Consider the following 72089-nt stretch of genomic DNA (forward strand, 5'->3'; position numbering starts at 1 on the left):
TGTTGGTTATCAATAAATGTAACTATCTAGTTAAATCATGAAAATGTATTAAGGCTGTTTTGAGGGAGTAATAGTAGAAAACTTCTGAAACCCTGATTGGATAACATGCCTGAATGATGGAGGAAGGTCATTGGTTAATAAAGAAACTGCCTTTGCCCATTTGATAGGCCAGCCCTTCGATGGGTGGAGTAGACAGAACAGAAGGCTGGGAGGAAGAGGGAAGTGAGGCAATTGCCATGCCTCTCCTCTCTGGGTCAGACACGATGAAGCTCCAGTCCAAGATGGACATAGGCTAGAATCCTTCCTGGTAAGCTACTGCCTCATGGTGCTACACAGATTACTAGAAATGGGTTAGTCGAGATGTGAGAGTTAGCCAAAAAGAGGCTAGATATAATGGGCCAGGCAGTGTTTAAAAGAATACAATTTGTGTGTTGTTATTTCAGGGCATAAGATAGCCATGTGGGAGCCAGGCAGGACAAAAAGCAGGCCTGCCCGTAGCTCTTACTACACTTGAAGATATTGATGGTTCGTCAGAGAAATGATTCTTCCTTTAAATGAGCCAGAGGCATGTGTTCACACACATGAGAGATGTGCAGCTATGAGCAGTTCATGTGCCATTTCTCCTTTACTGCACATCTGACAAACAGAGACAATGAATGATTAGAAGTCTTAATCAGTGAAGCGCCAGTAAATTCACTTTCTGGATTTATCTTTTTTCACCAACTGAGAAGAAAGATAAGCAATATCACAAAAGCAATATGCTTTATTTCTCAGATTGACCTGTTTAGTTATGTCTTTATGTCCATTCTGTGGTGCACTGAGCACCTTGTACTTCCTTCAGCTCCTGTCAATGTGAGTGACAGCTTGCACTGATGCCAGAGTCACACTTTACAAAGCCCTTCAAATGCATAATTTCCCTTAAGTCTTATTTTATTATTTTGTGTATGAAAAATCTGAGTCTGAAGAGAGTGTAACTTGTGTCTAAAATGTCAATTTTCCTACTCTATATTACTCCATGTCCATTAGAACAGCTAAAATTTAAGAGTGAGGATCTCAATTATTGGTAGGTGGTGGAATAGAGTTCAGTTGTGTTGCTGACAGGAATATAAAATGATATAACCACCCTATATAACCAGAGTGGCAACTTCTTGAAAGTTGAATGCACACTTAACCTTCAGATCAGGAAGTATGGTTGGCCCTAGGTATTCATCCAAAATAACTCAAGCTTACAAAAAGATTTATTCAAGAGTTCACCGCAGCTTTATTCACAGGCATACACAATCAAAAGCCATGCAACTGCCCATCAACAAGAGAATAGGCAACCATGCTGTGGTACAGCATCGCTGAGCAATCCACAGAGTGAATTGCTGTGCCAATATGTCACGGCCACCCTCGTCCCGCAAGGATGACGCGTGACACACCGGAGCTCTTCTTACTGCAGTTTATTCCAGGACTTTATTCACAGCAATCTATCTCCTTCTCCTTCTCTTTTTCTCTCCCTCTCCTCTCTCTCCTTCCTCTCTCCTTTTCCTCTCTCTCTCCCCAGGCAAACCTCTCCCAGCCCTTAAGTAGGCATGGGCTGCCAACCCCGAACTGCCAGGTGGGCACTGCCCATAGGTTCACGCATATGCAGGCAGCTGATAATCATTGCGTGATCATAGCATAGGTCAGGCCTTAGCCATCTCAGGAGTTGATTATACATCTCCATCAGGTGTGACACCATGCAGCTCACTACACCAATACACCGAGTGATGTAAACAAATGGTAAGAAGAGAAGCCAGACACTAAAGGATGCACATCGTAAATCCCACTTACATTAAGTTATAAAATAGGTTAAATAAAGCATAATGTAAGGTGAAAACAAATTGGTGCTTGCCTTTGGGGTTAGGAGATGGACCTCAAGGGAGTATTCTTTCTCATGAGACAGAGATGTATTAAGCCTGTAGTACACATTCATGTGTGATTGTAAAAATAATTAAGGCTTGTATATTCCAGCATATATAAGCTTTTCCTTACAAATCATAACGTGAATAATTGGAGCATTTGAGGACTGGGACTGGGTGGCACAGAAGAAATGAGAATGGCAGAGCCTCAGCCATAGTTGAAGCTGAATGATGAGTAAATGAGGCTCATTGTATTACCTTATTTATGTTCGAAATTTTCCACAGAGAAGACAAGCGACAATGATCAAAAGGCTTCCAGACATCTGAAAATAGCCCAGCATGACTGGGGCAGAGCCTCTTGCAGTCTTTGATCTCATAGGAATTTTCCAAGATTGCAGTGAGCTGAAAACACCATATGTCTTAGTCACATCTCATTCTGGACCATGGATGGTCACAATGACTAACTAATAGAAACAAAGAATGTTGTTGGAAAACAGATTTTTTTTTCAGATGTAAAACATAGATCAAACATTGTTCCTTGAGTTACCTGGCAGCAACACGAGCCATGTAGCTACCATGGAATATGGACATGTCTGACGGTACAGGTTCAGACCAGTATAATCCTTTTTTCTTAACTTGGGAAGGCTCCTGATGCTGCAGTAACTAAACTGCACCACACCCAACCAACAAATAATGGAAAAATGATGAATGTCTTCTTTTTGATTTTCCGTTTATTTCCATTTCTGAACATTTGTAAGAAGGCAGGCTCACCGGCTCACCTAACTCATCACTATGTCAGCACTGTAGATTGTTTAACGAGACTGCAGTTCCCTTCATCTTTTAACACAAAGACCTGCAGAGAGCAAGAGTGAGCACAAGAACCATCGCGACTCTCTCTCTGGACACATAAAACGAATACGGATTTTTTTTTCCCAAAAGAGAACTTATAAACCTCTGTATTTTTTTCAGATGAAAGGACTGATTCCAAGGGAAACGAAATGTCTTCCAAGGTAACAGTGGGTTAGACCATAGGTCACATCTGATTTCTTTAGATTGAGGTAGACTTCGCTACAATGTGTGGGAATCTGAAAGAATCCATGATGAATAACTCAATGTGATTTTATCTTGATAATTAATGGTAGAAATATTCTTTTGGGCTCATAGGTTTTACAATTTTGGAGCAGGGTAATATTTTCAAAATATCAGAAAATACAGCAAATACACCATTTGCTTACATACAAATAGATTTTAAACTAAGACCTTTTGTCTTTCCTCTGTTTTCTCATTTTGCTCTCTCTTCTATGTTTGTCCTAACACATGTTTAACATCTCTGCTTTCCAAGCTGATGGTTACAATCTCTCGATGAACCATCAAGCCAGTTTAGTAACAGCTACAATCAGCATATTAAAGAATGAAGCGTTGGCTTCAAGAGCATCAGGAACTATGAGAAAAGAGGAAAGAAAAAAGCATCACATACTTGGCTTCACGTGTTTCAAGTTCTCTCCTTCCACCATATTGGTTCTTGAGATCTAGGCCAAAGAAAAGATTACTTACGCACTAATTGCTTGGGTAATATTTTCAGGAAATGACAAGCTTCTTGAGAATAAAGCAATTCATTTTGTGAGATCCTGTTTGCCAACTGTTGGCCTTAGTTCCTGGGCAAATAGAATCATATTCAGAAAGACCTTTCCTGCACCTGTATCTTGTAGGGTGCTGCCTTGCAATGGTGGATCTGGCATTTCAGGCATCTAATTGGTGCTGTTGATCCATTTGCAGTTAATTTTTAGGCAGACTGACAAACATGAGCCTAATTTCACTCTTCTGTATGAGGATATCCAGTTTCCTAGTACCCCTTGTAGAAGATGCTGTCTTTTCTCCAATGTATGTGTTTGGCTTTTGTCAAATATCGGAAGGCTATACTTACATCATGTGTTCATGTTTGCATCGTCTGTTTTGCTCCACTGGTCTACATGTCTGTTTTTGCACCAATACTATACTGTTTTTATTATTATAGCTCTATAATATATCCTAAAATGTGGAATGGTAATCCCACCAATATTGTTCTTTTTGCTCAGGATTGCTTTGGCTATCTAGCATCTTTTACAGTTCCATATGTGTTTGGGATTTTTTTTTATTTTATGAAAAAAATGTTGTGCATGTTTTGGTTGGAATTGCATTGTATCTCTAAACTTGATTTTGGTTGGGTAGTATTTCATAATATCAGTTTTACCAATTCATGAACATGGGAGGTCTTTCCATTTTCTAGTATCTTCCTCAATCTCTTTCTTCAGAGATTTGAAACTTTAATCGTAGAGGTCCTTCAGTCCCTTGGTTCGGTTATACCAAGGTACTGTGGATGGGAATGCAAACTGGAGCAGCCATTCTATAAATCAGTATGGAGACTCCTAAAAAAGCTAAAAATAAATCTATCACATGACTCTGCTGGTACCCATACTTTATGGCTTGTTCCCAAAGCACTCAGCATCCTACTTCACGGATACTTGCTCAACAGTGTTCATTTTTGCTTTATTCACAATAGCTGGGAAATGGAAACAACTTAAATGTCCTTCAACAGATAAATGAATAATAAAAATGTGAGACACATACCTAGTGGAATACAGTAAAGGCAAAATAAAATTATGATATTTGAGATAAATGGGTAGATATTGCATTGAGTGTGGTAATCCAGATCTAGAAATATTAACGGTGTACATCCTTTTTCATCTGTGGTTCCTAGTGCCAAATCTTCAGATGAGACTCTATAACTCGGAATAACCATAGAAACCAGGAAAATAGACAGGGACTACGGTCGGTGGCGGGGGGGGGGGCAGGAAAGGAACACTGTGATGCAGGTGATACAAAGGGGAAAGTGGAGAGGAGAGCTTCCATTGGGAAGGGGAGAGGAGGCCAACGCAGAAGAGAAAAGGAGGGATGAAGGACAAGCAGCACTAAGGCTGTTTGATAAAATCTTGAAGAATCATATTTTATATTTGTTTAAAATACAAATATACATTTGTGTGTGTGTGTGTGTGTGTGTGTGTGTGTGTGTGTGTGTGTGTAAAATAAAGTCACGCGACATGGGCTGACATTACTACAAGACCCATAGGCTAATAAGGCTTCTAGTCCCTGGCATGAGAAACCTCCATTGTTGCAGTTGGTCAGGGTAGTCCAAGTCACTTCTAAAATAATATAGGCTATTGCTATTGCTCTTGGTGGACTTTCAGAGGTTGAAGGCAGTTCCCTTTTGCTGAAGACACTGCTCACCTTGGACACAGGACTTGGAATATTAGAGCTGGATGTAATCTGAAAGCTCCTGGAATCTTCCTTTCACAGGACTAGAAGGTACTAGAAGGACTGTGCAGGATGCAGATGGAGAAAAGCAATCAATAGTCAGACGAAGCCGTGATGCCTATGAACCACAGCGATGACCCTGGCACGATATTCCTAAAATGCAAAAGTGGTACTCACATCTGAGCAGTAGCCAACTGTTGTCTAATTGGACTTGAGGCCCAAAACTCAACAGGAGGGAAATTACATATAGTACTAGAAACGTAGGCACTACCTGGGGCTAGTGAGATCATGGATCTCAGACAAGAACTTTACTAGAACAGCTTAATTCCTAACCATATTACAAAACTTAACCTTATGACCACAGATAAGTGTAGATCTCACCCTGCACCAAAGAGACACTTTGTAGCAAATGGATTATTATAGAAAACCACAAGTGGTTAAAATGCAGAGATCACCTGGTTCTAGGGAGCCCAGTCCCAACAGAGACATCTAGAGCAGAACTTCTGCGTCTAAGGGTCAGAAAACTTCAGGGAAGTGTTTGTGGAGATACTGTAAGAGCCAGAGAACCAAGAAGTCTGCTGTGAGAGTGTCTCCTAGATATGACAGAGAAGCTACACTCATGATATTTCAATAATATTGTTGCCTAAACATGACCAGAACAATGAAAATAGCAATAGACATGCTAACAAGAAAGGGGGAAATCCCACAGGGCCCCACCTACTAGACAAAGAACAGCAGGCAACCGATGACTCTCACCTGGAAGAGAAGAAGAACTTGGGGCATAAATTTTACTTTCTTTATCTATTTCAAAACATGGGATAGGGCTATCACTTATAGCTTGCCTAGCTGTGATCCCCAGTACTACATAAAACCCAGTATGGTGATACATGCCTGTAATTCCAGCGCTTAGGAGATAGAGGTAGGAGGATCAGAAGTTCAAGGCTATCTTCAGCAGTGTGAGTTTGAGTCCTGCCTGTCTAAAACATAAACAATCATTCCCTTTTAAAAGACTTGCTGTTATTTGAGTATGTGTGAGCCGTGTGTGTGAGTGCCTGCAGAGGCCAGAAGAGGGTTCAGATGCCCTAGAACTGAAGTCCCAGGCAGTTGTGAGCTGCCCCACAGGGGATGGGCACTGGGAACTGAACTCAGGACCTCTGGAAGAGCAGTAAGCGCTCCTAACTGCTGAGCCATCTCACTCACCCCCACTACTGCCCAAGTTCTAGCACACAGGTATAAATATTTCACTTTATTCTCAGAGTGGCAGTATGAGGGCATGGGAAGGAGCCATCATTTCCCTTCAGGTGGTGTGTGAGATACCAAGGCCCTGAGACATTCAGTAACTCAGGGCAAACCACACAGATCCCTGTGTCAGGATCTAAGCCACCACCCAGATCTTAAGACATCATAGACAGGAATGATCTTTTGTCCTGTGACCCATGTTCTTTCATCTCCCTTTCCTTTGTTTGCTTTCCTTTCCCCTTAGCTTCTTCCCCCTTTCATCTTCTCCTTCGTAATTATGTAATTTTTGTATATATTTGTAAGTAAAATGTACTGGCAATACCGCAGCATTCAGCTAAGGAATAAGATACTGTCAATACCTCTGAAACCCAGGGATTGCGTTTTATCTCCAACATGTCACCACTATGCTGGACTTTGTAGTCACCGTTCCCTTTCTTTATTGTCACTTATATGCCCTTACAAACATATAGTACTTTATCACCGAGCCTTCTGTTAGTGGAACCATTCTTCCTTTTTTATTAAGAATTACATATCTGGCATTGATCCATGTCTGTTTGCAGATACACATCTCATTCGTTTTGGCTGAGTTAGAACAATCTATTTCAGAGTGATGGCATGTTTTCCTACTGATGGGCATCGACATTATTTTCGGTTTTGTGCTATTAAAGTTATATGGTTCCAACTGCACAGAAGCAGACAGTTTCTCCAAGATACTCGTGTCACACTGGTTAAAATGACTAATTCACAGAACGCATGTACCTACATCTTCACTGGCTAACGTCAAATTCTTTTCCAGATCTGAGTTCACATCTTGGTTTCTAGGCACTGTTTTGCAATCAGAAGAACAAGTGTTCCTTGAAGAAATATTTGATTACAGGGCCAGCACAAAGAATATACAAGAAACATGCTGTGATGCCAAGAAATAAGAAAATGCTCTCCCCAAAAACAAAACCAAACAAAAACACACTCCAACGCGAAGGAGCACTCAAAAAATGAGAACAGCAAAATAAATAGATTCAGTCATAAACCATACAATATAATAAACACCCAAACCTAGAAAACTCAGAATTTATGGTAAATATCCCTGCGTTTGTCTGATAAACACAACTGACTAAAAAAAGAAAGCAGGTGGGGCTGGGGAAAAGTCTGTACAGCACTTTCGGTGTGATGCTGGCCTGAGATGTAGGGAAGGAATAAAGTTCACAACATTTTACTATAATTGAGAAGATGTTTGCTAATTTTAAAGAGAAAAGCAATGACTTTTAAAGGAAAGAAACTTGGCCAAGGCACAATAACCAAGTGACCGCCGGTCGAATAAGATGGCACGTTAGACAGCCGGTCGAATAAGATGGCACGTTAGCGTCACAGACTGCGTGCGGTGATACCCTGTGGACGGACACACAGACTGTGTGCAGCGATGCCGTGTGGACGGACACCATTTCATAGCGTTCTCAGTCAACATGCAGAGCTTCGATGACAAGAAAATATCAAATTCAAAGCTGAGAAATGCCTGACAAAATAATGTATACACTTCAAATATATCCACATTGTGAAAAAACAAGAAAACAAGAGGAATAAGTACAGACTGCAGGGGACCAAGCACAACTAGCCAACTAAATGCCAATGAGATCCCGGATAAGATCAGGGAACACAAAAGAACCTCAGAACGTCAGCTCTACTCCTGATAAGGACATTGGATTACGGAGCCCAAGGATGAGGTACTGATAAACTTCTTAATGCCGCCCTCATCTTAGCGTGCACAGTAGAGGCTAACCTGAAAAGGAGAAGCAATACCGCTAATACCAGCCATGAATATTCAATTCCAAAGGAGAGGCTGGGGACCAGATCCTCCTGAGGTTTGCTCCAGTCTCCTAAACCTAAGGGGGGCAGAAAGCATCGAATTGAGTTCTACTATCAGACCTCTTTCTACAGGAGAGGAAAAGCAAGCATTGGGAGTAGGGTTCTCTTTGACCATTACCTATAATATCACCTGGACCAGAAGAGTTTCCTTTGTATTATTAATTTTTAGGGTCAATTTTATACTATGGGCTTCAACCCTTTATTGATTATAAAACTAGTTATATTTCCTTCTTGAGTCAGCTTTAATAAATCACTCTTAATCCAGCTTTCATTTAAGAGAAAAAGAATCAAACAGAGGAAGCAATGAGCAGCAGGAATTGGTGAGTAATGTTAAGGTCTGAGAGAGGGCAGGGGAAAAAGAACACGAGAAAGCCCAGTTGGTGGAGATTTTAATTCTAAAATAAACGCTGGTGAGGAAAATACGAAGATTGATTCAAAGGAAAGGAGGGAGGGGAGAATTGTAGACCAAAGAATAACTGAAAAAGATGAAATGCTAAAGGGAAGGATGACAAAGATTTTGATTTTCTAGTACATATTTGGGTGTATGTGTGGAATTTGTATGTGTTTGCTCATGTCTGAGCATGTTATGGAGGCCAGAGATCTAATGTCTTACTCCATTACACTCCATCATCACCATCATCATCATCATTATCATCGTCATCTCATCATCCTCACCTTTTTTTAATCTTCATCATCATCATCATCATCATCATCATCATTGAGACAAGGTTTCTCACCATCCCTGGAGCTCACCGACTCAACTTGGCTCTCTGGCCAATGAGTTCAGAGGTCTGTCTGCCTTATTTCCCTAGCCCAGAACTCACAGGCATGCATCGCCACGCCTGGATTTTACACAGGGGTTGAATATCCAAATTCAGGTCCTCAGCTTGTACAGGAGGCACTTGACTGAGTGAGCCATCTTACCAGCCCCAATATTTTGTCTTAATGACAATCCCCCCCGACATGATGCACATTTATAATATAAATGGGACTTACTATGTACCTATGCCTTCTATTTGATTCTGTCCATTATTTCAGGAGAAAATACTATAAGCAGGCTCTTTGGGGCATCTAAGATAGACTGACCACAGTAACTTTACATTTCAAAATTTGAGACCATGAGTCAACACCTACTGTACTGAGAATAGGGATGTAGACAATGTGTCCATAAAATGAGACTCTTCAATCTCATGTCATGGGATAATGTTCCAAACACATCCTGCCAGTGAAAATGGTCAGTTATTGTGCCTGTTATGAATGGAAGAGAAACTTGACTGAAGCTAGTCTCTACTCCATCCCACTTTCCAGACAGAGCAAAAACCTAACTAACTCACAAAATTGTCCAATTGAAAAGTTTTGAAGCATAGCAGAATATTAGAATGTGATAAATCTGAGTTTTACATAATATTTTCTAGTCTTGGTTGGAAATACATAGCTTTGAAATAACCAACATAATAACTAAAGATTAGTTCATGGAAGAGGGTTAAAGAAACAGATTTTAGGGTTGGGAAACAGGGGGTAAAGTAGTTGCTGCCTGAGGACCCGAGTTTAGATCCCCGGCAGCCACAGAGCAGCTGTGTGTGGTGGTGCGCACTTGTTACCCCAGTGCCCAGACATGGAAGCAGGCAGAGCCTGGGAGATTATGATTAACTAGTCTAACAGAAACGGTGAGCTCCAGGTTCAGTGAGAGAACAAAAATATCAAAATTAAAATCATAAGCCGGAGAAGCAATTGGGGAGACATTCAGATGCCAACCTCTGTCCCATGCACACATGCCTGCACAAGCAAGTACATGCCCCCACGAGCACACAAACACAAACTTGCATAATACCTTCCTCAACAGAAAAAAAAGGGAAGTGCAAATGTACAGAGAAATGTAATGGATAATGGGTAAGAAAATTGGTGCTTGCAGGGAAGGGAAGGAGAAGGGGCAGAAAAGTGGGGATAACAGAGTCACAAAGAAAGGCAAACACACCAGAAGCCCCAGCTGTGCTTACTGCATTTCAGGACACAGCAATCAGGAAATCTGGCAGAGAGTGGATATACTAAGCCTCCCTGGGAGAGAAAGGGAGCTAACAAATACTAGACACCTGTGTGACAACTTCTTTAAATTATCCTATTTTAACTTCCCAATGAGCCAAAGGTAGGTATTATTCCTGCTTCACATGAGTCATGAAGGCTAGAGAGGTTAACTAACTTATTTTCAACTAGGCAAAGGCAAGAATTTGTCCACTTCTGCCTGTTTCTCCGAAGCCAATGGTCACTAAAATTTTTAGATGTGAATTACCCATTTTAGGAATACAATGGTGAATTCTGACAAGGTTAGCATGACAATGTAGCCATCACGATAATCCAGCTAGGGAATACACTGTCATTACCTATGAGGTTCCCCAGTGCATCTTTGGGCTTTATCTCTGCACCTTCGCCCTCTGCTAGCTTCATAGAACTGGAATCACGCACTACATTGTCTCAAAGGCTCTTTTATGTCGCATTAGTTCTTAAGAAATGCCAGCAGCTGTAAAAATCATGTCCTGCTTTTAAAAGAGTACTCAGAAACTCCATCTATCATTTTTATAAGCGACTAAAGGAATGATTCTCTCCTGCTCAGTTTGTGATGCTTATCTTTAACAAACAACAACAACAAAAAAAACCTTATGGTTCTCACGAGCGCTACAAGAGAATTTCTAGTCCTATGAGCTCTATCAAACTTTTAAAGACATAAAGATAGCAGATAATAAATTGAATTAAATATTTCCTTTCAGTTTAAGGACTGTAAGTTATAAGGATAACTGATTAGAATCCTGGGGAGGGCTGCTTCCTGGAGCATCAGGCCAGAGTGATTACTTATATAGGGACCAAGATTCCTTCAAAATTTAGGAGACACACTGCACAGTTGATTATTTGTCAGTTTGATTTGTGCTGTCTGAAACAGGGTCCCAGACGTTTCTGAAGGAAACAGCTCAGTCTACAAAAGACAAGCATACAGAAAGCATTTGCCGTATTTTACTAGACTGCTCTACTCTTGTTTTGCTTAACACAGTGAGTATGGAGTAAAGAGCCCTCTACTCTGGGCCCTGAGCAGATTTCTCCACAAAGAAAAATCTCTAGTGATGCATAGATATACTGGCCTTTGTATAGGTGCTTAGTTCTCCATTAGTGATGAGAGCAGGCCACTGGGCATCGGGGCTCCTTGCTTCGGCTGTCAGAGTGAACGTGGATCCGGAAAACTTGAATTTTGGTCCTTCATCTTTCCCAGAGCCATCTGACTCAGAATCCTTTTCTTTGTTCTCTCTCCAGAGGCAACACGTGTCTCAGAGTAACTTCCTTCTTGATTCCCATGCTGGGGTTGCCAACACATCTATTTCCTTTGAGTCTGATTCATACCTTACAGAACAGCCATTCAGAGAAGAGCCAGGGCACCCACCCATCATGGAGGCCCAATCGTCGGATGTTAGTTTTGATTGAGGAGAAGAGCCTGGTGATGGATTACATACTCTCACTTGTTCTCCTATGGAAACTTACTAACAAAAGAAACCAATCTGTTTCTCAAATTTGTTTTATAAGGACCATGTGAGGCTGTAGATGAAAACATTATGAGTTTTGTCTGGTTCACACTGGAGTCGTGAATCTATAGGTAAAACAGCTTCTCCTTAGAATATAGTAATAGCACCTAGAGACAGAAGCTATGGAAACAGCTCTCCAAGCCAGTAAAGAACACTATTTTAGGATAGTGCTATCTGGTACTGCAAGTAGCCTCTCAAACACTTACACCCAAAGAAAGAATATTTTATGATAAAATGGCAAATTTAAATATTTTTTAATTAAAAAAAACTTTAAAATTTATTGTATGTGTCTAAGTATTTTGCCTGCATGCATGTCTGTGTTTGGTGTTCAGGGAGGTCAGAAGGGGGCATCAGATCCCCAGGAATTAGCATTGCGGACAGTTGCGAGTCTGTGTAGATGCTGGGATTTAAACCGAGGTCCTCTGTGAGCACACAGGCCTTTAAATCACTTAAATCATTTAAACCCGCCATCTCTCCGGCCCCTAAAAGATCTTATTTATGCTTAAGATGATTGCAGGATTAATTGACTTCTTTTGTTTATTGTAACTTTCTATGGTATTCTAGATGTCTTTAAAATGTGTATTTCACCACGAAGCTTTCAAGCCCCTCAGGCTTCATGCTTTCTCACCTGACTGACATGCATGGCCCAGCATTTCTCTGGACTCTGTAATCATGTGCTCTCTCCTAGCACAGCCCCTGAAACCTTATCTGCTAGAACCAGCCATCTGCTACCCTGGAAGGCCTCCAAATGGCACGCTGCATTTGTTTTTCATAGACGAAAGCGAGAAGATCAACCAGGTTGATTTGACAGTACATGTAAGAAATAGTCCCGGGTCACTTACGTTGAGACACTTCATTGAAGATTTCTATTTTGGGTGTATAAGTGCTTGCCTGCATGTTTGTAGCTGGTGCCTACAAAGGTAAAAAAAAAAAAAGTATCAAATCCCCTGGAACTGGAACTACAGATGCCTGTGAGCTGTAAGGGCAACAGATGCTCTTAACCACTAAGCTATCTCTTCAGCTGCTATATGGAGATTTTTTAAAGCTATAATTTATTGGCTGGATAGTGGTGGTGCAGACCTTTAATCCCAGCACTCAGAAGGCAGAGGCAGGTAGATCTCTGTGAGTTCGAGACTAGCCTGGTCTCCAGAGAAGATAGGACAGCCAGAGTGGTTACCCAGAGAAACCCTGTCTGGAAAAACAAACAAACAAACAAACCACAAAAATGAAACCCCAGAATTTATTGAGTTCTTGCCATGCAAAGAAGATATTCTTTAAATACACAATTTTATGAGGTAATTAAAATTATTATGCCCATTATATAACCAAATGAGAGAAAGCTGCTAAACAAGCTGCTGCAGATTATACAGTTAGTCCAGAACAGTCCATTCTGGAAACCAGGCTGACTGGTTTCCACCCTACATGGCTGTACATCTTTGAGTGTCTCATTACCGCTGTTCTCTAGTGGATCATGCTTAGTTCCCAGGAATACACCCACATTTGCTCTCCAAACTGAGACAGGGAACTCTTACCCTCAGCTTTCATTGCTTTTATACCCACGGCCTTCAGCCACTCTGTGCTTTTTTTCTCAGCTGTAAAACGAAGGAGCTGAAGGGATGGAACCGGAGGACACTACGTATACGAAGTAAGCAAACCAGGGCCAGGAGAACAAGCCAGGAAGCTTTCATCCACACATGGAAGCTAAAAAGTTGATGCCATGGGAGTGCAGAGTAAAACAGTGGCTACTGAAGGGGAGGTAGGGTATAGAGGGTTCGAGAAACTGCTACCAAGATAGTGAGATAGGCTTAGTTCTAGTGTTCTACAGCCCAGCGAGGTGAAGAGACTTTACAATGACTATAGATTTGTAATGAGGGATAGAAATGTTAATTACCATTGTATCCATGATGCAAGGTATCAAGCTATTACATTGTGCTCAATATACATATATAATTATGTAAACTGGAAAAGGTAAATATTAAAGAAAAAAGGCTGGGTGTAGCACTTGCTTGTAATCCCATCCCTTGGGAGGCTAAGGCAGGAGGATGAGGAGTTCAAGGTCAGCTCGGGTTACTTAGCAAGTCTGAGCCCAGCCTAGGCCTGTTAGATATTAAGATCCTGACTCAGAAAACCAAACTGAAATAAACAGAATTATATGCTTCTTCAGGTTTCTTTTTTTTTTTTTGGAGCTAACATTATGAGTATATACATAGCATTTAGGGAAAATATATGGGCAATGCCCTAACCATAGGAAGAAAGGAAAGTCTGTATGAGGAACGATGGGAAGTCACTGCTCTAAGTTAGAGGAAGGCAGGGAGGATGATATGCCATAATCACAAAGCTTGCCTAAGTGTACCAGCCTGGTTCCCCAAGAGCAAAAGCAGACTCAGGGCGACTTATCAGGGGGCTGCTGAAAAACCACAGGCAGACTGTGATGGCAGATGAGACTAGGGTATTGGCAATATAGGAATGGCTGGTTGTACAGGCGCCCTTTAGCTTCAGGAAAGGGGAACCCATACTCAGGTCAATGGCAGAGGGCAGACATGGGCCCACTGCACTAGAATAACTTGACTTTGAACAAGAAAGAGTTGGCGTGAGACTGACTCCCAGGAGCGATCAGCCAGCTCACGATGTTAAGATAAACAGACAGTCCTGTACACGGGATAGAGGACTGACTCTGTACTTTACTGGAGAAAGACAATGGTTCTGCCAAACGAGATAAAGGTAGAAGACTCTGGGGCCGTGGATACTGTTTTAATGTTTCATGAACCAGCTCAGCCCCACTGTCAAAGGTGAGGGCCTCTGTGGACACAGTTGCGAAAGTATTTGGAACAGGTAACTATGCTACCATAAAATGATACTTTAATAGGGTTATTAATGGGACAGTTCTCAAGGTATCAATGGGCTGTTACTGATTCTTCAATATCACAGACAATAAAGACAAAGAGGCAGCGGGGTTAAAATGATTTATTACTTTTTCATTTACTTGGATGAAAGTGGGACTAAACCAAGTAGTCCCATTTTTTTTAAAATATTTATTTTATTTATTTATTATGTATACAATAGTCTGTCTGTGTGTATGCCTGCAGGCCGGAAGAGGGCACCAGACCTCTTTACAGATGGTTGTGAGCCACCATGTGGTTGCCGGGAATTGAACTCAGGACCTTTGGAAGAGCAGGCAATGCTCTTAACCACTGAGCCATCTCTCCAGCCCCAAGTAGTCCCATTTTTGAAATGACCAAATAATTCCTGTACCATATCAGAATGAAATTCCTCACTTTAAGTTTTAAAAAATTCATTCTTGTTACTTTCCTTTTCTTTTTGAGACAGGATCTCACTATAGGCCCGGTACTCCTAGAACTCACTCTGTAGACCACGCTGCCCTTGAGCTCACAGAAATCTCCCTGTCTTGGCATCCCTAGTATGGGGATTAAAGGCGCTGACCACCACATCAGGCTTTCTTACTCTTTTTAGTTATGTGGATAGATGTGCAAATGTAAATATAGGTGCCCACAGGGTCCAGAAGAGAGTGATGATCTCCTGGAGCTGGAATTACGGAAGTAGTGGGACATCAGATGTGGGTGCTAGGAACTGAACTCGGGTCCTCTGCAAGGGTGGTATGTGACCTTAACTGCCGAATCGCCTCTCTGATCTCAGAAATAAACTTCTCACCACTGGAATAGACTGCTCATGGGCGGAGGGTGTGAGAAGAAAGCACTTCCCAGAATTATAAATTAGAATCGGCTTTTTGTCCCAGCCCTCTATAAATGTCTGATCACATCACGTTAAGTTTATTCATTTGTACAAAGAACTAGATAGGCTTCTTTCGAAGGCCCTGTGAAGTAAGGCATTGGTCTAATATTTTTGAAGGTCATCTTTGCCTTAAATGGATTTATGATAATCTTTGTGAGCACATACTAACTCCTTTAATGTTCCCAAGGAAAACAGTTCATGGACAGATCAGAACACAAGGTCCAGGATAATATTCTTATCTAGATAACCATGAGAACAATCTTGCCATGACAACAGTGACTCCTGACATCGTTAGCTTCTGTGAATGTCACATGGTCACAAAGACCATGCTTGCTCCTAACATTTTCTTTCTAGTTCCTACTTGAGAATCACCGATAAAATTGTTTCTCTTACATAAAAATACATACGCTAATGGTTCTGGTGAATAATTCTGAAAGACAAGAATTGTTAATGTTTTATATGACAAGCTAGCATTACTGGTATTCATAACAACATCAAAGTAAATCAAATGAGTAGCATCTCTAGGTTCAGATTATTCGTAAATGTCAAATGCTCTATGGATTTTTGTTTTGTTTTGGAGACAGGGTTTCTCTAGGTAGCCTCAGCTGTCCTGGAACTCACTCTGTAGACCAGAGTGACCTCATAGAGACCTGCCTGATTCTGCCTCCTGATCGCTGGGATTAAAGGTGTGTGTCACCACCACCTTGCTATGTATGACTGTTTCTTACAATTGGTTTTGAATGACTGCCATCATGTTTCCTGAGTAGGATGCTTTGATATTACAGTGCAGTGGAAATGTTTTCAGCCTTACCTGTCCTCATCTGCTTGAAGAGAGGGAAGAACAGGTTGGCAAGTGTGAAGACTGAGAATCTGTCTCCTAAACTGTTCTCACCTGAACTCTAGTTAAACCTTATTGAAGTTACAATAATTACTGGAGATGGCCAATCACCTGCTCAGAGCTGCCAGACTTTGGATCTTCTAGAAATGAATGTTTCTTCTTTGAAAATCCCGGTGCAATTATCATGTCCTAAAATGGGTAAGAGGGCCGTACAACTTGCTACAAGTAGATCGAATGTCATTAATTCATGTGCCATCAGTTCATAAACTGTCACATAAGTTGAAAGTGTGGCAAGATTAACTTCCTAAATGTATAACAATTGATACGAAAACCCGTTGACCGGTCATAAACTTATTGGACTTGCTTATTGAATTAACTAGGAAAAATTCAGGAGACCCTACATACTAGGCAGAGCAGCTTTTGGAAATCAAGAAGGGGGATTTTCCCGTGTGGTCAGGCAAACATACCATTTCTTATCTTTCTCATCCATCCCCAAATTCTGACACAAATGCCTCAAAACTTGTGTGGTAGTTTAAGCCTGCTTAGTTCCCAGCTCTGGTGCCAGTTCCGAGAGACAAGCTGGCATTTTCTTAGGTTTCTTTTCAGAAACTGATTTTCCAAGTTTACAGTTCTCCCCAATTCCTCCCCATGCGCCACGTCACGCTCTGATAGCTTTTAGGATACTCTATTATTCGTTTCTCCTCCTTTCCTAATGGTAGAAGGGAGAAAGAATGAACTACAGATCCGACAGTTTAAAGGCTTTCGTTTGAATCTCTATTTACAACGCAGAACTATGTGTGGCAAACGAGCTGTCAGGATCGCCCGGGTTCAGTCCAGGTAGAACTGAAATTTTCCGCTGACTGAAGGGACTATCACCTCGTCTCTTCCACGGTACAGCTGGTCCCGCTCTTCAGGGCAGGAGTTTCACGAGACACCTCACTCTGTCAAGAACTTCAGACTGCTCTTTGAGCCCCGCGGGCCCTAGCTTTCTCAGTTGCCCCAGAGACGTTCCAGGGTTCGTTTCTCTATGACCAAAACCCGCCCGCCCACACCAAAACTACAATATTATTGGTCAATCTGTGCGTCCGTCTCCTCATTAAGCCAATCAAAACATCTCTTCTTACCCCAGGGCTTTGGGAAAACGGAAAGAACCCCGCTTCACGACGGGTGGGAGGGCAGGGCCGTGGGTGAGTGACAGCTCTGTCCTCCAATACACAGAGCCATCGGTCCTGCCCTTTCTGGCTTCTGGGCTAGAAAAGAGAGTCGGTGCCGGTGGTAGAGATGAATGCTTGCTGGCAGCGACAGCTCGGAGTCGCCGAGGAGCGGCTGCTGCTGGTGGTTTCTTTGCAGGTGAGTGGTTTCGTTGTAGAATGTGACAGTTGCGAGAGTTTCTGAGTGGCGTGGTGTTTTATCGTGAGAAGGCCAGTTCCTATTCTGCCCGGCTCTGGTAGCTGGTGTGAATCTGATGCCCGCTCCACCCCCTCCAGCGGCGACCCTCACGGATCCCCCTAGCTCTCAGCTGTTCCTTTCTCAGAATGCGTCTTTCAGGAGGATGAGTCCAGCGGTGGAGTGATGGTCGCTTTTAGGAATGTTGAGCTCTACCTCTTGGACGGCTCAAACACGGTGTGGCAAATTCTCTTGGCTAGTAGATTCCCTGGAAGGAGGGAGGCAGACCTGACCCTAAAACTGTATTAAGGGGAAGTGGGAAAAAAAACGCCACGAAAGGCAAGGAGGTCTCATAAGTACTGATCTCAGGAACCAAATTGCATTTGGGGGGGCACTAAAAACACCCCCCACCATCACCACCGCTTGTCCAAAAAGTGTAATTCCTGTTGTTCTAGGGAATAAGAGTCAGCATTTCACTACAGTAGGTCAAAAGACATGAAAAATTGTAGCTAACTATTAGACTTTGGGAGGGATGACTCCTTCTCTCCCATCTAAATTAGGAGGGATTCATAGCTCTTGTGAGTTTTAACTAACAGAATTCAGTCTCCTTCAGGAGGAAGTAAAAAGCAAACTGTTACATTTTATCAGCAGGTACTGATGTTTCTATAATAAAAGCAGTAAAACTGTCTTCCCTGAACCCAGAGACTAGGTTTAGCCCATCTTCTGTTGCTATAGTACCTCACATACTATAGACATGCCTAGTGTTGGGACCAATTAAGTCCTGGCCTTCAGCTGGATGTTGGGATTAAGGAGTCCTGGCCTTCAGCTGCTCTATCCTCCTAGAACCTTCTAACTGAAGTTACTAGAAACTGTGCCTAGCTTAGAGGATCAGAGGATGGGATTTTCACCTGTTGGCCATTGACTGCAGTGTATTTAAACCTCCATGGTGCTATTAAAGAGGGGCTTTGGTATCGGTGTTTAAAGTCCTGTGTGTCAGTCTGTCTCTGCGTCTGTGTTCTCAACCTCCAGCCCCCTTTCCCGAAGCTCGCGAACTGGGTTCTAGCACACAGAGCGCAGACACAGGGGCGCGGTGTGCGGCAGCCTAGAATAGTGTTGGATTCTTAAAAGGCATAATTCCACCAAATGGCATAATTAAAGCACAGTGAATTAGAAGCCAAGGCACTGGCTTTGGTTCAGGAGTTCTTACTGTTTGAGTGATCTTAAATAAATCATTTCAATGACTTGTTTTGATTTTTTTGCATCTTTGAAAAAAAGCAGAAGTTACATTTCTGAGGCCCATACCCTCATTAAAGTCTACTTAAAAATAAAGATGATTAGATAATTTCCACTACCAAGTCCACAAGGAAAATCTCGCTGTAATGAATTCTGTATAAAGTCTGTATCAAATAAAAAGTGTCCACCTTCAAGGACATGTTCTTTTGTGCCCATATTTAAACTGAACCAAACCATGCAGATCATTCTTAAAAAAAAAAGTATAATGTAACAAAAAATGTTGTCTTAATCTCATTACTCTGAGGTAACCACTATTAGTTTTTGGATTATTTGTTTTTAGTTTCTCTTCCTCTTTATCTTTTATGGTTTGTTGCATTAATAGGGTTGTTTTTTAAGTAGCGATTGATATATCTAAATTCATTATCCACAAATTCAGCTTTGTCTATCTAGAGAACAGAGGGCACAAAATGCTTGCACTGGTGGCTTCTTGAAGGTTCTTGGAATTGAAGTCAAGTGTGGGGTGATATTTATATGGAGAAACAGAACAAAAGGTAATACCATCTGGGCGTGGTGCCATGCTCCTGTAAGCCCAGGATTTAGGAGGTTGAGGCTAGAGAATTTGCTGCAAAACCGAGGCCAGCCTGGGCCACATCAGGAGACCCTGGATCAAAAGATACCAATAGCAAAACCCTTTCGTTAAGAATATATGGTGCTGAAATACTTTATGGGCTACAGACTTAACATTGGCCTCTTTGCTAGCTCCTTTGGCTTACAGAATTTGACGGTAGTTGGTAGGCTTCTAGGATGGCCTAGTCCAGTCCGCCTTCCCTCTCACCATCATTTGCTTGCAGTTTTCTTCTGGCCAAGTTTCTCCTCTCTAACCTTCCCTTCGTGTTACTTTGTTGGGACCAATGAGTCCTGGCCTTCAGCTGGATGTTGGGACCAATGAGTCCTGGCCTTCAGCTGGATGTTGGGGTCTAGTGCATAGATCGCAGACCGGGGCATTACTTTACTTCTAGATTTTGAGTATATTCATACCATCGGCCCAGTAGGGTCTCGTTGGCAGGTCTGCAGTCTTTGCCAGTCCTCATGAGTTAGTTGAAGCCTCGTCCTTTTTTACCTCTCATTATTTGGAAGAGTCCTTTACCGTAGTTCATTTACTATTCCCTAATAGTCCCCGAGAGAGTATGATTTGTGTTATTCATACAGACATGGAACCCGGGGCTTCCAAGAATTTACTGTGTGCATGATCAAAACTGTCCATAAGCAGCTAAGCTGGGCTTGTGCCCAGGTTTTTTGACTTTGAACTTTTGCGATCTGATAAACACAGTTTGTATTGACAAATCTACCACCTCAGGGAAGTAGCTGGGAAGGCGCTGGAGATAGAAGAGAAGAATCTTGAGTGGGTATTGCACGCACACTGGTGACTTCAAGCAGACTGGAACAAGCACCACACGGTCACATCTCAGCACTACGCGTTTCTCCTCCCTGGAAAGAGGGAGCTACCTGCTGTGATGTGTTACCTTGCAGCACATTGTGGGGCCTGGGAGGTTGATGGGGAGGTTGTAGTGTCTGATGCAGAGGTGCTCCGAGGGAGGTGACAGGCGATGGCATGGGGAGGGCTGTTAGGACTCAGGTTTGAATTTTTAGGATTGAGCGTGATTCTGGGGAAGGCATATTTTGTTATGATGCTTGAAACGCTAAGGAATTAAGTTTCCAGGTTTTATTTGCCTCAAAAACTGTTTTGCTTTTTAATTGATTGGAGACATTGGAAGTCTCTCTCTTTGCCCTCAAAGAGAGCCCACATCTTCCATAAAGTTAAACCCCTTGTGCAGTGGGAAGTAAAGGTTGCTGGAAGCTGTGCAGTGAGGATCTGAACTAAGGAAAACCTCGGAGTATTCGGAGGTGGTTTGGGCTATTTAATTCTTAAAAGTAAGCTTTGGATAAAAATCATTCTGGTCCCATGTCCCTTTTTTGATATTCCTTGACATATTATTGCTACTTTGAAAATGGAAGAAAATAAAAGTTTTAGGTTCTGTTTTGCACTGTGATTTTGCCATCGTCTCATGAGTCTTAGGTGTACATTACTTTTCAAGCCCTTGAGGGAAGGAGGAAGCAAAGTCCTAGCAGTGTTAATTTGTAAACAGATAGGGAAAGAATATGCAAAATTATATGGCTTAATGATGGACAGAGGTTGGAAACAGTAGCCAGATGGGCATGCTGCAGATGTTGAAGGTACTTCGAGGTGCGGAGACACAGAAGTCAGCCCAGTCCCGTGTTTGCATGTCCCCCATCACCTAGCTGCTCTCTCTGCTTCTTCTGCCTTGTCAAATGAGTACTAATATTTATTTTTGGTTGTAAACCTAGCCTTTAACGGCTGAGCCATCTCTCCGGCCCTGAATACTAATATTTAAGCATAGTTTCATGGTGGCATTTATAGGGGAAAAAAATCTTTGGTTTTCTAATCTAGATGGAATTTCACCATAGATAGGAAATACATATGACATTTCTACATGTAATATCTTGGGAGGGTATAAGTAACCTGTGAGAAGTTCCTTTCGAGTCACCTGCTTGTTTCTGTATTGCTCAGACAACACCCAGCACCTGCTTCTGAACAAATGCACGTTGGCTTCAGTGAAGAACTCTGCAGCGTGGTGATTTACAAAGAGAGGAGAGCATGCCAGATCAGAGAATGTGTTCTGTAGGAGGTTAGCAGGTGAAGCACTTCCCCGTAGTTCCCCGTGAACCTGTTTCTAAATACTGAGTTGATCACAAGCTTGGTCCTCAGACTGACTTCAGTGTGCTTAGCGTTTCATTCTACGAGGAGTAAAATCAACAGTGAAAGGGATTCCGCTACCCGAGGAACTTTACAGTTCTGGCCAAGAGGAAAAGCTGGTGATTTTTGGTTGGTTGGTTTGTTTCTTTCAAAACAGAGTCTCACTATAAGCCAGCTGTTTTACAATGTTGGGACTGTCCTCTGATGGGACACTTGCTAAGGCACGGAATACTGGTGTAAAGAACACATCCAAGCATCTAGCTAGACTGGGACTTACATACCACAGCACACCACACCATCATTTTGTGTAGACCACAGACGTAAATGGGTATTTTTTGTTTTTTTGTTTGTTTGATTTGGTTTTTTTTGTATTTTAAATGGATAAAATTAACCTAGTAATAAAATATATAACATGAAAATTATATGAAATTCTAATTTTGATGGCATCATCAAATTACATCACATTTACTCATGTATGCATTGCATTACAAGTAGATACTTGGAGCCATGGAGACAGAATTATACAATTGGACTTAGTTACGACAGAGATCAAATAGTCTGCAAAGCCAAAAAATTCATGGTTTTTATTTTTACAGGGACTCTTGCCAACATCTTAGTATCTCAGCTAAATTATAGGGTTTTTTTTTCCCCTCTCTTAACTTCTTTATTCCTTTTTAACAGCCATCTTCCTGGTCCAGGTGTCCTTGTGTGTTACCAGGGTTATTGAAAAACCCCTCACAACTAATATTTATACTTCTCTGTGAGTATACATGCTGGTTGGTCCTCAAATGCATGCTATCAAACCTTTAATGATGTCTCTATATTTACAGAAGGGTCCCCATTCTTTGGCACAAGGTCCTCCTTGAGCCTCTATTCAGTTTTATCTTTCTAGGCTTTGCCTACTTTCTGATATGCGCCATACAGAGTGACCATATCATCTTCCAAATGGGACACTTGAGTGTGAAAGGGGCCTTAGTAATATTAATATTGGGGAAGGAAAAAAGTGTAAAACAATACTCTTGGAGGCAAATCAGGATGCATAGCTGCTTATTTATAACTCTGGCCTATTGAATGGGCCTACTGTCCCCTCTGTGCCCCTCTTCCTGATTGTTACCTTAGGCTAGACCTCCATTCCTTTTTTATATCTAAATCTAATTATCTTTCTGAGTGCACCTTAAGTAATGCTGTGTCCTTGAAGAGAGGACACTCCCTTCCTACTCTTCCTCCTTTATGAATGCAAAGCTTCTCATGATGTTAACTACTGTCACTTTTAGTGACACACAAGCATGGACATCTTCTCACACGGGTGTTCTTGAAGATGTCCCCTGTGCTGGAGCCGTGTTCTCACAGGCTTGCCACTGTGCTGTGCCCAAATCGTAGTTCTGTGCATTTGATAGCTGAAGAAACGGATTAGTCTGGGAAGGCTCATGAGGATTGGGTTTTCAGTATAGGAATCATTTTAATGTGTTGAAAATAGTGAGGGAAAAAAAGTTGCGGTGTCAAGGTTGGAGGTCAGAGCCTTGGGTTCCAGTATCAGTGTAGCAGAAGGGTTCAGGGCATGCTTCTGTCCTTGGGGCCCAGCAGAGCCTGAATTACAGTTCTTCCATTTATAACCTGTGTTGCTTTAGAAGTTCTTCCTTTCAGTTCCGCGTCTGTAAAATGGGCGTAATAGAAACTGTACCGCATGAAGAGTGGCTGAAGGGAGCCTGCAGCCTGAATTACCTGCTGCGGTTGAGACCACCACCGCCGCCATCATAACAGAGGTGGGGGTGGGATAACACGAAGACCCGAGACCGGGATGTGAGTAGGAGAGCTGGAGGAAACAGCGCCGAAATGCTGGATTTGTCCCTGAGGAAGTAATGGGCTTCAGAGGGGTCACTTCAGTGCAGTGGACAAGGCACATGTTCATAGGTAGAGGACTAGGAAGATAACGTCTAGGACTGCAGAGATGGCGTGGTCCTTTGCAAATGTGAAGACCTGAGCCCAGGATCCCCAGAATGTATGTTAAAAAGCTAGGCTTGGTGGTGCATGCTTATAACCCTAGCACTGGGGAGGCTGAGACAGGAGGATCCCTGAGACTTCCTGGCCAGCTGGTTTAATCTGTGAGCTCCAGGTTTAACATGAAGTCATATCTCAATAATAGTAATAATAATGTGAAAAACAAACCTGACCTATAAACACACACACATATGCCCACATACATACACATATAAACACATACACATTGCCATACCCACATGTACCCATAAATCATAAGAAGGAAATGTCTAGAAAGAATTCCTTTCTAGACAGTGGGGAGAATGGAAAGGGAAGATGAACTAGAGTCATCTAACATATTGGTTTAGTAAACTTTTTCTTCAGGCTGGCCATAGTCTTAAAAGAAAGAAACCGGAGCTGTAGGGATGGCTCAGCGGATAAGAGCACAGAGTGCCCCAGCCAGTGGACCCGGGTTCAATTCCCAGCACCCACATGGCAGCTCACAACTGTCTGTCCAGTCCTGGGGATCTGACTCCCTCTCTGGCTTTTGTGGGCACCAGGTATATTGTATGTGGTGCACAGACAGACATTCAAACATTTATTTAATGTGTGTGTGAAAACCCACACACATTAAATAAATAAGAGGAAGAAACTCTAGGAAGTAATAGCCTAGTAGTAACCTGTGCAGCCTTTTCTGTGCGAACTAATTGAGAATTAGCCTAACGTTGGTGCCAGTGAGCGCCCTTAAGAGCCAGCGGCAGGGTTGTAGGCTTTGCCCGAGACAAAAATGAAGCTTGAGGCTTTAAAGGAATGGGGTTTAATTTGAGATATGAGGAATTTACTCCTCGTTACTACGGTAGCTCTTCATGAGTTGTGACTGCCAGACCTGGCAAGCCTTAGCGGTAACGAGCTACACTTTCCTCTGTGTTCGTGTGCCTCAGTTCAGTTTCTGAAATGGCCGTGTAGATCTGAAGGGACAGGTTGTGATTGGGGATGATTTGTCTGTAAAGTGAAACCTAGATTCCCCAAACCAAGACTACATGGACAGACAGACAGACACACGCACACACATAACACATACACACATGTACGAGCACATGTGTACACACACACACACACACACACCCTGCCCTGTGGTGAAAAGGAAAGAAAGAACAAGCACAGGTTGTAGGAAAGCCCCATCTGTTCATAACTTGTCTCCGCTCTGCTCATAGTCACCCGAACTCACCACCGTTCTGACCACTGCCGTAGTCCGGTGGTGCCTTCTTCTCACGTCGGTCTTTCTGGTATAGATGTTTGAGTTTGCAGCCCCTGCCTTGAACTTGTCAAACCGACGGTGTTTCATATCTATTGCTAAACATTTAATAGGCCAGCTTCAACAAATATCGAGAGATATCTTCAAGGTTGCCAACTCCACAGTGCCTTTGCGCACGTTCGCCAGCTAGCTCGATAGGAGATCAGTTGATAGTAGCAAGCCAGAGAACAGGAAGTTTAGTTTACCTGCGCTAGACAGTCTAGCTTGGCTTACCTCCTGTGTGTCAGAGTGAAGGAAAGTGTGTGTCCTCATTGTTTTGTGGCTCTAGTACTGTTCTGCTCCACTATATATATTTTCAGTGAAAAGGAAATCAGATTTTTTTTTTTTAATAAAAAGCAAACCTAGAAGCGTTTGTAACAGACACTGGGAAGCTCAGCGGTCGGTATCTGGGTACTGGTAATCATCGCTACTCATTTGGTTCCCTTGATAGAATTTCTAATCCAAAACTGATTGAGAACTGGTTTTGCTTCTAGGATTTGTCCAGCACGCCTGTCTTAGTTTCTCTTCCATCACTGGGATAAAGTACTCCAACAAAGGCAGCTTGAAGGAGAAAGGGTTTGTTTAGCTCACAGTTCCGGATAGCAGTCCACAGTTTCAGGATAGTCAAGGCAGCAGGAGTGGGAAGCAGCTAGTTATTACACCCACAGTCGAGAGCAGAACAGCGTGTTAATGCATCCATGGCAGAGTTCAGCTCCCCGTCCCCATTTCCATACAGTCCTGGCTCTCAGTCAGGGAATGCCCCACCCACAGTGGGCGAGTATTCTCAACCTCAGTTACACAGTCAACACCATCCCCACAGGCCTGCTCAAGGCCTGCCTCCTAACTGACTTCAGACTGTCGGCTTGACAGTTAACACTAAGATGATGCCCTTCTCCATCGGAGGGGAAAATTCCTTCCCCAACTGTTTAGCCCGGAGGTTTCGTGCTCGACGTGCCAAATTAAGGGCTGAATAGGGAAACCGTTGATAACATGCCTCTCATTTCTTACCCACAAAGCAAAACACATGATTTCCAAGATTGAGTATGGTTTTCAATAGGCCCCAAGCTTCTATTACTTGGCTGAAGGAGACTTTTCAAAGCAGGAATATAAAATTACCCTTTCTTGGGGCCAGAGAGATGGGTCAGCAGTTGAGAGCACTGGCTGCTCTTCTAGAGGACCTGGTTTTGATTCTCGGCACCTATACGGTGGCTAACAACATCTGTCACCATGTCTAGTTCCAGGGGATCTATACTCTCTTCTGGCCCTTGAGGGTATCAGGCCCAGACATACATACTGACAAAATATTCACACATACATTGTACTCCCTCCCCCCTCAAAAAACCCATTTTTTTTAAAACACATAACTCTTAACTCTGTATGCACCACACCCATCCACATGAATTCATTGCTTGATCTTTCCCAGACCCTTGAAGCTGGAGCTTCGTCCATGAAGAGTCCCCGGCAAAGCGCTGCTCAGATGACTTTCGTCCTCTTCTCTCTCTTGCCCCCGTGCTGCCCCTCTAAGGCTGAGAGAGTGGGCATTGTGCTGTCTCCTTGCAGTTTCCCAGCCTCGTGAGATGCTTGCACCTGAGCCTTGGTTCTTCCAGACACTGGTTGCATCCCTCCTTCATAGTTAACAAAGCCTCACACTGATGCTCAGCAAGAAAGAAATTTCAATCCTAACTCTTGTAGCCTTTCAGCTACGTACACACCACCTCGGCTACCACCACCCCTTACTTTATTGACGCTTTTCCCCTCCAGAATCTCCAGGAATTACTACGTGAGACTACAATCTAGATACAGGTTCCAGCAAACTTGATCAGTGCTTGTTCTATAACTGTGGGCAAATCACAGCTCCAGCAGGACAGAAAATCTCCAGTTACTGGAAGTTGCCAAGACTGGCAGAAGCCAGGCCCTGCTGTTCACATAATCTTTGCTCCTCAGTGTGGAAAAAAACAGTGGGATGGAGATGGACCATCCCAGCTGAGCAATGCGTGTCTGTAGTGACCCACTCTCGTTCATTGTGTGAGAGACGAACTGATACAGCCGAGTCTCCAGGTTCTCCACGGAACAGAGTAGGCCCATAGATCTTTAGGGTCGTAGCAACAGCATAAGGGAGTTTGGAATTGCTTTTAGGGTTGCTTGGCCAGCTCTACTAGATTCTCCTCACAACTTGTTGCTGATGTGAGTAGAGTTTCTGCAGGTGGCGGAGGAGGAGGCAAGGCCTTCTTATCAGTGTGGTTCCCTGCACTCTCGCAGACCTGTTTCTGTTAATCTGTTCCTGCAGGCAGCACCTCTCGGCTGCTTCCATTTGATAACTTGTTTTGCATCCGGATTTATTCCTGCCAACAGCAGGTGAAAAATTACCTCAGTGAGTACTACATTTGCTCTTGTTACGGCTAGCTATATTATTTATAATTCTGTTGGAGTGTTGAACCAGTGTGTCTTCCCATACCCTGGATGAGTGAGTCCGTAGCATCAAAGAGCTGGTTGTCACCTGTCAGAATGTGTGACGTCGGTGTAGTGCTTCACCGAGTTAGCATGTTCCGTGACATCTGTAATAAGATAAGACTGGAAAAACACTGAAACCTCCAGAGGAGAAGGATGCTTTTCGTGTAAAGTCAGCTGCTCGGAGCTGGGCACTCCCAGCTACCAGTCATTCTTTTTGAGATCTATAATTCATCTATTTCATCGTCTCCTTAATAAGCATAAGCTGCCTACTTGTTGGGTAGAAACACACCATTAGAATGGAGTGTTGCCGTTTTATGTCATACAATTAACATACTATCTAGCCATCAGGAAATGTAAGTCAGCAGGCTTGTCTGTAATTATCTCAAGAGTGTGCCTGGACGTGCAGTAGTATGCGCACCAGATCTTTGACGTCAAAACTGTTCAAAGGAATTTCAGTTTATCTTAGAAACCGACGGTCGTATAATTGTTCTCCATTACTGGGTAGCCATTTGAATAATGAATATAATTTGTATCTTTTTCTTTTCTTTCTAGAGACGCTGCTGTTCTTGAACATTATCCCACTGAGAGTACCAGGGACGTTCAGCCGGCAGCATGTCCAAGCACAGACTTATTATCCTGAGACACGGAGAGGGCGAATGGAATAAGCAGAACCGATTCTGTAGCTGGGTGGACCAGAAACTTAACAGCGACGGACTGGAGGAGGCGCGGAACTGTGGGAAGCAACTCAAAGCCCTGAACTTTGAGTTTGATCTTGTCTTCACTTCCGTCCTTAACCGGTCCATTCACACCGCCTGGCTGATCCTGGAAGAGCTGGGGCAGGAATGGGTTCCTGTGGAGAGCTCCTGGCGTCTCAATGAGCGACACTACGGAGCCTTGATTGGTCTCAACCGGGAGAAAATGGCTCTGAACCACGGTGAAGAGCAGGTGAGGCTCTGGAGGAGAGGCTACAACGTGACCCCGCCTCCCATTGAGGAATCCCATCCCTACTTCCATGAGATCTACAGTGACCGGCGGTATAAAGTGTGCGACGTGCCCCTGGATCAGCTGCCACGTTCGGAAAGCTTGAAGGATGTTCTGGAGAGACTTCTTCCCTTCTGGAATGAGAGGATTGCACCTGAAGTACTAAAGGGCAAAACCATTCTGATATCTGCTCACGGGAACAGCAGTCGCGCCCTCCTGAAACATCTAGAAGGTACCGGCTCTCTGTCCTGCTTTAGAACTAGCTAAGTGTTGTAGTTGGGTGTCTCTGGGAATTGACAGCACTCTTCCCTCTCTGTGCCCCTTGTCACTTCATATTTGAGAACCCATTGTCCTGTAACCCCCAAATCCTGTAGTCTTTGGTGGTCGTCTTGGCTGAGGCAGATATTTTCAGACATCAGTGTGCGTCAGTCACATGGGGAGTTTAGTGTGACAGAGCTGGGCCGCACCCTGAGAGTTTTAGAATCAAGCGGTCCAGTTAAGACCTGGCCTTCCTTAGCAAGTACTGGTGACATCTGCAGCTCTGGCGCCTCCACGCTTTGACGAGCTCTAGTCCGAAGGGTCACATGGCTTCTGCTGTGAAATGAAAAGAAGCTAAGAATTAGAAATAAATTGATTTGAGCCTTTTAAAATTAGCTAGGATTCAGTTTCGTCTATTTTCCTCTAGTTACAAACGATTGTGGGTGTGTTTTCAGACCTGGATTTCCTGAGCAGTCCTTGGGTCCCGGTTTTCCAGACTAGGCTGAGTCACTGCCTATGAGAATGTCAGAGGGGAGGAAAATAAAACAATTGTCTTATTTGCATATCTCTGCTAAGAGCTTGGAGAGCCTCAATGTATTTCAATCACTTGATGCTGTGCTCTAAACAAGAACGCCTGAGGATGCTGGGCTCACCGTTCTAGGGTGCCTGCGATTGACGGTTGTATTTCTTATGTCCCCATGCTGCTTCTTTGTCCTGTACCGTGTCTTCCCTGCCTCATCACTGGCACCGCTTGCCGGTCTTAGAATCCTTTGCTTCAACCTTTCCTCCAGCTGCTTTGCTTTCTCTGTTTTCCCAGAGGAGGCTGCAGAGTGGGAACGGTGGAAGCCCTGAATGGGATGAGTGGAGATAGTCGCTGATCACAAAGCGATGTCATTGCTGAGGTTTCAGTGTGAACATGGTTATCTCCCCAAAGTTTTCGGGCATTATCGAGACCTAAGTTATTTCTTGAATACCTGGCATCCACTAGTCATGCAGAGTCTATAATCTACAAACTTTATTAGCTGTTACAAAGTTTATTAGATAAACAGGGTGGCTAGCTTATTGTGTCTATGTATATACTTTCTTTATTCAAGGAGTCTCTTCTTAATTGCTTAGAAAAATCAAACTGATTAAATTATAAGTTCATTGTATCATTACCAGATTATAATGTATTGTTTAAAGAGTTGAGGGTCCACTTAGAACAACAAACTGAGATATAAAATTCCAATGTTTCTGACCGAATTTATATTTTATGCAACTCCTTTTACAAAGATGGAACTTATATCATATTCTGACCAGGCTCCTTTCCCCAAAGAAAATGCCAGTGTCTCCATCAAGGTGTTCTGTTTCTCTTCACTTAGATGTTTTTTAAGGGATCACCCTTAAAAGCAGTTTCCTGCTGTTAAGTCCCGTTTCATCCTCACCTCTTCCCCAGATGTTCCCCATCCCCGCTAGCACACTGATCATTTCCTGTGTTAAAGATCTCTGTAAGGGAGCTAGTTAAGGTCTTAACCAATGGTGGCGCGGGGCCATCACCGTGGTAGAGGTGAAGGGAGAACACCCTTGTGAGGCTGGACATTGAAAGACTTGTCTGCACTTACGGGAAAGTTTCAATGTGTTAGCAGTTTATTGAAAAACTAAATGTTTTTCGCAGCTTCCTAAAGGGGTTCGGTGTGCTGTGCACGTGACCCAGCTCCCCCACTCCTGCCCTCACTCTCGTGTGAGCGTCCTAGCATAGCTGTAAAGGGAGTGCCCAGAGCAGGATGCTTAAAACAACAGGAATTCATCTTAGGAGTCTAGAAGTTCTAAGTTTTAAAGGCCTGGGCGGGCCCTGTGTCTTGACTCTGTATCTTCTAGATGCTGGTGATTGCTGCCGGTTTTTGGTATTCCCTGAGTTTGTAGACCATCACTAATATCCTCTTCCCATGTATTCTTCCTGTGGGGGTAGGGAATCCTTGTCCAAATGGCTTCATGTTATAGAGACACCAACACCACTGAGTTAGGGACTGCCCCAGTGACCTCATTTTGACTTGACTATTTCTGTTAAAGACCTGATTTTCAAATAAAGCCACAGTCTGAGGTCCTGGAGGTTGTGTCTTCAACATATCTTTGTTTTGTTTTTGTTTTTGTTTTTTTGTTTTTTTTTTTTTTTTTGAAATACAGTTCTACCTATATCGACTCCCAAGAGAAATGAAAATTCCCACGCTAAGCTTGTATACAAACTTTCGTAGCAGCGTATTCATAGTAGTCACAAAGTAGATCAACCCAGATGCCCAACTATGGGCAAACTAAATGTTCTCTAGCCACGCTGTAGAATATTCTTTTCGGCAGCGAAAAGGAATTAAGTACTGTATGTGCTGTAACGGGGGAATGTTGAGATCCTTACATCATGAGGAAGCTAGTCACAAAGGATTAGCAGTATAGAATTCTCTATAAAATGTGCAGAATAGGGACTGGAGAGATGGCCTAGTGGTTAAGAAGGCCTCTTCTGGAAGGCCCAAGTTCATCTCCCAGCACCCACAGTGTAGCCTTGTAGCTCCAGGTGTAAGGGATCTGACACCCGTTTTTGGCTTCTGAGCGCACCCACACACGTGTGGCGTTCACTCAGGCAGCTGCACATACATACACGTAAATAAAAATGCATTTTTACAAACGTGTGCAGAAGAGGCACAAATCTAGAGATAGACAGAGGGCGCAGTGCATATTGGCAGGGCTGGGGATGCCTGGAGCGTGAGGGACGTTGAGAGTAACTTGGTACTGACTTGCCTATGAAAATATTCAAAAGTTGATTGTAATGATGGTTGTATAACTCGGTTAGTATATGAAAAGCATTGAAATGTACATTTTAAATTTAGCTTATATGGGAATTATATTTTATTAATTCTATAAAAATCATTGAAATTAAAAATATGAAGAGCATGCTATTCAGGATAGTGAAGAATGGCATGGGCCAAGTATATGGAAGTGATAGAAACACAAACATGCATCGATAGTGATTATAAAATAAGAAAGGCAAAAGCTTAGTTTTCACCACTGGGACTGAAAAGGGCTTCCAGGACTTTCTGAGAAACGAGTAAGCTTTAGGCCACAGACTGCTTCCAACCCTTCTGAATGCCTTCCGAAAGGAAGATTAAATAAAATTGAAATGATCTTGTTATAACTTCAATCCTTATGACTGTAGATACACTTATAATGTTTTTACTTTTTATACTTGACTTAATGCAGTGGAGTTGGAATGAGGAGAAAAGACTTTCATAGGAAGTATGCAAGCATGAGAAACGGCAGAAGACTGGAGGATGTCGGTAGGGAAAGGACCTGGGTACAAGGGTCTAGAGACTAGAAATGGTAGGCTTAGTGCAAGGGAGAATGGCACAAGAGCCAGAAGCTGCAGGTAGACTCAGTCCATAACGCCAGAAGCGGCATTGTGGGTAACCCCTCGAAATCCGACCACAGGTAACAGAGGAGCCTTGGCTTTGGCTCTTGCCCATCCTGTAAGAACATTTGTTTTTTTGAGACAGGGTTTCTCTGTAGCTTTAGAGCCTGTCCTGGAACTAGCTCTTGTTTACCAGGCTGGCCTCGAACTCACAGAGATTCACCTGCCTCTGTCTCCCGAGTGCTGAGATTAAAGGCATGTACCGCCACCACCACCAGGCGCTTATACCGATTTAAAAAAAAAAAAAGTAAAAATGGTTGTTGTAGATGCATCAGATTCCAACTCCTGCTTTCTATAAGTATTAATATTTATATAAAAAATTGCCCCTATAAAATAGGGTCTTGCAAGGAACTGGAGAAACTTCTCATATTGCCCTTAAACTGTCTGACAAACAAAGCATGATTTTAAAACTTTCTGAATTGTTTTAAGAACTGACTCGGAGATGGGAGCAGTGGCAGCTCCGGTTAGATAAGCAGTTACGATGCTGTTCCTTAGAAGCCGCTCTCTGATCAACAGGGGTAACCTCTGGACTCCAGCCGTTGATTCATAGGGTGCCGTTTTGCTTCTCAGGATTTGGTCCTGTGGCATTACTGCTCGCTGGTCCCCACTGTGCTTAGAAGGGAGATCCCGGAGAAGGAGCTCCAGGAGCCTCAGGTGACTTGGTCATGATGACCATACTCTGCAGTCAGAACTGTCAGCTCTGCCCCAAATCCAGTTTCCTCAGCTTCTTCACAGGATTGCAAACAGGATTTTTTTTTCCTGAAAAATAGTTCTTTCCCTGATTATTCTTTATTCAAAACATTATAGGGTAAGCAGCAGAGTCAAGAGCACCCGTAGCAGGCAAACCGCTCTTTAAACAGGTAATTTAATGCAAGGAAGCGAGATCTGAAGTATTACTGCCATTGTGACCCTGCTCTGTGAATGGCACTCCCTGGCACAGCTGTCCATGTACAGAGAGGCCTTTGGGGAGCTCATGCTTCCTGCCGAGCACAGTCCCAGACATTTTACATAGGTATCTTGTTTCGTGTAGGAACCTGAATGTGGCTTTCAGCTCCCTGGAAAGCAGGAGCTCAATATTAGGTTTTTATTCTGTTCTTTACTGTCCCCATATCGTATATTTTTATTGTATGGTATCAATCACTGATCAGTAGGTTAAAGCAAGCAGGCTCTCGCACCCTAGTGCCATGGGTGAATCTGTTGCGTCATGCTAAATGAAGGAAAGTTGCCTGAGAAAGCTGTGTACTGCCTCACCCATGCATGTGGCGTGTGGAAAGAACCCAGCAGAGATGAGTGGCAGAAGGCAGGCTGCATGACAGCAAGGGTGTTGAAATAAGGACGGAGGGGCTGCGTCCCCAGCACCCCGGCCGCTTGGCTAGCTTATGCCTGAAATAACAACACACAAACTGTATTCATTTAAGAACTGCTTGGCCCATGAACTCTAGCCCTTACAGGCTAATTCCCGCACTTGACTAGCCCATTTCTAATGATGCGCTTACCGGGAAGAGTCTAGCCTCCGTCCATCCTGGTGTCTCTGCTCCAGAGCAGAGCTGTTGAGTCTACCCAGGAGAGCTGAGCATGGCGTCTCTCTGGGAGCAGAGCAGAGTCTGACCTCACTTCCTCTTCCGCCCAGCATCCTATTCTGTTTATTCCACCCACCTATGTTCTAAGCTATGAGGCCAAGCAGTTGGTTTATTATAATTAACCAATTACCTTCCTCCATCACAAGGGAACTTGCAGATGAGGGATGCTGGGCACAGGGTGGTCCTCACTGCAGGGGTTTAAGCGTATCTATGCAAAACTTAACAAGAGTTGTGTTGTAAACCTTTAGGGTAAATGTCATGAGATTGCCTTAGAAAAACCACTTTATTCAGTGCCAGCACTTAGTAAAGTGCCCTTAATTAGTACCTCATTTTTTTTTTTGTTTCGCAAAGTAATCCTCCACTTGTGGTTATCAGTAGAATTAGGTGGAATTATGCCTCGCTGTGCCTTTGGAAACTCACCTGGTTCAGTCTTCTGGACTGCAAGGTGCTGTCCTTTCCGCGTCTGCGCCATCAGCAACGTGGGGCACTCTTCACGGTCCTTCTTTATGAGATGTTACATAGAAGGTGCCGGGAGAGTTTGCTTACATTTTTGCTTTTATGCTGCTGAGGATTGAACATGGGACCTCATACCTGCCAGACCTTGTCCTGCCACTGAGCTACACCCTAGCCCAACTGTATGTTTTGTTAGTCTTGTCGATGTTACTTACGTGGATGGTGAACCCTTCTAATTAAGGCTTTTCGATCACAAACCTGTGAGCCTTATTTGCCACCATATTCTGTAGCATTATGCTTTCGTCTGCTCCCCCCACTTACACACATATCCTGCTTCTTACAACATCTAGTCTAGGAATAGTTTTATGAACCTCTTGGAGCCAGTACGTGCGGGCAACACAGTTAACAAGTGTCACCGATTGGAAGTTAGCTAACATTCTTACCTAAGGATTGCCAGCTTAGGAACCTTGTGGCAACATCTATGACAGGCTTCCTGACGGATGAGCCCGCCCTGTACCCTGCCAAGTGACTTATTTATATAGGATCTTGACTTGTAAATTGTACGTAACCTTGAGGTTGCTTTACTTTTAACCTGAAAATGTTTACTACTTTCAGAAGACAAAACAAGGCATGGGATATTATACAGTAAGACAATTCCTCCTGGGATTTCCTTTACTGGTTTGGGGAAGCATAAATAATTACCTACACGTTGTCAGTAAGCTCAGGTTAAAGCAGGTTAAAGCAGGTCCCACCGCTGACTGGCTCAGATACCTTTCTCACTAAGCTGCAAGAAAACTTCCAATCCCGGCCGGAGAGCTAAGAGCATCCTGTCCTGCACAGTTCCAGACAGGCGTGTGTTTCTTTTTCTTGTGGTTGGCACAGTCACTTCCTGTTTGTTTCCTGCTGGTCCACACTGAAGGAAAAGCCAGGTACCAAAACTGAGTTTTTGGATGTGGTCTGCACCTTGCTGGAGGAAGTAGACTGTTTAGTCTGGGGTTAAGCACAAGATTAGGCAGTTTCTGAAATGATCTAAGAAAGAGTGGCAGGCAAGAAATTTGTGTAAGACTTGGACGTTGTCCCTGGAGAACTGTGGGCAGCTGCACACACAGCAAGGCAGAGAAATGGTGACATGAAATGAGAGAAACAGGAGGAAAGGTCAGCTGGAGCTGGCTGCCAATGGCGACCAAGGTTTTTGTCACCTTTGGCATTTAGTGTGATATTTTCAGAATCATGAGTTCAAACCCTCTTTCCTGGGAGACAAATAGTTGCTGAGTGGCAGAGCTGATCTTTCTTTTATGTAAACCTACAATCTATAGTAACCTCTATTTTAAATAAGAGATTTTGACTGTAAAATGTAAATAAGTTTCTCTCTCGCTGTATCTTAAGGCAGCAGCTGTTACCCTGTCATCGGGCTACAGTATTTAATAGCCTGCTTTCTTTGGTTCCCCAAGTCTGTCTTTAAATTGTATGTATGTGAAATTAAGACTTTTAAGGACCTAAAATTAAATGTCTGGTCACCTGTAAAGCACAAGGTCTCTTCTTTGATCCCTTTCTGATAGCAGAAGAATACAGAATTCTTATCACACAGGTCCAGCAGGGGACTGGGCGGGGAACAGGCAGAATCTCACAGTTGAAAGGGTTGACTGGAGCTGGTTTGTCTTTCTTTTTTTTTTTTTTTAAATCCCAAAATGTGGGCTTTCCTTTTGTCCTGTAGCAAACCCTTCTGTATCCCCAGTGAATGCTTCTTCTCCCATTTCATTTCCTGCTGCTAAAAGATTTGTGGCAATTTAGAGAGGCCGAAGAACACCCAGAACACATTTAATTTGGGCTCGATTAACACTGGGTATCAACAACTTTTTGTTCCAGGCTAAGAACTGGCTCACTGCCCCCCCCAGTCCCCACCCCACCGCCCCACACCCCTTTTCTTGTTCAGTTCCTAATGAAAACAGTCTTTAATCAGGACTTGAAGAGTAAAGACTAGACTTGACTTGAAAGCTGAGCACGTTAGAATTCATTCCCTTCATCTGTATGCCCAGGGGCCAGTGATTCAAGTCCTGCTCTTGGCCAGGGGCTGGAGTACACACGAGTGAGAGGGACGCCACAGGTCCTGCCTGCTGTGGGGCTTATGTGTTCTTCCGCTCTTCAGACGTTTCACCAGAGCTGCCCATCCCTCCGGCAGGACCATCTTTGGAGTGCTCTCATGAGAAAGCTTTATGCTGTGGAGTCTGTAGCCTCTGTGCCTTACAACCTTCCGTCATATGTGAACAGTGCATTCGCAGTAAATCCGCTTGTGATGCCCTTCGTATATCTAACTAGTTTCTGCATCCTAGCGGACAGCCCCAGAAAGCGCTGCTCTCAGATGCGTAGACATGGATGGTATTCTTACGATGAGGCATTGCCTGGGGAGCTGGAGTCACAGAGGAACAGGTAGAGCAGAGCTCTCAAAGAACTCAGTCCTGGCAGAAGCCAGACTTGTTCAAGCACTTCTCCCAGTAGACAGGGAGTGGAGCATTGCAGTCAGTACAATGTGTTTCTGTGTTCCATTCATTTCAGTGACCTAGAAGGGGGTGCTTGTAGGTGCAGAACTGACTTTCTGAAGTTACTCCTGCATCCAGAAAACAAGTTTGTTTAACATTTCCACTGTTGGTATAGATTTACTCCCTTGGTTTTCTCCTAGACTTTGATTATTTCTTATTGGAAACACTTTAATAATCTCAACTGGTTGCAGTAATGGTATAGATATTTTTGAGGTGATAGTGTAGGTATTATTGAGGTGATGGGGTAGGTATCATTGCAGTGATGGTGCAGGTAGTGTTGACGTGGTGGTGCAGGTAGTGTTGACGTGGTGGTGCAGGTAGTGTTGACGTGGTGGTGCAGGTAGTGTTGACGTGGCGGTGCAGGTAGTGTTGCGGTGGCGGTGCAGGTAGTGTTGCGGTGGCGGTGCAGGTAGTGTTGACGTGGCGGTGCAGGTAGTGTTGCCGTGATGTGAGTATAGATATATTATGGTGCTCACCTGGCTGTTATCCCAGCCTTCCAGAGGCTGGAATAGAAGATCTCAACTTCAAGGCAAGCCTGACTTCAAGGCAAGCCTATATCACTTTGTTAAGTACTAAAGACACCAAGTATATAACATGAAGAGATGGCTCCAGAGGGACTGTGATGGAAAGAAGGTGATAGAGAGTGGGGGCTGGGTGCCTTTTCACTAAAATGTTCTTGGACTCTATTAACTGTGAGCTAGAGATGGGGTGAAGCTCAGCTGGTGTAGCTCTATTGACTGTGAGCTGGGGATGGGGTGTAGCTCAGCTGGTGTAGCTCTATTAAATGTGAGTTAGGGGTGGGGTGTAGCTCAGCTGGTGTAGCTCTGTTAACTGTGAGCTAGGGATGGGGTGAAGCTCAGCTGGTGTTGCTCTATTAAATGGGAGTTAGGGGTGGGGTGTAGCTCAGCTGGTGTAGCTCTATTAAATGTGAGTGTATTAAATGTGGTGTAGCTCTACTAAATGTGAGCTAGGGCTGGGGTGTAGCTCAGCTGGTGTCGCTCTTGGCTAGAGTGCGAGGGTGAGGTGGTACAGACTTGTAGTCACAGCCCTTGGGAGGTGGAAGTTTCAGGAGACTCAGAAATTCAGAGTCATCCTCAGCTTGGTCTTGACACAGTGAGGTCAAGACCAGCCCAGGCTACATGAGACCTTGTGATTCAAAAATAAATGACTAAATAAAAATTAAAAAAAAATAAACTCAACTAGTTACCAGATAGGAGATGTGATATCTGGCTACATATTTGAACTTCTGTTTGTCGCAGCGAATGACTTTTTGGTTGTATAAGGCATAGGGTCTTCTGTGCTAGTTCACTTTGCTTTCTTGCAGTGCAGCTGCGTTGTTCTAGCTTTGGGAGTTCTATTTATTTAGCTTTCTTAGACGAAGCCTTTAGTATATGCCAAATTTTACTAACAAGTAGTGACTTCCTTGGGGTTTTTCTTAATTTGCAATTATAAGTCTTATTGACTGATTACTAACCAGTCTAAGTATTTTAATTATTTGTAAGTAATTGGTTTCCTATGTGAATGGGTTGAGGAGTTATTAAAATAGAATGTTAACTTCGTTGGAAGCATTTCATTTTTCTTAAAGCTCTTTTTGTTAGTGACATATTGTAACCTAGGGGCCTTTGCTTAGTGGACTCACACAGAATGAGTCATTAACTGCTCGAGCCTTGGCCAAGGACTCAGCCTGCTGGATCCAGTTGCATCTGAGTTTTACCACTAAGACCCGTGTGGTGTGCTCTAGCCACCTGCTGAACTAGAACTCATTTCTAATCATAAAGGTGACCTCTAAACCTGGCCTGCGTGCCCACCGCGTTTAGCTGTTTTAAGCCCAGACAAACCTGCTCTTCCCCTTTTCCGGTGAGAACCCTGGATGTCCAGTTAGTACCTAGCCTTTCAGTAGAGCAGAGTGAAAATAAAAGCATTCTCTTTCTCCTTCGGTGTTCGCAACAGCAGGGGACAAGGCGGGTAACCAGGGTTTAAGTGCGGAGTGTAAGAACAGTTCATTTAGTCTTATGACTTGAGCAGGCACTTTTAGCCATTTGAGATCTGTTCATTGGTTGATGGTTGTTTCTGCATCTTGGCTATTAGCAGTAGTGCTGCTGCACGGCATTATATGTAACTTCTGATGTGGACATATGTTGTTGTGTGGCGTTATATGTAACTTCTGATGTGGACACATGTTGTTGTGTGGCGTTATATGTAACTTCTGATGTGGACATATGTTGTTGCGTGGCATTATATGTAACTTCTGATGTTGTACTTCTCTTAGGCATATGCCTGAGGGATTTCCATGTTCCAAAGACACTACAGCCTTCTGACCTCCTGACTTTATATACTGTGTTTTAATTTCTCTGTATTTGTGAAAATACTTTTTTATAATCTGACTCTTTCTGTAGTCTCATTGACACAGAGTGGTATCTTCTTGTGGCTTGGATTTGCATCTCCAGAAGACTAAGGATGCTGACCGTCTTCTCCAGTGCTTCTGACAGTTTATGTTTGGAGAAGTGTCTGTTCGGATGGTTTGCCTATGGTTGCATTATATCATTTGTCTTTTCATTTTCTTGTTTTATCTTTTTATTATAAAATCTTATTTTTAAGAATTATTTTCTTGGCAGTGGGAAGGCTTGAATCCCAGGTCTTGTGCATCCTAGGCAGGCACAGCCACTGGGCTTACATCCGCAGTCCACATGAGTTTGGCTGCTGGGGGAGACCAGAGGTGTTGGGGCTCCGGGGCTGAAGTTACAGATGGTTGGGAGCTGCTCAGTAAGTACTGGGCACTAAACTGGGAAGAGCAGTAAGTGCTTCTAAGCCGAACCAGCTCCCCAGCCTCTGCCATAACTTCAAGGCATAGTTTTTTATGTAATCTAAATGCAGGTCCCCATGATACCATAAGATAAACAAAATTATCCTAGACTCTGGGCTGTCTTCATCTTCTTGATGGCGTCCTTTGAACCCCAGACCATTGTACACTCAGATTTTACTTTCTTTTCTGCTGCTGTGCTTGGTGTCATCTGAAAAACCATTGCCCTCGTTCAAGGCCAGGAGGCTCTCACTCCTGCCCGTGTTTAGTCCGTGCTGTAGTTTTAGCTCTGTCAGCGAGGTCTCTGCCCAGTTCTAAGTCAGTGTGTGTGCACCTCCCATGAGGAGGTTATTCTTTCTGCACCTGATGGTCTGAGTACACATGTTGGAAATGAACTGATTGAAAATGTGAGGGCTGATTTTGGTCTCGCATCCCAGTGAGCTATTGTCAGTCCGTAAGTGAGAACTGTGTACCATCTGCAAGTAGTGCACTCTCTGGAGTCCGGCGGCTTCCTAGTAAGTTTTGAGAGCAGACATTGTGAATTCTTTCATTTTCATATTCGGGCTATTCAGAGTGCTTTGGATTTCCCTGTGAAATTTGAGGTCATCTCAGTTCTATAAAAAGAACTGAAATTTTGTTAGAGATTGTGTTGGGTTATATTTTAACCTAGGAAAATTTGCCATCTTTTAAATGTGTGTGTGCATTTCTCTGTCTCTCTATCTCTGTCTCTGTGTGTGTGTGTGTCTGTCAAATCCAGAGGTGAAATTCAGGTGTCTTCCTCTTTTACTGTTCTGTCTATCTTTCTTTCTGTATCTCTACCTACTGTCTGTCTGTCTGTCTGTATCTATCATCTTATCTGTTTCTCTGTGTAGCTTTGGAGGCTGTTCTGGAACACGCTGTGTAGTCTCAAACTCACAGAGATTTGCCTGCCTCTGCCTCAGACTCAAGAGTCTGGCCTCAAATTCACCGAGATCCATCTGTGTCTGCCTCTTAAGCGCTGGGATTAAAGGTGTGTACCACCACTGCCTGGCTCCACCTTATTATTTTTTCTTTCTTTCTTTAAGATTTCTGCCTCCTCCCTGCCACCGCCTCCCATTTCCCTTCCCCTCCCCCAATCAAGTCCCCCTCCCCCATCAGCCCAAAGAGCAATCAGGGTTCCCTGCCCTGTGGGAAGTCCAAGGACCACCCACCTCCATCCAGGTCTAGTAAGGTGAGCATCCAAACAGGCTAGGCTCCCACAAAGCCAGTATGTGCAGTAGGATCAAAAACCCATTGCCATTGTTCTTGAATTCTCAGTAGTCCTCATTGTCCACTATGTTCAGCGAGACCGGTTTTATCCCATGCTTTTTCAGACCCAGGCCAGTTGGCCTTGGTGAGTTCCAGATAGAACATCCCCATTGTCTCTGTATGGGTGTACCCCTTGCGGTCCTGAGTTCCTTGCTTGTGCTCTCTCTCCTTCTGCTCCTGATTTGGACCTTGCGATTTCTGTCTGGTGCTCCAATGTGGGTCTCTGTCTCTGTCTCCTTTCATCGCCTGATGAAGGTTAATATTCAGGAGGATGCCTATATGTTTTTCTTTGGGTTCTCCTTCTTATTTAGCTTCTCTAAGAACCCGAATTATAGGCTCAATGTCCTTTATGGCTAGAAACCAAATATGAGTGAGTACATCCCATGTTCCTCTTTTTGGGTCTGGCTTACCTCACTCAGGATAGTGTTTTCTATTTCCATCCATTTGCATGCAAAATTCAAGAAGTCAATGTTTTCCACCTTATTTTTGATGCAGTCTTTCTCACTGAACTTGGAATTCACCAGTCAGGGTGGTCATTTCCTTCTGGCAATGAGCTGTTTCCATTCTCCCAGCACTGGGGTGACAGACACACACTGCCATCTACAGCTTCTTCCTTGGGTGCTGGGGGTTCAAACGCGGGTTGTCATGCTTGCATGGGAAGCAAGTTACCAACTGGGCCACCATCTTAGTCTTCCAACCCATAAACATAGGACTTCTTAAAATAGGTATAATCTTTAATTAAAGTCATATGCTTTCCCATTTTCCCAGTTCCATTATTTAACTCGCTCAATTCTGATTTGAGGCATTTATATTCCTGTGAGTAGGATTGTTTGCTTGCTTAACTTCACTTTCTTGTTGGGTTTCTGGGCTGGTGATAGATCTTGAAACTTGTTTTCCCTGTGTATTTGTTGGGGGGAAGGGGGTGGTTTTGTCATCTACAAACAGATAGCTGTAACACGAGAGTTATTTTCTACATTACGTATAAAACGCTTAGAAAAGTACGGTCCTGTAGCATGTTGCCAGAATTTCAGTTAAGTTAAAAGTAGTTATAATCATAAAAATTTTACAACCACAGCCACTATTGCCATTCCTACTCCTGTAGTCAAAGGTGGATTACCTAAAATTTGCTTACATTAAAGCATTAAAGGTGACCCGTCCCTTAGCAGTTGGGATGTTAGGGGCAGCAGGAGAAAGAGGCCTTGTGCACTGGCATCCTATAAAATCCTTTCTGATCCTCCCCACCCCAGGCTGTGCTTCCTGGCTCTCTGGGGGAGAAGTCCTGCTTCACTAGGTTTAGCCCAGGCTCATTATGTACTAGAAAACCAACCACATTCTTTGTAGTCAAATGAATTAGATTCGGTACTTAATGAAAGAAAAGCCCTTGTTTTAAGACTAGCACTCAGAAGATGGTTTTCTGTTTTCTTCAGTTTTAGATGAGAAAAAAACAGGAATAAGTTGCCCCAGAGGGGACATACAATTCTCAGACTTAGCATTGTCTATGCTTTTTTTTTTTTTTTTTTTTTTTGGTGTCCTGGAATCATAGGTGCCCCCTCTCATGGCTTTTTGGCGTGGTTTTAGGCACATAGTTAATATGGGACAAGTTCAGTGTGCAGTCAGACGCTAAGGTGGTAGGATCTCCTCCACGTCTGTTAATCCCGTTTCTTCTCTCCTGCCCAACAGGGATTTCAGATCAAGACATTATCAACATTACTCTTCCTACCGGAGTGCCCATTCTGCTGGAGTTGGATGAAAACCTGCGTGCTGTTGGTCCTCACCAGTTCCTGGGTGACCAGGAGGCCATCCAGGCAGCCATTAAGAAAGTAGATGACCAAGGAAAAGTGAAACAAGCCAAAGAATAAAATTCCCAGCGTGCCCAGGAATCAGTGCGGGAAAGGCATTCAGTGTGTTACCGTGTGGGTTTCTCTTTTCTACATTGGTCCCCTTTCCCCCAAGGATAGACTGTGTGGTTGAGTTTGTGTAGATAACTAGGTAATTGATCATGACCCGGATATGACCTTAGGATGCTGAAGAACTTGCGGCGTAGGGCAAAGTGAACTTTTCTGCTATTCCTGTTTGAGTAAAGTTCACAGACTAGTTACCAGAGGGGTTTGATGGAGGCTGGTTTATGAGTTGTGGAGACAGGAGAGTAACAAGTAGAGATCGACTCGTCGATCACTTAACAAGTCATTACTGAGTTACCACTGCCAGGCCCCATTCCAGGGAGCAGCTGTGAGACTACCATGTAGTACTGTGGTCGTTTAGACCCATCAGCTGGGAGTGCCCATCCACAGGGAGTGCCACGGGTGGGTCCTCCAGAAGGTGACCAGCCACTAAAACAGCGCAAGGCGCTTTCATTTCCCCTAGCCCAGCGCTGTCCTGTTTGCCGACGGTGGAGATCTTCAGCCACTAGAATGACCAGGATGTGCATGGCTGTGGCTGTTTACTCTTTCTGTTTCATTTTTAGTTTTGAACTTTGATCTTTGGGTACTTAACAGGTAGTTTAAAATAAAAGTTTGTGACTGCATACAGCAAAGTGTCTCCATGTGTGATTAAGTCTAGGGTGGCCCCGGAGCCTGTCCTTGACGCTGTCTCCCGTAACACTCCAAGGGTCGCACTTACAACACAGGCCACCCCTGAGCGGAAGGCTGGCTTGGGGAAGGAGATTATAGGGCACAAGATTTTAGTCAGCTGATCCGGGGGATGGGCAGATGGGAGCTGCTCAGGTACATTTGCTGCTCCTCAGCTAAGAATGACAGATGATGGTCTGTGTCCTAGTCTAGGTGGGCTGTCAACAGGAGTGATCGCTTGTCGCCCCCAGTGTGCCTCTTGTGCAGTGTGTGTTTGGATGCCATGTGTCGGTCGTAGCTTTTTCAAGCTGTTGCGTCAGTGAATCAAGTCATGGGCGTGTACAGTGATGGTCATGTACAAAGATGCAGTCACAGGAGTTACCCTAGATTTGATCATTTCTGTGGTTTTCCAGGAGTAGATTAGTTCACTTGTATCCATTTTACATTAAAATTGGTCTTTGACAGAAACCAGTCCGAAATCCTTGCTGCTCTTTGTTTTGATTTTGATTCAGTATCTTTAGAGGTTGGCAGAAAAGATGCCTGAATTGATGGCGAGGCATTTGGGATCATAGAGATTTCTATAAGTGACTTTTGCCAATGCTTTCTAATATGTTTGCTTTTGAGAGTTGACTGAAATAATGTGAACAGGAAAGGTATTAGTGGGGGAAATCCTGTACAGTTATCTTTCAGAAGTGCAATGCTTCACCCTCAGGACAAGCTAGTAGGGCTGTTTTCTTTGCTTAGTAGCTTGCACCTGGGATGTCTGGCACGGGCCTAACTGCATCCTAGTCCTGGCCTCTTTCTGAAACCGGGACAAGCGCCAGCAACTTTTCTCTGCTAAGGCAAAGGAGGGCCGCCTTCTGTAAATGTGGTCCCTGGAGTACACCGTTGTGGGTTCCCTGGAGACAAGCTAGACAGGTCTCCTTTGCTGTGCCCAGTTGTAGTAAGGTGAAGCAGGAGCTCCAATGTGCCACATGGGTCACGCAACCCGTGACACTGCAGACGACATTTCAAAGGAGCCCTGTTCTAGACAGTGAAGGGTTTTGCACCATCTAAGAGCGATGTCATCACCGAGATAGCAGCGCACCCTCAGATAGGGTATTTCTGTCGTGTTTTGCGTTGGCAGCAGTGTGCGAGAAAACCAGTGTGATCTGTTTCTGTTGGCTTTTGCCTTCAGTCAACACATTGTTTCTCATCTTCGATTCCTGCCCACTCTTACTGAAATGCAGTATCTTCCTTTTGTTCCCGTTGCTCCTCCCAGGAGAGGCTTCAGATCAAGAATCCACCCTCCCCCTAGACACTTTTTATCCTCCTATTGTATCCCTTTTCTGAATCTGACAAAAGGAACCAGAGGGAAACGGGATTACAAGACAGAAGACTCCTCATCCATAGTGTTGATTTTAGTCATTTTTATTCTATAGCTACATGTAAGAATTTTCACAAAAGTAAGCTCCTCATAGAAAGTCTTTCTCATAGAAGCACCCCGCCATTTTCTAAATAGGCAGATCCTGGTCATCATTTGTGTGATTGGTTTGTTGCAAATTCTGGGCTCACTTGATGCATTTGTTGCATTAAACTGCCTTGCCCCACGGATCTGTGATAGATGTGACAGCTGCCAATTCCAGCCAGGGGTTTCACATTGGACTATGAAGGCATTTTAAACCACTGAAGCCAAATCGGATAAAGAACACCAAAAAATAAGTAAGATGAGTTTATCCACTGTCTATTGGCAGATTATTTGCCAGAATGAAAGGCTGAACTGAAGCGAGCTGATGGTCGTATTTATTCAAGAGTGCTGTGGATGAATGTGTCCCCCCAGAAGGTGCGTTAGAAATGTAGTCCCCGAATTCCTGTGCTGATGGTTTTCGGAGGTGGGACTGTTAGGTAATCAGAATTAAATGAGGTCATGAGAGTGTGACCAGAGGGTGGCTTTAGCGGCTTTATCTCAAGAGAGAGACCTGAACTATGATTCTTGCTCCGGCTTGCCCATGTATATGTAGACCTTCCCCAGATCGCCATGCTTTTGGTCCTTCTAGCCTTCAGACCATGAGCTAATAAATTAACCTTTTTTACAAGTCGTAAACATAGGAGAAGTGAAAACTGGGTGATGTAGCTTTTAGTCTTTGTTGAAACTAAAATATGTTATTTGACGAGTCTGTGTGTGTGTGTGTGTGTGTCTGCCTTCAGACAGAGTCTCTCACAAGTCTGGAGCTCAAGAAGCAGGCTAGGTTGAGTGGCAATTTTCTCATCTCCCCAGAACTGGGATTTCAAATGTGTAACCTCTATGTCTGGCTGTTTTTAAGAACAACAACAAAATGAAGAAATACTGGGTTCATGGCTCAGGCTTACCAATGCTATCTCCCCAGTTTCTATTTTGACAAAGTTTTAAAAGCAGGCCAGAGGGCAACCCCACTTACAGTGTATACATAATCCAACCGTGACTTCATTCCCTCGTATTTGAGTTGGGGCTGACCATTTATTGTAAATTATTGTACGTTGAAAATCTTTTGATAACAAAAATTTTGATATATGCATATAGGTAGAGCATATACAAAACATAAAGAGCACTTGTAGTCACATAACTCTGGTGTCAGCTTATAACCACTACCAAGTTCCTTTTTGTTTCTCTCCTCCATCCCACATCGTCTATGCCGAAACAAAACAAACAGCATAGATAATGTATTTTAAAAAGACAGAGAGCTTAAATAGTCTTCTCAGATAAAGTGAAAGTTGCCTGTGCTTGGGCCATCTTAGTGCTCCATGCCAAGTACAAGGCAGTAAGTACTCTATGTAGAGAAGAAAAGGCAGCCGGAGCAGAGCATCGCAACTCAAGTTTTGATCTGTATATGTATATGGTTTATATTATTTCTGGTTGCTGCCAGGAGGCCTCTTAGCCTGTTAGGTGTGGTTCCTGGAGGACCATGTGGGTACCTACAATATGAGCTGTGTTTGGAGATAATGCTGCAGAGACTCTTCTTAGCTTGTGTGTGATTTGTGTGGAGTGGTGTGATTACCTCCAGATGACATTGTGGAGACTATGTCCCTGAAATGCCTTTCTTGTATTAACAGTGAGTAAATTTGCCAGTATTGTAAACCTGACTTCATTATGAGAGAAGAGAGACAAGATAGAAGAAGGCAGAGTTGGACCCTTCGCTACTGTTTTTGAACTGGAACCATTTGTATGGACGTGTGTGTGTGTGTGTGTGTGTGTGTGTGTGTGTGTGTGTGTATTTTCCACGCCTGCTGCCAGCCCTGCCATCTTGCTTTGATTGTCTCCTGAAAGGGCCTAGCAGCCATAACCCACTAATCCTCAGCACACCTACTTCCTTTTGATCTTAGTTCTAAGTACTTTTACACACGACTGGGAATGTTTCGAATGAAATGGTTCCAGATCTGAAACAGACGTGCACAGGGTAAGCCGGAAGTATCTCCACTGGGCAGAAAAGAGACCTGTCCCAAGACTGATAGGACAGAAGAGTTGACTTAAAAGAACAAATTTAGGATAATTTAAGAATTAATTTAAGGGTGCTGGAGAGATGACAGAGGTTAAGAGCACTGGCTACTCTTCCAGAGGTCCTGAGTTCAATTTCCAGCAACCACATGGTGGCTCACAACCATCTATAATGGGATTTGGTGCCCTCTTCTGGTGTGTAGTCATGCACACCAGAACATTGTATACATAATAAATCTTAAAAAAAAAAAAACAAAATAAATTTAATAAACAGTGATGGCGATGATAGTGATGCATTATAGGACATTAAAATTTTAAAATAACCAATAAAATCATAGATTTTAAAGAGGATCACAATGCTACAATTTTGTCAAATATAAAAATAATTGACAGGAAAAAAAACCACTTGATAAATGCAATTTTGTGTCGAGTTCAATCCTAACTTTGCTTTGTTATGAGAAGTAGCCAGATAAAGGCAGCTGATTTCTGTCCCCTTTGTTTTGAACTCTCAGCCGTTGGTAGATAAGGGAAATAGAAAACTTATTAGCATTTATTATATAGAGTACATACTCAGGCAGGTCAGATGGCTGTGAAGGCAAAGGCGCTTACTGTCAAGCCCAAGGACAGGGCGGGCAAGAGAAGCACCCCCTGCCCCCCACATTGTCTTCTGACTTCATGTGTTTGCTATAGCACTCACATGCACACACACTAAAAAAAGAGAGAATTACAGTCTTTCACTCTTTTATTTCTTTGCCTTTGAGACTATAGCTGTGTGTCAGGCCAATTTAGCTTCTCTCAGCACATGGTGCTGACCGATACCACCGTTTAGTTGGATAATCATGGAATTTCCCCCTGATGCAAACATCTTTTCTCCTTAGTGTCTTGGAGGGGCATGACTTCTTGGTCTGTGGCACCCAAATTCTACTTAATTGCTGGCCCTCCATTTCCTTGAGTTTGAGCCCTCACTGCCTACAGCAGAAGCCAGATAGATTGTACCAGCACTGAAGGTTTTATGTGCTGTGCACCTGGGTGTTTAAATCTGTGTCTTCAGATTTTTGTCACTGACAAACCAGCTCAGGAAAACAACCTTATATTCCTTTGTCTCGGAAGTTTCAGTCCATGGTCAGTTTTCTCTGTTGTCCCCAGGTTGTGATTGGTGGAGCATTGTGACAGGAAACACGTAGAAAAGCAGAGGTAGCCAGAAAGGAAGAGGGGGAAAAGCCAGAGATAATATACACACTGCAGAGACCTGCCATCAGTGACCAGGCTCAAAACCAGTGACCAAGCTCCTCGTGCCCCACAGTTTCCATCTCTCAATAGTCCATTCAGTTGTATCTCTGCCAATGCATTAGTGTTTTTTATTGCTTCAGAACTATTCAGTTTTAATTGAATTTTAGCTTCAAAAAAGTAAAATATCAAATCTCCTTAATTCTTTTTCTATTTTTCCACTGCTATTCCCTTCCAACCGTGTGGGGTGTGTGTGTGTGTGTGTGTGTGTGTGTGTGTGTGTGTGTGTGTGTGTGTAATCCACTGAGCCCACTTAGTGTTGCCATCGTGTGCATGAATGTGGGGTCATCGTGGAGCGTGGATAACCCCAGGGACTACATCTTTGAAGAAAGCAGATTCTTCCTCTCCCAGCAGGGGTTTCATGACTCCCTCACCCACGCATGCTCAGACTTCCCCCAGCTTGCTTCTGTTCATGCTTTCCAGCTGCTGTGAGTGGCATGGGCACAGCAGCCCTCTTCTGTCCAGAACGCACTGTTTACTGCTGCCTCTGCCCTTACAGTCTTTCCTTCTTCTCTTCTGTGATGGCGTCTAAGCCTTGAGAGACAGGGAAGGCACCATGTACCTGGTTATAGTACATGGAAGCTGGCACAAGCCTGGAAGTTTCATCCCTACTGGCTCCTTTCATAGTGATGGAAAATGCCAGGCTCACTACTGGGGGATAAAAATAACAGGTTTACCCAGCTGTGACCCCTGCAAGCTACGGTAACATTTGGGCTGGCAAGATATGCCTGCTGGTACAATAATGGCACAAATGTTATACAAGTAATCACCCACTTTCTGACTGGATTTAAGGTCCACTCTAGAAGATGTAACCCATGGCGGGTACCATTAACTTGGCCAAAAACCCATAGCTAGGTAGATCATAGACTCTAGGGGAGAACATCTGACAAATAGTATGTTAAATATGCATAGTATTAAACTACCTCCTACTTTTAGTACTTATCTTTATACCTACAAATTGGTGTATCTATCAACCCTCTTCAAAATGGTTTCCTTTAATTAATAGATGGCTATTAATGCAGAAATCCACAATTGATCAATGTACAAATAAGACTGAGAAGTACTCAACATTTTTATTATATTTATTATAGGTCCACGCATACCACAGTGCATGGAACTGTGGGCACTGGCTTCTCTCCTTTTATCATCCGAATCCCAGAGATCAAACTGAGGTCATCAGGCTTGGTGGCACATCCCTGCTGAGATTCATCTGTTTAGATCAGAATCCTCGTGACCCAATTACTTCCCCAAAGCCCATCTTTAAAACAAACCCAAAATCATTGATTTCCTTTTTATTTTTTCTTTTAATTAAAATATAATTATATATACTTTGCCCCCCTTCTTTCCCTCCACCTTCTCCCATGCCTACTGCCCTTATTCCTTCTCAAAATGCATTTAACATTATGTGTGTATTTATGATGCAACTGTTGAGTTCATTTACATATGTTGCCCGTATGTTCATGATTCAGGGCTGACCCCTTGGTGCTCTATAACCAACTAGGGGACTAATTCTCCTTCTCCCAGCCGTCATTGGTTGCCTGAAGTTCTTAGTCTGGAGTTGGGGTCCCGTGGGATTTCCCACTTTGTTGCCATGTTCACTGATACTGTCATTGTGTACCAAAGCCCCGGCTTAGGTGAACATGCAAGGACATTTCACACTCTAACTGTAATATCTTAAGTCTTCTCACTTTGAAAAATGCAGTTTATGAAAGCGAATCAATTTTCCTGAAGAGGTGTGTTGAGCCATCTCAGGATGTGGCATCTGCGTATGTCCAAAGTACCAGAGGACCAGTGCCCCGAAGTAGATGTCATTTGTTAGCAACCCTGTTGACCCTTAGCCAGGATGCTGCTGGCTGCTGTCTGCATGAAGAAGCCACTGTAGCAAAAGTTGTTTTGCTGCCCAGTTTACATAAGATTTTATAAATTGAGTAGTGGCAGCTACCACTCTAAACCCATAATTGAGGGCATTGAGCCATTCAGACAGATTCCGTGAACACCCAGGGTCCCCAGGAAGCCTCTAACCACTAACCATAGCTTCACTGCTGGTGTCTTTGTTTCTGAAGTGTCCTAGATCCTGATTCCAATAGCATGGTGTCTTTGCAGCCAGAGGAATTTGATCATTTTTATTTCTGCACACGGACACTAGGGGTCAGTATTTATTCACAAATGCTTCTGTCTTTGGCTCTGACCCACCCTTTGGCAATCTACAACTGGTCAGGCACAGGGAGGCCTGAAGTTCCTCTGTGGGATTTCTTTCTGTGGTCGTGGAACTAGAGAGCTCCGTCTATGTAGCCATAAACACAAATAGAAACACTGGATCCTCATGAGATTTTAGCCCGGGAAAGAGGCAGTTTTGAATCTCAGAAACTAATATGGAGTCCTTCCTGGTTTCTGGAGACTTGTCTGGTGACATTGGCCACCTCAGGATGTCCAGCCAGCATCCTAGTCACCAGCTCTGACTTTTCTCCTGATTGATTATGGTGTCCTCTCCAGTTAACCGTTTTATCACTTCCCTGTACCCATTGCTCCCCCTTAAATGAAGCCCTCATCTCCTCTGCAGCAGTATTTCAGAAGCTTTCTGGTCACTTCTTTGCCTTGACTCTTCCCAATTCTCTCCAGACAGGTGTGAGAGTCACACTTCTGGAACCTGGCCTGACAGCCTCACGCAGACTCCCAGAAGGGCTAGTACCCTCCAGGCTCTTCCCCCCACCACTCTCTCACTATCTCATCCGCTGCCTCAAACTGCCCATCCTTCGGATTTGGGCTGGGGTTAGATAGGATGGGGTGGCGCAGCCCTGCAGCCCACCCTCATGAGGGTCATTTGTTCACTTGTCTCTTTGCCTGGCTGGCCAGGGAGATGAGTGAATTCATGTGTGGGTACCAAAGCCACATCTAGAATCCCCATCTATCCCCCTGCGGTGTCAGTTTGGTTTTTAAGGCATTTCTTATAACCACCCCTCAATCCTTCACCTGTCTAGATTCTGCTTGGCTACCCTCTGTGCAGAGATGATCCCCTTTGCTGCTGGTGAGCACGAAGCATCAGCTCAGAGGTGCTCCCCTCAGGCAGCTGCCGGAACGCCACAGAAACAGGCTTTTTACAGAGAGACCTGCCATGTTGTCATTCAAATTATCGAGTTACATGACAATATAACTATTTTGTGAGTAAGGAATTCCCCAATTTTGCCATCTTAAGAACTTTCGTTTATTTCGCTATACACATTTCACGTGGATCCATGTTTAAGTCATGTTTCGTATTTAATTCTTTTATTTGCCATAAGCATCTCTTCATGTTTCAGAGGCCCTATTCAAACAAACGGCATATGAATACTGTTCTATTATTTGAGTAGCATTTAAAATGTCCTGGAGGTAGTACTCTCAATTTTTCTATAATAAATAATAACATTTAAGAATGTCAGTCAAGCTAACATACTGTTAAATTATATATTAATATAATATATAGATATATATTAACATAATATATATCTTAAAAGATATACCTTTGTAGTAAGATTTTAAGATATGTAAAGCCATTTTGTATGACTACAAGTCATAAAGCATCGGCAATGATGGTTGGTCTTCTCTGAGGAGGGTTTTACACACTAAACCTTATGTGATCTTTATGTATGCTTGTGTGTGTGTATATATGTGATCTTCACGTATGCTTGTGCGTACACTTGGCTGAAGAAAGAGCATAGGCAGTAACTCCAAGGCAAAAAGAGTGTGTAAGAACGCAAGAACTCTGGGCACTCAATCCTAGCCTTACAAAAGCAACACAAACAAATAAAAGCAGATAACAGAGTCCAGAGAGATGGGCTCTGGAGTAAAAGCCCTTGCCTCGCAAGCCTGATGACCTGAGTTCAATGCCTGAATCCACATAAAGAAGAAAGGAGAAAATCTGTCCCACAAAGTTTTTCTCTGATCTCCACACATCCACACATACATAACCATGCACGCAAGTAATGCTCATACAATAATAATGAAGGTTTTTTTTTTTTTAATTTTTAAAGTAGGTAATTGTTAGGATCAGGGTAGCTTGACCCAGTGTTGTAGTACATGCTTTTAATCCCAGCATGTGGGAGGCAGAAGCAAGTGAATCTCTGTGAGTTTGAGGCCAGCCTGCTCTACATGGTGAGTTCCAGGACAGCCAGGGCTGTGTAGAAAGACCCTGCCTTAAAAAAAAAAATGATGATGATGATGACGATCAGGGTAGTTTGGACTCAGCAGTGAGGTCTGATTGGCATGGGATGGGATGGGATGGGATGGGATGGGATGGGATGGGATGGGATGACTAGATTGGCCAAAGCAGACAGAGCCATAGTCAGTTCCGTGGAAGACAAGCCAGATCTCTTCAGTAGAGGACAGGCCAAGTAGCCCAAATCCTTTTTGTCAATAAAGAGCTTCACCATTTAAGAACACAGCATCCCCCTCCTTGTGGGTAATATTGCATCCCTCTATTATGAGATATAATTTCTATGAGATTTGGAAATCCTGCCATACTCATTAAGAGACTAACAGGGAACTTTTGACTCCTTGCTGCCTCTAGCTGCACCACTTCTGAATAGCATCCTAATTGGATTGGAAAATGGCAATAACTAATTGTGTGTCTGCTAAAGTCATATCAAACTACCATATTTAAGAAAAGGCTAGTGAGATAGCCCAGTGGCTAAAAACACTTAAAGCTTCCTTTTAAACTGTATCTATCATTTATCTATCTATCTATCTATCTATCTATCTATCTATCTATCTATCTATCTATCTCTATCTATCTATCTATCTATCTATCTATCTATCTATCTATCTATTGTGTGTGTGTGTGTGTGTGTGTGTGTGTGTGTGTGCATATACATGCCCTGGCACATCACATGTTTGGAGGTCAGAAGACAACTTGAGACAGTAAGTTCTTTCTTTTCCCCATGTGGGTCCTGGGAACCCTCAGATTTTTAGGCTTGGTGGCAAGCACCTTTACTGACTGAACCATCTCACCAGCCCCTCTGTACTGTTTTTAGTTGGGGAAGAAAAAGGAGATCCACCGAAAACTGGCCAAGGCTAAGGTTGTCCAGTGAAGCCACAGTGAACATGTTTCTTTTTCCTGCACTTGGACATTATCACAGTGCTGTTCTGATCCCAGAGGACACTGCGTGGAGCCAGAGAGCTGAGATTTTTCTTCTACATGAAATTTAAGTCGATGCTTTCTTAACTGGTTAGAAATGAGTTTGCTTTCATTCTTTCCTCAAATTACCTTTCTTGATATTTGGAGACTCCAGAGCATGTGTGTTAAAGGCTGGCTGAAGTGTAGAAATAGGTAGAAGTAGATGCACGAAGTGTTTGGTTTTCCAAAAGGGAAACACAACAAAGCAAACCCGTGCTTTCTTCGGCATGGGGGGTTTAGAGGCAGTAAGCTCCAGCCTCAGGAAACAGCCAGTGTTGGACACTGAGAAATAGCAGTCCCTGCCCTGACCACTCGGGACTGATTAAGGACATTAGGTGGCTCACAGACGCTTGGGGGTGGGACAGAGTCATGCCTGGAAGGACACATAGCTGAGAGCAAGACTTGAATCATACAGTGGGAATGCTCCAGTCAGGACCTGGTGGCCCCAGGTGCCAGGCACAGACACTGCCCTCCTGCTGGCCGTGCTGGACAAGGGCGCCAACAGTTAACGGTTGCTCTCCACTTAGCAGTGATTACAAAACTCGCCACACAGTCCTTTCTCCTGTGCCCATCCATTCTCCCATTTCTTGGAACTTTGTCCCTTCAGATGACGTGGGGCTCAGACACGGAGCCACCTTCTGTCTCTTCACCTGCATGTTAGTTCGAGGCCAGTACTAGTTACTGAAAGGCCTGTGCTGAAGCCGATAGCAGGACTGTCAGCGAGGGCAGAAGCCGAAGCCACTCCCACAGTGAGGGCCACCTCCTGGCCACAGTGCCAAGCCCTTGGCAACAGCAGCTGCAGCACACACAGGTCCTTTGTACAGAGCTCGACCACTCTGGGTCTCCCAAGCTCCCAGCTGCCATCCTGTTTTTCCAGCTACTTTTTTTCCCTACAAAGACGATGTACAGTGCATGGCAAAGAGATCCCGGGTGATGCAGAGATCCCGGGTGATGCAGAGATCCCGGGTGATGCAGAGATCCCGGGTGATGCAGAGATCCCAGGTGATGCAGAGATCCCGGGTGATGCAGAGATCCCGGGTGATGCAGAGATCCCGGGTGATGCAGAGATCCTGGGTGATGCAGGCTACTGAGGTGCTTGCCTCCAAATTGATGAGATAAATTTGCTCATGGACAGGTTTAGACCTCAGAGGCAATGCTGCGGTAAAAACTGCTGGCCCTGCCCACTTCCTTCTCTTTATTCCGATTCAGACTTAAATGCCGGCCTTGCCCGAGCTCATGCTGAGACCTGGACCTCAGTAACTCCAAACACACACACCCTTTTCAGAAATCTGTAATTTCATCATTTCTTGACCAAATGAATCTAGCCGCAGAGAGACACAAACTTTCCATTGGGATTTATTTTGCGCTCTATCTTGGTGAGTGTGATTTTTCCCTTCCTCTCTTGCTTTTCAAACCCCTATTCATTACAAGAAATATAGGTTGTTCCAAAATTGACTTTTAAAGTAACCTTATTATTAAACACATACATCTTGCCTTTCTGCCTTTTTAATTCTGGTTTATAGGTTTACAGACTGAGATTCAGAACCATCTATGGCTTAGAATATGAAATTCAGGCTGTGTTTGGCCCAAGAACCCTAATCTGAGTTTGGAAGTCTAAAGTTGTATGATGACCAGCCTTTGCTCAGTCTCCACAGCCAGATCCTGCTCCTAAAGTCAGGAACTTCGGGCCCCCAAACACAGGCAATCCAAGGCTTCCAGTTGCAATCAAACACTAGTAAATTTGGGAAGCAGGGTGGAATTGTTTCTTGTATAAATGAATAATTTATAACAGTTAAGAAGTATGAAGTTTCTCTGTGAGTTCGAGACCAGCCTGGTCTACAGAGCTAGTTCCAGGACAGGCTCCAAAGCCACAGAGAAACCCTGTCTTGAAAAACCAAACCAAAAAAAAAGGAAAAAAGATGTATGAAGTTAAGGAAAAGCAATTAACCCAAAAGAAAGACTTGTTGCAATTTTTTTGTACCAAAGTGACTATATGATGCAAGGCCAAGTCTATTTTAGAGAAAGAAGAGAATGGGGAGAAATTATTAAATATGAAACAGCCTCTCTCTCTCTCTCTCTCTCTCTCTCTCTCTCTCTCTCTCTCTCTCTCTCTCTCACACACACACACACACCAGAAAACAGAGAACTGCAGGAGCCCTGGGGCAGAAGGAGGAACAAGCTAAAGAGGACAGAGATGTACAGGGAGGACAGGAAGGATGGGGAGGAGGGAGAGGGCAGAGACATGCAGGGAGGATAGGAGGGGTGGGAAAGGATGGTGCTGAGATGTTCTGGTCTTAGGCAGGCTCCCGGCTGGCTCTGAGCTATACTGAAGGGGAGAGAGAGATTGAGAACTATAGGCTGTAGTTAAGCCCCCCACCCCCACAGTGTCTGAGCTCACTCCTCCGCTCCCATAGGGAGGAATCTCATAGTGTTCTCCTGATGAAGCAAGAAACAAGGACTGACCTGGCTCTTTACTTCCTGCAGTCCTTGAGACTACAGCTGGCAGGGGCTGGGGAAAGTGAAGATGCTGAGTCCATGGGAAGAGGGTAGAGTGGAAGGTGACGCCACCACCACGTGCATGTCCCTTCGGTCAAGCAGAATTCCGGTAAAACGCATGGAGGGGATTTTGAGAACTGGCTTGGTGACTCATGCCTATAATTCCAGCTCTAGGGAGGTTGAGGCAGAGGGATTGTAGCAACTTCAAGTCCATTCTGGGATATACAGTGATGCCTCAGCTCAACATCCCTACAAAACAACCAACCAAGGATGCTTCAAGTTTTACTCATAGATCCAGATTAAGAAGGAGGGGTTTCTGACTTTAAAATATCAAGATGGAATTCAGTCATAGAACTACCTATGGATACCTTGCTTTAACACCTGATATCATCGAAAAATCTTCCCCTACCTTAGGGAAAGCCTCTTCCCCATCACCATCACAGACACCTGAAATTATGTAAATCAGGTACAAAAATCTTTCTGAAATCATTAGAGAAAGAATTTTATAAAGCTGTTTATTTACTTACCTATTTATTTGGTAAATAAATGCCTGCACAAACATGCAGAGGTCATGGAAGGAGTTGCATCAGCGGAAACCAGAATTACAGATGGTCATGAGTTGTCACGTGGCTGTTGGGAACCGAACCCTGGTCCTCAGCAAGAGCAGCAAGTACCTTTAACCTCAGGACTGTCTCTCCAGTCCCTCAAAATAAAATCTGAAGAACAAAGACGGAGGACACAATGACTGGGTAATCAGCGGAAGCATCGAAGAATTACTAGCGACAGTTCCTCCGTGTGTGACAAAGAGAAAGAGGCTGATGAGAAAGGATGGCTGCCGAAGAAGGACCAGGGAAGCAAAGTTGTTGACCAGTGGGTGTCACAAGGACTTGTCCTTGTTTATTTTCATGTGAGGCAGAAAAGACAGCACAAGATATTGCCAAACTGGGTGTGTCGACACCTTTGTCTTCTGGAATGTTGGAGACAGATAATTGTCTTTGTTCTTGTGGGCATTTTGCTGCTTCCTCTCCAATGCCTTCCCCAGCCTCAAGATTCCATAGCACCATAAGCTGAGGGATCTATGTTTCTGAGGCAGCTTACAGGCCAATAAAACCAGGTGAAATGCATATGGATAGAAGGAACCCAGGAGCTGGGGGTCTATCTGGCCTCAATTGCTGAAGGATTCTTGGGCAACTGTTTCATCTCTGAAGCTTAAAATGCCTCAAAAGCAATGGCTCTAGCTGGGCCTGGAGGCACACATCTGTAATTCCAGCTTTTTCAGGAGGCAGAGGCAGGAGGGATACAAGTTCAAGGCATGCCCCAACTCCAGAGTGAGTTCAAGGACAGGCTAAGCAACTTAGTGAGACCCTGTTTTAAGAGTAAAAAAATAAGTAAAAAAAAAAAAGGGGGGGGTGAGGAGATAGCTCAGGGGTAGAAAGCTTGGTTAGGCCCTTGTTAGGTCCTCAGAACTATAATAACATGTGCATGTACACACACACACACACACACACACACACACACACATGCTCACATGCATGTACGCATGCACGCACACCACACACACCAAGCAGTGGCCCTAGATGATGTTTTCTTTCTCCTTCCCAAATTGTGGCACTTTCTTAAGAAACAGACCAGAGGATCCCAGAACTCCACCCTCATGCAGATGGTGGCAAAAGTGCCCTCATCCCATTTCCTCCAGCATTAGAACCATGGGCATCAACCACAGATTTCAGGACGCCTGGTGAACTCTGGAACAAGGCCCAAGTCCCATACACAGGAGTCAGGACATGCTGATTGATGCCAGAGGACCTCAGGCCCACCAAACAACGAAGACTTTCTCTCCTGGCTACACAAGATGGCAGAGGGCACAGGAACTCTGGCATCTTTCTTAAGAGTACTCTGACTAGGAATAGCTTGTATTCATTACCATCACCATATCCCGACTTCTTAATCAGGCCTTTTATGCTCCCTAGGCTACCTCAGGTCCCTTTTTCTCTCTGCCATCTCATAAGACTTAGAGAATAAATACCGTCTCTAGTGTTCCTACCGTGTGTCACAACTGGCTCAAGTATCAGAATAAAGCCACCTCCTGTATCACCTGGGTAGAGGTGTCGCCCCTTCTCAGCCTACTCCTACCATGCCGAGAATGAAGAGAGGAATGTCTTTCAACCCTGAGGCTATTTGCTGACTCCTCTTGACATACAGCCTTGCTGTGTCCTGCCCTTTCTGTTAGCAATAAGCACTTATCAGGAGCCTCACCTTTGGGAAGACTGGTTAAGAATCACCAGAGGGAGTAAGTGCCATAAAAATGAGACCTAACAAAAACAGTTTCTCTTCTTCTTGCTGCCTTGTGAAAATCACTCGTACAAAACCACACCACACACAAGAAAGAAGCCTGCTGGCCTTCAAATGCCAGAGTTGTTGTATTAGGAGCGGTGGGGCTGCGTCCCCAGCACCCTGGCCGCCTGCTAGCTTATGCCCCGAAATAACAACACACAAATTGTATTCATTTAAACACTGCTTGGCCCATTAGCTCTAGCCCTTACTGGCTAATTCTGATATCCCTATCAACCCATCTCTAATAAATTGTGTAGCACCCGTCTTACCGGGAAAGATTCAGCATGTCTGACCTGGCAGCTTGCTTCATCGCGTGCGTCTGCCCGAGAGAGGGGAGCATGGCCTCTCTGAGCTCACTTCCTCTTCCTCCCAGCATTCTGTTCTGTTTACTCTACCCACCTATGTTCTAACCAATAAAATGGGCCAAGGCAGTTTCTTTATTTTTTAACCAATGACCTTCCTCCATTACAGAGTGGCTGAGACAGAGTTGGTTTTGAGCAAAAGGATTTCTGCAAAGAAAGGTAAAGGAGGAGAAAGGCCTAAACCCCGTGCATGTTCTGTTACCTAGACACATAAGCCATGTGTGGGCCAGGCCCAGGCATTGCAGCCTTTCCTAGGAGAGACAGTCATAGGTATTGGGAAGGGCTGGGCTTGAGGATTGGGTGGGAGACCCAGGGGCCAGCACCAATCTTCTCTCAACTTGTTCAAGAGTTTCTAGGATGGGTGTACAACCCTATGGTCTGAATCCTCTGACCCAAACAGTTTACAATTCTCTTCTCTCCTTCAGTCCTTTGTCTTCTTGAAGCAGAGTCTGGCTTTAATAACCACACACACACACTCACTTACACACACACACAGTTATAACTTTTTTAAGCAGTCTCTTTACATAGCATAGTCCTTGCTGTCCTGGAATACTATGTAGTCCAGGCTAGCCTTGAACTCACAGAGATCTGTCTGTCTTTGCCTCCTGAATGTTAGGACTAAAAATGTGTGATACCATGCCTGGCTTAATAATGATATTTTAACAAAAGGCTTAAGAAAGAGAGGTGCTCATAAGAAATCAAGACACACCGAGAGCATGAGTGTGGCTTCTGGAAGAAGAGCCTAGAAATGCAAGACACAAACCAAAGAATCACTGCAGGCTTCTAGAAGGACAAGCTTGTCCATCAGTCTTTCCAAGAATATAAATGCAACGGCTGTGGGTGAATCACTAAACCATTAGACCATCTCCCTTTACTCTCTGCATGCATTTTGGTCTGTCCCTGGATCATTCTGGAATCTTCCGTGTTGATGATTAAAATCCAGGAGTGATTTCCAATTCATAAAGCAAAGCTTGGCAGTACTACCCAGCACTTACGTGTGTATGAGATGTGTTCTGTGAAAGCTGTGCACGCACACACACGCGCGTATGTGTATGTACATTAGTGTATAAAGTATGTGCTATTATCAATGCCACTTCACAAATGGGGAAGCTAGGGCCCAAAGCGTCACCTAAGTGGTACAGCTGAGCTTCACATCTGGATAGTGTGGTTCTGGGTCCCATAAACATGATGCTTCATTAGTTCTGTGTCAGTCAAACAAATAATAACGGCAGAGGCTCAGTAATACACATAGAAAAACCTCAGACATTCTGAATGGGGAGTCTGGAGCCCTTAGGAGAGAGCCACCAACAAGGGGTTGGGTGGTGTGGTGTTAGGGTTCCTTAGACTGTTCTCAGAGGCTCTGAGCCCGGCATAGCTACTGTTTGCATGAACTTCTGACATTGTGTCTATTTCTCACTTAAAATCAACAGCTACAAAGAAACATGAACGTCTGCAACTATAGTAAGAGAAAGAAGAAAGAGAGGGAGAGAGGGAGGGAGGGAGAGAGAGAGGAAAGAAAGAAAGAAAGAAAGAAAGAAAGAAAGAAAGAAAGAAAGAAAGAAAAGAAAAGAAAAGAAAAGAAAAGAAAAGAAAAGAAAAGAAAAGAAAAGAAAGATGAGGCAGCTATAGGAATCTGGAAATAATATCTCCTAACTCAGGGGACTAATGGCATTGGTTTAAAAGGGGCTGACTTTAAAGCCGGTATGTGAATTTACTGGGGCCATTGGCAGGGATGCTAACAATTTATGGAATGCGTTTTTGGGAAGGATTAGGGGGAAAACATGTTGTGTCTTACAAACCCAGAGTTAAGAATACAGCTCAAAGGGCAAGCATTAACTATCACGCGCTCAATATGTGTAGGCTTTGGGGAGGGGTTGGTTTGCCTTCTCTCTTTCTTTTTCTTTTTTTTTTTCAGATCATACCCTAAGGATCAAATTCAGGCCATACCGGATATGCCCAAATCATTTCCATCTGCTGCCCAGGACGACCCAGGAGGCCTGGCCTTGCGGAGCAGCTCCCAGTGAGAGCAGTTTATGAAGGGACCACTTTGGAATCACGTCATTCCTTTCCATTCAGCCCGGTCCCCGGGCCCCATCAGCCCTGGCTGTCTTCTGCCAGTTGAGTTTTAAAAATGGACTGCTTTGCATTTTAGCCATAGATTAAAATAAGCAAAAAGAAGCCCTTTATTGATGTCCTGCTTCCTTCCCACCCCTCCCGTCCCAGCATATAAAGTGGCCTTCCCACAGAGCAGAAGCTTAGAGCAGATGGGTAAACTGAGTTACGGGTTTTGACTTTTGCGTCCTGGATTGGCCATGCATCCTTCTGTTCAGAGCAGAAGTCCAGGGAGCTATAGGAGTGTTGAACCCAAAGAATCCCAGGCCCTTTAACAATAACAACAGCAATAATAATAATAATTTTGAAGAAATCCTTTTGTGCCTCTTTCTAGAAAAGCTGCTGGGAGCTCTCCTGCCCAGATTTGTCTAACACAGAAGCTAACCTAATTCTCTGCTTACTTTCACAGTGATCTGCCATGAGCAGACAGAACGCTCCCAGTAGGAAGGGTTCTCAGAGCTCCTGCTGGCACAGCAGTTATTTCTAGGATGCAAACAGCCTCTAAGAGCATGGTCAGCCTTCCGTAGTGTGGGATCCAAAGTCAGAGATTCAAACAACCTCAGAGTGATGGATGTGCAGAGAACTTGTGCTTAAGCTGAATACATGCAGACTTTTCATAGCTTTGTTTCTTAAATACAGCACAACGCCCGCTCATGTAGTGTTTCCACTGTATTAGGCTACGAATAACCTAATACATGTTTCAAAGAGTATGGGAAGAGGTGTGTAGGTTATAGGCAAGGGTTACTCTTTCGGATATGGGATTTGAGCATCCCAAGATTTTGGTATCTGTAGGGAGTCTTGAAATCAATTTTCCACGAAGGTACGTTGATGGAGATGTCAGCCTCTAAACTGAAAGGCACTTGGAAACATGACCAGCAGGACAAGGCTCTGAGCAGGACATAAATAGCTCTCCAGCCTCCGCTGGGTGGGTGGGGCCTTATAAAAGTTACTTTTTCTACAGCCCCTAATGGTTCTGAATCAGACCTCTCCATCCAACCTTGAGTTTTTCTTTTAATATAAAAAAAAAGGATACTATGAAAGACTTTATTTTCTCTCCGAGAGAGGGTCTCCCAGTATAAGATTAGACTTCACTCTTCTCCTGTCTTTGTGTTATACTGATTTGTTCATTTTAAGAGACAATCCCAAGTATTCTGGGCTGGCCTTGAACTCACAATGTGGTTGAGGTGACTTTGGACTTCTAACCCTACCGCCACTGTCTGCAAGCATTGTGATTGTGTGTTCAGCAGCACACGCTCAGTTTATGTGTTTCTGGGCATCAACCAGGGACTCGTGCAGGCTAGACCAGCACTCTACCGACTGAGCTGCATCCCTGGTCCCTTCATGTTATTGTTTCTAAGAGTTAAATGTTGCCATCATTTTCCATTATTTGGTTTGGGTACTTAAATTGAGGGATGAGAATGAGACTCGAGTTTTCTAGGTCACATCAAACAACCTTCTCAATGTTGGCCACGTTTCCAATTGTCTACAAATCAAACCACTTCAGGAAGTATTTATTGGAGCTGGATAGAAAATTCAGCAGTTAAGAGCATTGACTGGTCTTGCAGAGGACAGATTTGTTCCCCAGCACCCACATGGCTGCTCGCAACCATCTGTAACTCCAGTCCCAGGGGATCCAATGCCATCTTCTGACCTCTGCAGCCAGCAGGCATTCACACATATGTACATATGCACATATGTACATGTAGGCTAAGAATTCATACACACAAAAATTTTAAAGTGTTTATAAAGCACCACTTATATGTCTTTTGCCAGGGAAATTGCCAAGTAACAGATCCCCATGGTGGTTTTTAAACTTTCTAGTTTGAATTTTTTTTTTTTTTTTGTGAGTTGAAGAGAATTGCTAAAAGTCATGCAGAGGGTTGCTGTGTATCCTCTCCCACCTCGCTTTTTACCCCCCATGAGGCTCATGCAGAATCATGGCATAGTATCAAAACTTGAAAATTCTTCTAGAATTACAGATTAAAAGAAGCATTCAGAAAGGCTGATAACTTGCCCAAAATGATTGAGAGCATTCGGTGACCCCCAGGGCCACATCTTTTACTCGACTGGGACAGGCTTTGTTAGAATTTAGCTTCTGTCATTGGTGAGCTGAAGGCTGTTGGCCAAGTTCCTTAAACTCTCAAGAGTGTGGGGGCTTATCTGAACAATGGAATTAAAGACAGTACCCACTCTAGGGATTGTTCTGGGAGCAGCAAGAAGGTGTGTGCAGATGCATAGAACAATGCTCGACATAGATCAGGAGCCCATGTGTCTGGCTCCTCCCTCCCCACCCCCACCCTGGTTCTCGTTGGTTTGTTTGTTAAATTACTTTATCTTTATAGCAAGCCTAAGGACACAGTTATTTTTATCATAAGCAAACTGAGGCCCAAAGGTGCCAGAAGCATCATAAGGGTCAGGGCTGGCACTCAAAGCCAAGCTGTCTGGGCTACGACGGGGTCCCCAGGCTTCAGGTCAAGTGTATGAACTGCACTGCTCCAGTGGCTGTCCCAGCAGAAGGCCTCTCATGTGGGTGCACCCGCTTGCTGGAGCAGCTTCCCCGAACCTCTCCCTGTGGGCCGGGGTTCACATGAATGAGCTGCAGTCTAAGCACAGATGTAGTTACAGGCTGTTATCATCCGCGGCCATTAGTCCAGCAATGAAACGGTGTGGCATTCGTTCTTCCGATCTCCTTGACTGACAAGAGGCCTCTTGACAATCAGTGTGGGGAGCCCCACTCTCCCGTCGTCAGAAACTCCGTTCATTGCCTCACCCCTTGTTTTGAGCCCTCCTTGCTTCAGAAGAATTCTCGGTAGAACAATCTGCTAGTCAGGTGATCTATATTTCCATATCTAAAAAAAAAAAAGGTGTTCAGAGGCGCTCACTCATCTTACTAATTAGAGAAACTGAGCGTCGGGGCGAGCTGGCACCATTACCCTGGGCTAATGGAATGCTAGCTCAAGGCGAATGGCAGTTGGAATTTTCATGAGCCTACGCAGGCTCAGCAGGCCGAGCTTGGGACTTCAATATACCTTCAAAAACTACTGAAAAGAGTTTGAAGACTCCTAAGGGTTTAGAAATCCCAGGAACTTAATCCAATCCCTAAAGACTCCAAAGATTTCAGAAAATCCCTCCTGAAATAGAAATGCTCTTTATTATATGTGCTTTATGTCCCACTAAGTCCCCTCTTCAATATCTTAATCCTGTGGCCTTAAAGTTTGATATCTACATGGGAGTCTCTGAAAGTTAAGGCCACCTGACTGCACCAAAGTACTCCATGCACATGTGGAGCCCAGGTGCTCAGTAAGTGTGGAAACCATTCCTTTAAAAATAGTGGCATGCAGGCTCTTTGCTGGTCACTCAATCCTCTGCCTGCCCTCATGGCTTTGGTCAACCTTAGTCCCATCTGCCTTAGTCTCTCTGCCTATCTCTCTTTAGGAAAGGACCGAGGCTCAGCAAGCATGTGTATGTGAACTTGTGTGTGTGTGAATGTGCTTGTATGTGTGTCTGTGTGTGCGTGCTTGTGTGTGTGTGTGAGTGCGTGCTTGTATGTATGTCTGTGTGTGTGCTTCTGTGCATGTATATGTGTGTGTGAGCTTGTGTGTTTGAGCATGTGAGCACATGCTTGTATGTGTGTCTGTGTGTGCGTGCTTGTGTGTGTGTGTGAGTGCGTGCTTGTATGTATGTCTGTGTGTGTGCTTCTGTGCATGTATATGTGTGTGTGAGCTTGTGTGTTTGAGCATGTGAGCACATGCTTGTATGTGTGTCTGTGTGTGCGTGCTTGTGTGTGTGTGAGTGTGTGCCTATGTTCGTGTATGCGCACATGCTTGTGCTGGTGTATGTATGTGGAGGCCAGAAAACAGTCCCGGGTGTTATTCCTCTGGCACGGTCCACCACATTGAACACTTTTTAAAAATGTTATTCTTTGACAATTATCATGGTCACACATACACCCCACTCTTGCTCTCTCCGCAGAAGTGTCTGGAGCACCCACTACCTGTCCCAGACCTACCACCCTCCCACCCCTGCCTACTGCTCTGTGTCCTCTTTTTCTCCTTGTTTTTAAATAACTCACTGAGCTCAATGAGTGCCGCACGCATGCGTGTAGGACCATCCCCTGGAGCACTGGGGCCACACTCCTGAAGAAAACTGACTTCCTCCCCCAGCCATCACCAACTGTCAATAGCTCCTCAGACAGGAGTTGGACCTTTCTTTCTCCCTTCCTTCCCTCTGTTCTTCCTTTAAAAAAGACACAACAAAACCAGGATCTTTCACTGGCCTGAACCTCACCAAGTTAAGGTGGCTAGTCACATCTACGTTTTTCTTTTTCTTTGTGTGTTTGTGTGTTCCAAGGATCTAACTCAGGTCCTCTGAAACATTTACTGACTGAGCCATCTTCCCAGTCTCAGTGAATTCTTAGTAAATAAAATTTCAGAGCTCCGAAACTGGGTTAGAATCATGCCGCTCCACAGAATGGCAGAGCCTCCAGAAGGTTCCTGAAGGATAGACATTTTGTTTTCATGAGCCCAGATGTTTTGACATCTACCTGGAAAGATGAAACCTTTGGCCAGAAGTCTCTCCCGTGTGGTAGTCCATGCCATTTCCTCGTGTGGTCGGCACAGGCTCTCCCATGGAGTCTGTTCTGCAGCTTCACGAGACATATTTGACCCTTGGGAAGACAAATCCCTCTAGGAGATAAATACAGCACCGTGGAAGACATGGGCAGACTGTTAGTTACAGGGTCCCACTATCACAAATAGTAAAATATTTTTTTAAAAAAAATTTAAGACTGAACATTCTGTTTTATCAAGAAAACTCAGAGGGGGGTCAGGCAACCCCAGTGACAAGCAAAATGACTGACAATTTACCTCCAGCTGGGTATATGTAGGGGCCAAGAGGAGCAGCCTCCAAGGGTCAGGGAAGGAGACTGTCTTCTTGTCTTGTCCCTGTCAGATGACAGGGTCACAGGGTTATTGAGCTCCGTTGAATTCTAAGTGCCTTCTTGGAGAGGAGAAACCCCTGGAAGGATGCCTTCTCGATACGCTGGGGGTGACCACAGGAAGCCCATTGGCAATATGGAAGCCTCACGTGGGCAGAACACTGCCATGGACAGGATAAGGACTCTGAAGGGTCTCCACTTCTGATAGTGGACATCTACGTCAACCCAAGACCATCTTATGTTAACATAAGTGACCAATCCACTCCTCCGCACCTTCAAGGGCATAAAAAGCCACATAAATACCCTCCTCCACACTCCCCTGCTGGCAATCACCGTTAGCAATCACAGGGAAAGCCTCACCTGCTGACAGAGCATTCCCACCCAAAGAGGGGAGGTGACGTGCCCCACCCGGTGGAGAAAGGATTCTGAGCAGAAGGGGACTGCCGTTCTGCCTTACTGCCTGCCTCTGCTTGTGAGTTACGAGCAGGAATGAAGTGATAGACGCCAAGTGATCCCACAACTGGGCCTTTAATCCTCTCTGTAAAGTAACTGGTATGTACAAATCAAGATGGCAATGGGCTTCACCTCTTTTTTTTTGCCCCATGCTGATAAATTTGTAGGACAAAATTACAAGAAAAGCATAAGGTGTGCTTTGACCCCCCCAACTGGGCATCTGTCTTCATTGCTCTACAATCTATCCCCCATACTCTATGCCTGGCCTGCCCATTACATTTATAACTATAGAGCATTCTAGCTACAGGCATGGGAGGTAGGGTCAGAGAAGGTGCCCTGTTCTACCACAGTCCCTGCTGGCTGTGTGACTTTTGACAAGTGTCTCCATCTCTCTTATAGCTTTCTATATATGAAATATTAATGGAAATGAACCAGATCCTGAGGTGATATCTTCTTAGTGCAAATAAAGCTTGCCTGGAGATCATAGGGCAGAGCTAGCCACTAACTAACCATAGAGGTCTGGAGATCTGTGCAGACAGGAAGTGATACGTCTAGGCAGAGAGAGGAAGTGATAAGTGGGGGGGAGGAGACAGGAACTCAGTCTCTTTTGGGCTGGGAAGTTGGGAGGTAAGGTGGCTGTGGCTTTGCTTCTTCGTCTCTCTGATCTTTGACTCCAGACTTTTATTACTAAGACCTCCGAGAACTCGTGCTACAAGAGCTGCACAAGCACACCACGGTGGTGGGAAAAGTGATCAAAAAGCCTTTGCTCTCATACAAACCAGATCCTCTTTCCCTTGGCGGTGCTTCCAGATGCGAACTGCAGAGGGAGAGGAACACACGAACATTGAATTGCTATTTAAGGAAGATAGAGTGGATGAGAATTTGGCCTCAGCCCGGGTTTCATCAGACATCAATGGAGCAGTGGACTGACTGTGGATTTGATAAAGAGATTGATATGAGATATTTAGGCCCAAACCAGGAATTGTGTGATCAACAAAGTCTGAGACCTCCGGCTGCATCAGCTGTGATGGCCCCATTGATGACCAGGGTCGCTTCAATACTAGTCGGAAAGCCATTTGAATTCAAGAACTTAAGTCACTGGGGAAGGACCAAGAAGGTGTAAGTCTTAATCTGTACCCCAGGAGAGTTTTAGGTGTGAGTTTTAGAACCCACAGTTTCAGAAACTCTTCCTTACAATGAGGGACAAATCTTTATTTTTTTTTTTTTTTCCAGGCAAGACTTGTTCGCTGTAGAGAGAGAGATTGCTCCATTTGGTAAGGTGCCATCACAGGGAGACAGGAAGTCAGCAGAGAGCAGCTATGGAGAGATGGCTAGATTGTGTTCCAGGTTTCAGGCAATAGCAGGTCTGGTTTCCTTTTGCCAGTTGTGCTAATGCTGGTGTGAACAGAGACTCGGGTGTTAGGAAAAGAGAGGAAGACATCCAGAGGAGGGGTCCTCACTCTTCACAGGTCCGGTACTGCAGGTCAGAAGGCACTCTTGCATCTGAGGGTGACGATGAACAGTTTGGTTACTGGAAGCATCTGCGTTTCTGAGCTCAGCCCAGCAGAGGCCCAGACTCTCCCGACAGCCTTCCTGTGAGGTCAAGGACCTGCCTTCTCTGTAGCTGGCTCACTCTAGGTACCCCGGGAGTAGTCAGACAGCTGTCTGAGACATGGCCGGCTTGATTTGGAGCATGTATAAATTAGGAAATGTGTAGCACTAGATAGGTCGATTTATTTGCAGAGTGCAGAGACAAATTTGGCATTTTGTGTGCTCAGATCTTTAAATATTTACAACCTTCAGGAGTGACCTTTCTCTAGAGACTTCTGCAACATGGACTTCAGAAAGCCCCTTGCTGAGCTTTTCTGTGAAGCAGGTCTACACTCTGTCTGCAAATATTGGCTACATTTCCTGGGGTCACTTAGTAAACACTGTGTGGTGATGCTTTGAATGCTCCCTAGGCTATACCCAGAACCCAGTGGTAACTACCCAGAGGTCTCTGCTTAGCAAATCTGGCAGAAGGGTTCAACCTATTGCAACTTAACACTCTCCAACGCACTTTGTTTGAGTGGGGGGGGGGCGCTGGAGAGCCTTTCTAGAAAGCAGTTCAGAGAATGGGGGATTATTTTGGGAACTATGAAACATTTGTATCCTTTTAGAAAAGTTCAAGATACCCCAGCTCTCAGTAAGAATTTTTCTCTCGTTAGTAGGTTGACTGTGTCCCAAAGCCCCATATGTCAAAGACTTTGTTCTCAGGGTTGTATGATAGAACCTTTGAGAAGTGAGGTGAGAATCCCTTAGGTCATTCAGCGCATGTTCCATAAGGGTCTCAGGGCTTCTTGTCTTTTGTCTTTCTTTCTTTTCATTCCTAGCCATGAGGTTAGCACTTTTTCTCTGCCATGTTACCACGGTGATGTGCCATCTTACCAGAGGCCCGACACATTTCGGGCCGACAGGTCACGGACTGAAAACTTCCAAACTGTGAGCCAAAATAAACCTTTCCCCCAAATAAATGGATTGTCTTTGGGCTAGAGGGGTGTGTGTGTCCGTGGGTAAAGTGACTGTGGAGCAAAGCCTGGCTTCCTGATTTGGGAGCCTCAGCATTGGAGTAAAAAGCTGGGCAGTTGCATGTGCCTGTAATCCCAATGCATAGGGACATGAAGACAAGAGAATCCCATGGGCTTTCTTGCTAGTCAGTCTAGCTGAACCAGTGAGCAAGTTTCAAAAAATGAAAAATGGAGAGTGACTAAGAAAGACATCTAATATTGGTCTTTGCCTTCTGCACATTACCCCTCAACACACACATATACACACATACATGCACAATAATAATTATAATAATTTTGTTAAGAGTACTAAACAACTGACTCACAGAAGGCTTCTTGTAGACTTTGGTGAGACTGAGAACTTGACCTCACCAGTGTAACCTGGACTGGGGAAGAGCTGGCCGAGAACTAGGCACACCACTGCAGCTGCTCGGAACCCTATGTCCCGGGACTCACCAATGAGAGTGCTTAGCCTTTCCCGGCACATGCTGCACCCAGCAAACAGACCTAGGAGAATCAAGCACCCGTCAGGGCTGGAGTTCAGATGAACGCCTCCCGAAGCCCCAAAGCCACGCTGTAATAGATGATAGATGACAAGTGCCAAGGGGAACATCTTTGAGCAATTATGAAAGTAATATGATGCTTCGGATTATTGAAGAATGCTTTGCTGAGCCTCAGATCCCTTATCTGTAAGGCAGGGCTCGTAACATCCACTCGCAACATCCAGATCAGAACCAAGTGACAGGCTACGTGCATTGAGCTCCCAGCATTGTTTCTTGACTCTAGAAGACTCCTAATACTCAGCACTTGGGGTGTTTACTGTTAGAGGTGGGTTAGTCAAAGAGTGCAGAGGAAGGGCGGGGGATCTTAACACAAGGAAAAAAAAATCAATGAGCGTTGGGAACTGGAAACAATAACAACTTCTCCCACTGAGACTTGCCCAACTCTTTAAACCTACTGATCCTTGTTAAGAATCACGTTCAGGGGTGGTTGCAAGAGACTAGATAGCGAAGTACTTAGGACTGTTTGGAATAGCTAAGCAGTCTGGAGAGCTGGAAACGCAAACAATAAGGATCTGCTAAAAAACAACACGTTTGCCAACTTGCCAAGGCCAGAAGGAGAACCCATCTTTCATTTAACAAGTTGTAAGTGGCTACCATGCAGAGCAGCCTGGGCCAGAGGGAGCTCTTCTACAGTTGGAGAGATTGCAGTCAATTCTGCGGTGACAAAGGAATCAGGGTAGAGGGTCCAGGGTCGCAGAGGACAGCAGTGCAGCTGAAGGGCTCTGAGCAGAATGGCTTCCTCCACTGCTGAACTTCTTGCTGAACACAACTATGTTACTAGGAAAGCTCCTGCAGATAGGATTTTTACTGAAATGGCTGCGTTTGATGTTAAATGCCAGTGCATTTAGGTCCCCCTTAGTGGAACTTCTGTTAGAAAGATGTGATTGTTCCTGACACTCAACGAAAGGAAGGAAGCATGGAGGGGGTTGCTGTTCTCGGTCCTCTTGCACTTATGCTGCAGATGGAGTTCTTTAGAAAGGAATACAAGACAAAAGAGTTGGCCATTTCAGAGTGCCTGTTGCCAAAGATTGCACCATCCAGAGATGGAAGTCCCTCTGTGAAGTGAGGCACTTGTCCAGCAAAAGCAGTCTCCAGTATTCTCAGTATTTTGAGTGTTCTCAGGGACCCTAGACTTCCAGGATTTATGAGTCAGCATAACTTAGTTCTTCAAGTTGGGGAATCTGGAGGCTAACAAAAGTTTGGTGTTTCCTTGCTTTATCAAATCATCTATTGTGAAAATTTCTTTTCATAAGGTTCCCCAAACAAAGAAAAGTAAAATTCCACCTATGTTTCCCCTGAAGAACCAATGAATTTATTAGGGCTCATGCATTGTCTAAGATTTAGAAAGTCTTTTTTTTTTTTATCAGGGACATAGTTATTAATGTAAGTCCTCAGAGGTTTACAACACACACACACACACACACACACACACACACACACACACACAGTCTTATTATATTAAAAGTGGCTATTTTGTAAAAAAACAAACAACCCTCCCATACTTCCAATTTCATTTGAGGATAATGTGGGTTACTAATTATTAATCTGATAACCTCCCTAAGGAATACTGCTGTGGAACAATCTTTTTATGCAATATGAATATGTGCTACTCTCATTGGTTAGTAAAGAGCTGACGTGCCAATAGCTAAGCAAGAAGTGCAGAATTTCTGGAGTCTTGAGAGACGCAGAGGGAAGCAAGATGAATATGCTGTGTTGAAAAAAGGGCTAATTTAAAATGCAAGAGTTAGCTAGTAATAAGCCTGAGCTATCGGCCAAGCATTTATAAATAATAAGTCTCTGAATGGCTATTTGGGAGAGCTGCTGAGACACAGAAAAACTCTGCCTACAGAATACATACCATACATGGACAGTCCATTCAGTACTTTTTCAATGACTCTGCTATTGGTTGAATGACCCTTTCACTATATGACTTTGGTCCAAATGGTGTAGCTTTTTCTTTAACTCAAACCATCTTCAAACAAGAAGTAGATGTTGTGGGGTAAACAAAACACCCCTATACAGGGTCAGACATTCTTTCTTTTCTTCCTTCCCTTTTTACATCAGCTGTATGTTCTTGGGTAAGTAGCACCTCAAGGCCTTGGTTACTTTATGCCTTTGAAGTCACGTGGCTCTCGGAGGGGCTTCTAGCTAGGAGTGAGATAAAACGTATAAGCATCGCAATACACAGTGTGGTGGGGTGCAATTGATATTTAAAGTAACATGTATAGACTGATCAAATAAAGATTTTTTTAACGTGTTTGGGCTCAGGAATATAAATTGAAATAAGTCTTGTTTTCTTTATAAAGCAAGCATCTCTTATTTGTCTTGAAGTACTGGCAAAAAAATTTAATCACAATAATCGCACTATTACAACTGCAAGGGGATTCAAAGAAATGCTGGCAGCTTGACAAAGACCTTTGCAGTTTCTAGCCGTTTCTTTACCATTTACAAACACAGGAATGTTACAGAGGCTGAACAAATGGGAGGTGCAGATTTAAAAGGAAAGTACCATGACAGGCATCTGAAGTTTCTTTAGGATTAGTCTCTGATTAAAGAATGGAAAATACTTTTGCTATGAAAAGTCTTGTCATGAGGCCAAACACCTTTACTGGATTAACCTCCTCATGGGAGTCGAAGCTTGATCTTGTCTCAGCTCCTCAGCTCTCTGGGGACTAACACCTGCAGCTAGTGATCTCAGGATGGGAATCTTTCTGAGCTATAGGCTTCCAGAAATCAAATTAAAAACTAGATTGGCATAGGATTAAACTGCGCACAAACACTTAAATGCCTTCATATTCAACTTGTGCTTCAGTTACAAAAGTACAACATTCTGTACATTTCTATATAATGCATACTTATATAATTAAAATATATTTACATGTTTAATTGCAGAAGAATCATACATTTTTCTAAAAATATGTTTATTTGTAGGAAATTTGAACTATAAAAAACATAAAGAGCAA

At 43.9% G+C, this 72089-nt stretch overlaps 1 protein-coding gene across 2 annotated transcripts; it reads left to right on the forward strand.

Annotated features, from left to right (window-relative positions):
* Positions 1–17647: 17647 nt before the first annotated feature.
* On the forward strand, positions 17648–43403 carry Bpgm (bisphosphoglycerate mutase). Of its 2 annotated transcripts, XM_050148120.1 has the most exons (4): positions 17666–17774; positions 22501–22579; positions 28094–28754; positions 42551–43403. In XM_050148120.1, the coding sequence occupies exons 3-4, from the start codon at positions 28154–28156 to the stop codon at positions 42727–42729; spliced, it is 780 nt and encodes a 259-aa protein (XP_050004077.1). In that variant the 5' UTR covers positions 17666–17774; positions 22501–22579; positions 28094–28153; the 3' UTR covers positions 42730–43403. The 2 variants fall into 2 exon arrangements, with proteins under 2 accessions (XP_050004076.1, XP_050004077.1); XM_050148119.1 differs by lacking the exon at positions 22501–22579 and having other exon boundaries at positions 17648–17774.
* Positions 43404–72089: the final 28686 nt, after the last annotated feature.

This window comes from Alexandromys fortis, unplaced genomic scaffold (assembly GCF_014885135.2).
Source record: "Alexandromys fortis isolate MF-2015 unplaced genomic scaffold, M_Fortis_MF-2015_v1.1 scaffold_57, whole genome shotgun sequence".
Taxonomy (NCBI): Eukaryota; Metazoa; Chordata; class Mammalia; order Rodentia; family Cricetidae; genus Alexandromys; species Alexandromys fortis.

Coding starts and splice junctions, on each gene's coding strand:
- Bpgm (XM_050148119.1), top strand. CDS start 28,154: ATGTCCAAGCACAGACTTATTATCCTGAGACACGGAGAGGGCGAATGG. Junction 28,755..42,550: donor CCTCCTGAAACATCTAGAAG/GTACCGGCTCTC, acceptor CCTGCCCAACAG/GGATTTCAGATCAAGACATT.